The 59144-nt window shown below is 46.5% G+C and overlaps 1 protein-coding gene across 4 annotated transcripts; it reads right to left on the bottom strand.

Annotated features, from left to right (window-relative positions):
- Window positions 1–13995: 13995 nt before the first annotated feature.
- Window positions 13996–40608, bottom strand: ELL2 (elongation factor for RNA polymerase II 2). Of its 4 annotated transcripts, none has more exons than XM_063320837.1 (10): window positions 40470–40608; window positions 34403–34524; window positions 30735–30898; window positions 27782–28041; window positions 24982–25106; window positions 24755–24842; window positions 22422–22992; window positions 20434–20503; window positions 18504–18675; window positions 13996–17323 (listed from the first exon to the last, which is right to left on the bottom strand). In XM_063320837.1, the coding sequence occupies exons 1-10, from the start codon at window positions 40557–40559 to the stop codon at window positions 17177–17179; spliced, it is 1809 nt and encodes a 602-aa protein (XP_063176907.1). In that variant the 5' UTR covers window positions 40560–40608; the 3' UTR covers window positions 13996–17176. The 4 variants fall into 4 exon arrangements, with proteins under 4 accessions (XP_063176907.1, XP_063176908.1, XP_063176909.1 ...); XM_063320838.1 differs by having other exon boundaries at window positions 22428–22992; XM_063320839.1 differs by lacking the exon at window positions 18504–18675.
- Window positions 40609–59144: the final 18536 nt, after the last annotated feature.

The raw sequence follows: 59144 nt of genomic DNA, 5'->3' as shown, positions 1-59144 counted from the left end.
GCGACGCCGAGGCTCTTCGTGGGGATCGCGCTCCGCTTTCGGGTGCGACAGCCCTGCGGAGGCACAGGGTGTCCTCAGAGGCTATTTTTAAATGATAAAACATCATCAACAGGGAAGAAGATGACATGCTGTGTCTGCTAGAGAGAGATGATGTTCACACTGAGCATTTCTTTCAGCTTTTTTCTTTTAGTATTACAGAGATTTTTTTTCTATTATTATAGAGATTTTACTGTCACAGAGAAAACTACTTACTTCTAAGTATTTTTGAATGAAAGGTAAAGTTGTGCCTTACCAGGGTGACAAGCATTTTGTACATACAGAAATAAGCAGCAGTTCAGATTGCGCTGTTGCTTAGAGGCTGGAACTGCTGTCGAGAGAGATGCTGTGTCACGATAAGCGCCTTTAACGTGGAGGTAATTAGGGGTTACGATCAGTGGCCGTGTCTACCTTTCACTTTTAGCTGGAATCAGCAGGAAAAAATCTGTTTGGCATAGCGTGTGGTGAAGGTTGGCGGGGTTTAATCACATCCCCATTTGCTCCCTTACCATGACAGGTCTCCACGAGCTGTCACGATAGAGGAGACCCTCTACAGAGGAGATCGGCCTCGCCTCAGCTTTGTTTTAACAGCAGATGTTTGTGTGAATAGTCACTGAGCTCTGGGGGTCAAACTTAATCTGCAGTTATCCCAGAACAGGGTGCCCGCCGTCGCCAGAGAAGCCGTACGCCGTGACCCAGCGGTTGATCACCGAGGGGTTTCCCGGCCTCCCCACGCGTCTCTCTCCCACGGTGTTTCCCGGTGGGCAGGTGCCTCGGGGCCAGGCACCGCTGCCAATTGCCGCAGCCTTCTGTTGGCATTTTCCTCCCCGCTTCCCACTGGGATTCCGCAAACGTGAAGAAGCGGAGCGGCCGTGCAAGAAGGGGTAAAACAGCTTCAACCGTTTCAGATTTCCTTTTGTCCCAGGAAGCCAGGCTACTGCTCCTGCCGGAGCGGGGATGCAGATATCCCGCTGGCATCCCTGCTTCTCCCAGTCCTCTGTGATTCCACATCCCGCTGCCTTGGCGTCCTCCCCCCGTGGCAGGAGCCCGGGGGGGGCCAGTGGCATCACGGCGTCGCTGCCCGAATCCCTCGGTGCTGGCACATCCCGGCAAGCGTCGGTGCCTGGAGCAGTGACTCCGTAGGCGACAGCTCCCTCTGAGTCAGTCCCCAGACGATGGTTTCCTTCTGGTCCATTAGGAAGATGCAGGCAGGGCTCAGAGATGCTGCTGTGCTCCGTGTCAGAGGTAAAAGCAGTAAATTCCAGTCTTGGTTCATTTCTCATTTTCAGAACAAAGTTTTGCCTAACGTTGCCATCGAAATTCTGCAGGAATCTTTGAAGTTACTTTTCCTACAACTTATACACCCAATAAAAATCTGTTTTCTTCTGGACACGGGAGATTGGGGTTGAGGTGTGAGGCAGGCAGACGCTACATATTCTGTAAAGGTAAACTTACATTGGAGTGAAGACCGAACTGCAGCATTAATTTAAGGTACGGAATACCAGGCAGCTGAGAAAGAAGAACCTCTGAAGTTCTGCCCTTGCGCCACACAAGGCTGTGGCTGTTGAGGTTTGTACCCTGGATGCCGAGAGAGGCGATGTGCTCTTTATCAAAGTTTGCTTCCTATTTCAAACCAAACCATGATGCTGAGAGGCAAAAAATTGTCATTTTTAATGGCGCCATAGTCCCGCGAGGCTCATTTTTTATAAAGAAACAAGACAAATCTCTTGCCCCAGAGAGTTTACAGCGCACTTGGGCCATTTGATGTCTTTTTTCAAGCAAACCGTAGGTGTACAGGGAGCCCAAAAGAAGGGTGAAGGTGGTTGTGAGACTCCCATTATCACCGCATCGTTAGGGCCGAAGCATCCCCTCGAGGCCAGCAGGTGATGCTGCAGCAGCCCGGGGTGCTGGTGTCACCCACGGCAGAGATGTCTGATGGATCCGTGCGTAAACAGGAAGGGTTTTTCTGGTCAGAAGAACCAAGTGCAATTAGTAAATTGGGTGATTCAGCTTTTGCGCTGTGTCCGTGGCGGGGCTGCACCGCGCCGTGAAGCGCCGTAGGTCACGGCGCAGCTGAGGCAGGGCAAGGCGTGCAAATATTTGTCAGCGTGACTTTTATATCTAGGAACTGTTGACAAGGGTAACCCCTTTTTAATAATCACAGGAAAGCACCCTTACCGAATGGCCCGGGAATGGTCCCTTTCCTGTCCCCTCCTCCCTGGCCACCCCCACATGGTGGATCGATCTCCTTCCACTTTGTGCACCACGGTTTGTGTCTCATCTGTGTTGGTTTTTTTTTTCCCCAAGATTTTCTAAGACCCAAGATTTGCGTGGAAGAAAGATGCGCTCGCTGTTGCTGAGGAGGCAGCAATTTAATTCCCTGTACACCCTCTTGCCCTGCCGTGCCCAGCACTTACGTACGGCGGGACCGCCAACGTAAAGTGCTTTTATGCAGCCCTTGGGATGGATGTCAGTGGGCAGCCGGAGGCCTGTGTGTTACGGGTGTGAGCAGCCATCCAGGTTGGAAATGTGAGCACAGAGCATTTGGGAAGACACGGCGAGATGCAGCTCAACCTCTACTCAACAAACCATGCCGTCCTTCTCCGAGAGAGCCTGAGCTATTCTGTTTTTATATCATGCCTTTTTGAAAAGCTCTGGCAGTCCTTTCTTGCAAGCACTGGGTCACTGACCCGAAACATCGTCGGTCTTGAAAGAAACTTTTTACGAGGAAGGCGCTAGGCAGCTTTTACATGAAATTTGATATGCGGCTGCTGTGGATCCAACACCCAGTTTTGAACTGGAGACATTTTACCCGAGACACTGTGAAAAAGGCAAACCCAGCCTCATCAAATAGCTGTAGACTTGCCTCTCTGCCCAAAGCAATCAAGGTCAGTGCAAATTGCCTACACCCTCAGGAGGACCAGAGCCTTGTCCCGAACAAAGGGCCAGGCTGCCGAGCACCACTGCCAGCACACGTACGTGCCATCGCCATGGCAGATGCGGTGGCAGCAATGGTGAGGGCATGGACTCAGATATCCAGTGTGGTGAGCTGCATTTTAAGGTTTGAAAAATGGCAAATTTTGCGTTGCAGATGTTTTCACACACCTGGGTGCTCTGGGGATCCGGTGGAGATCGAAGCTGGCTCTGTAACCCTCCTGGCTCAGCCGCAGCCAGAACCTCCTGCAAGGTCTTTCCACAAGGCTGATCTTGCCAGGAGATCATTGGGTAGGAACAGGCTGAACTTTGGGATACCTGGGGAAAATAGAACCTAATTCCTGATGAAGAACAACGATAAATACAGTTAGGGCTGTCTGCCACCCTACCCTGGAAAAACACGCCAGCCTGTGCATGGCTGCCCTGACAAACACACACAGGGGCTGGATTCCAGCAGGGAGTCCTTGGCAGTGCGGGTCAGGAAGGCAAGCCACACTGGGGGCACTCATGGGAGCGGGGAGATTACTGCTGCGCATCTTTCTGGAACTCTTCTTGTGACTCTCTTAATTTCATTGCCCTTATTCCCTTTTTCCTCTGGTTATTTTTGCCTCTTGCTATGCGCCTCTCAAAGGGCTCCATCCAGCAAAGAGAGGAGTTGGATGTCCAGTTGAATTGTCCGTGGTCTACAATGACCCAGGGGGGTTGTGATACAGGGGAGGCGGGATGCTAGAACTGGCACGAGCCCCTTGGTAGAGATTGTCTCCTCTGCACCTTTCTGCATGCTGCACATGGGTGCCTGGATGACCACTGATGAGCCACCAAAAGTACCTCCTCATAACTCCTTTAAAATTGCTATTATTTATCTTCCACAGCTGAGGCAAGAGGGGAGGGAAGGAAAAGTGTTATTAGCCATTTCTGACATACCAGGTAATCTGAGTTGAAAGAAGTCGGGTTTGTGGGTTCTAGAGTTAATGACATCTGACCTCCTACTGCCTTGTCTCTTGTGGCTGGTTATCATCGGAGCATCTAAGGAGGATGAAAGCTCCAATTAAAATTTTTCCTGTGGCTAAAGGAAATTATATGGGTTTTTGCCTTCCAGCTTTTCCCTCTGAAACGTAGTGGGGCATGAGTGCGTCCTGCTGAATTCAGTGCAGGATGACAGCAGCTCTGTGAATGTCCCTGGTGGTCTGTAGGAAGAAAAGAATTTCTGAAACACTCACCTTCAGTGGGGAGGGTGTCCCCGTATAATCAATGGCTCTTGTAGAGCAGCTTGGAAACAGGGGAATAAAAGAGATCTGGAGGAGGCATCATGCACAAAGGTGCTTAGAGGGTCTGTGGATTATGGCCCCTTCTCCCCCGCCTCAAAAAAGGTTGCTAAAATATGTTGAAATTTTAAGAAAATAAAGGCATTAAAAACACTCAACTGCTTCAGAAGGCACGGTCACGGTGCGGGAGCAGCTCTGTGGGAGGGGAGGCGGCAGGTGGGGGTTCATGGAGGTGGACGTCAATTCGTATGAAAGAGGTGCCCGTTGGGTACGGGTGGAGCGGAGCCAGCTGGAGTCCTTCCAGGCTGCAGGGTGGCCTTCGGGAAGGGGTTTTGCTGCATGTCAGCTCGGACGTCGCCCCTCAGGGGAAAATCTGCCAGGGAGAGGTGAGACTATTACCCTGCTTCCAGCAGCTCCCATGGTGCTCAGTGTTTGCTTTGCACCAGTTGACCTCCAGGGTGGTCAATATTTACCTATCAAAACTTCCACTTTCTGTCATTTCAGAGCAATCCCTTCCTTCCCTTGGTTACATGCTCACAAGATCCCTGCTCTAATATGGCTAAAACTTAATTGTTAACTCTTTGCTCTTAGCACCACGGTGGGGATTGACTGAGTTGATGAAGAAGTCCTGCAAGAAAAAACTCTGAAAGACACGGAGACATTCTTTTTAGGAAGCAAACCCACCTCCTTTTTGCTGCTGTGCTAATGGAGGGAAAAAAAACCCCAGATTTTGCATAATTAGTTGGGGCTAATAAATAGGGGGGGAATAATAGGGAATAATAAATAGGAGGGGAAATGAATTTAAATAAAATCACTTGCCTCTGACTCTTACCACCACACACTATGCTGTTTGCTTTCCATGGGATATACGCACTTGTGACTCTTGCAGTTCACACTTATTCATGAGATTATGTCTCACAGCAGTGCCCCAGATAACACTCATAGGGAATCACAGCGACGGTCACTAACGGAAATGGTGCGAACACAACCCGAGTCCTTCCCTGAACTGCCAAGCACATGATGGGGGACAGAAACAACGTGGGGCTGCATTTGCTTAGAACAACAACCTCAGGGTGTTGAGATGAGATGTTGAACAGCATCATCAAGAGAGATGCTGGGTGTCAGGTGCAACCTAAAGGCCCCCTGGGAGTATAATAATAATAATAATCATCATCATCATCATCATAGACTGTGTTGCGTTGGAAGGGCCCTCTAAAGGTCATCCAGTCCAACCCCCCTGCAGTCATCAGGGACACCTTCAACTAGATCAGGTTGCTCAGAGCCCCATCAAGCCGGGCCTTGAACGTCTCCAGGGATGGGGCCTCCACCACCTCTCCGGGCAACCTGGGCCAGTGTCTCACCACCCTCAGTGTAAACAACTTCTTCCTAATGTCTGATCTAACCCTGCCCTGCTCAAGTTTAAACCATTGCCCCTCGTCCTATGGCTACATGCCCTTGCCAACAGCCCCTTCCCGGCTTTCCTGTAGACCCCCTTCAGGGACTGGAAGGCCACTAGAAGGTCTCCCCGGAGCCGTCTCTTCTCCCGGCTGAACAACCTGGAGAAATTATTATTATTATTATAATAGAAAACCCAAAGAAACCCTCTGTAGCCTAAAAGCACACAGATCAGCATCTGGAGGAGAGGACCAACCACCACAGTGCAAAGTCACCAGTTTTTATCCTGTATTTGCAGCAGACCCAAGCGGCGTCAGCTCTCAGCATCCTCCATGACAGTCCCCGTGTGATGACAGGCTTTTTGCTTTTATTGGCTAATTCAGTTAACATGCATTTTTATGTCAAGACATCGTTGTTCTGGCTATACCTTAATTTTAACCATCCATGTTTCGACGGGGGAAAGAGCCATGAGGAGTTTCGGAGCTGCGATCGAAAAGGGCTGGCAGTTTCAGTCTGCTTCTCCTTCCCGAGGGCTTTATCTCAGAATGCCACAATAGCAGGAACACTCAGGAATGGAGGTACATTGTCTTGTCGAGTCAAAGAAAACACACTGCGTAAGAACATGCACTTCATCTTCAGCGTAGCTTTCACCTTAAGCTCTTAGCTAATTCTCTTAATTAGCGTGCTCACAAAGAGACCCATGAGCAGGCACAGTTCTAGCTGGCTGCGGCAGAGGACAACCTGCACAAGCCCTCTTTGACCATATAACACTTTGGTATTGGTTGTGGGAATCACTGTCCTCCTATTCTAACATTTCTCTGAGCAACGCCTGGAACAAAACACTTGCAAAAGGCAAGGAGACGGTGTTTCTTTTTTTTTTCTTTTTTAATATTGCTAGCATAATTTGTTGATTTGCAGTGGGAGTCGGATGGAAGGAAAAAGAGGGACACACACCCCTAACCAGCAAAAAAAACCCCAAACCAAAAATGCTTACCTAAAGTATGCTTTTGGTGACAGGTTGCTGATGTAAGAAGGGCTTGCGCAGCACCAGGAGGACAGAAGTGCGGTGCAGATTCTGTTATTCACAGGAAAAGTTGGTGATTTAAAATGTGAACCGATACAGCGAGCAGTGAGTGAAAACGCCTTTTTATGAAGAGTGATTTGCAGAAACTTGAAGATAAAATGCCATATTTCTGGAAGGCACGTCTGATATCCCGCTCGTAGGTAACTAGCGCATTATGCATCTTTGCGGATAATCGCTCTGAAGCGTCTGCTTATGCAAGATGCTGACTGATGGCCTTTGAAGATAGACACCTCCCGTTCAGTCACCCGTCTGCTTCCCCGCAGTGCTTACCAGTACAGCTCCTACTGCTTCAGAGAGATGAAAGATGAAGAGATGTCTGTTCTCCACGCCTGTTCGGCCTCTGGCCCCTTCACCGAGATCTGCGGCGTGACAAGCTTGGCTGAGGCAGCGCTGGGTCCCCCTGGGCCACCTCCCTCCCTTCTGCCACCCCGGCTGCCTGACACGCGGCTGGCTGCTCCACTTTGCCTTTGCCTGAGTATTTTCCACCCTTGTGCCCTGTAACAATCAGTGTGTTGGATGCCCTGAGCACAATTTACAAGAAAGGGAGGATGTGACAGTCTCGTCCTCCTTCTCCTCTGGGGCAGGTTTTTCGGGAGACGAGAAGACAGACAGAGCCCAAGAGAGCGTGGTCAGTGGCATCCCACAACCACCTTCTCAGTGGTCCAGGCCCAAGTGTCTCTGTGCTCTCTTCTACTCGTGATGATTTTGGATGAAGCCATGGTCTGTCCTGTGTGCGCCGTCCTGGTGCAATGACTTAGGGATGCTTCTGAAATACTTTGTGGAGTGTTGCCTCACCCAAGGACCTCAGCGCTTTGGAGGTCAGCTGCTACAATTTTCTGGTTCTCTATCAACTGCTGATGTGTTTCACTTATTTTTATACCATGAAGATTCCCACAGTCCTCAGCTCTGGTCTCTGGCATGGATGCTGAATGTCCCATTGGGTGACTTGTGGCTGCATGAGACTTGGTCTCATCCTTCCATTTTTGCAGACTTTGAAGAATTTTGTAACTCCAACAGGAGGGCGGCTATGGCCACAGCCAAGTTACTGGCATGAGCAGATGAACAGGTCATGTAAACGAGAGCACGTGCCTGCAATAACCTGCTCCTTAGCTGGATGCGGCGGGATGGCATTCGTAAGGGTGAAACATGAGCCACAGGCCACTCCGGCCGTACCGTGATGCTGATCTGGGATGCAAAACTTCTGAGTTGGGAAACACTTCCAGATGCCCTTGTGGTCCCTTGCTGCCAGATAGCTAGGAAGGAAGACGCTTTCACAGGGGAAGCAGACAGCAAGCCTGGTCTGAACTGCAACCATTGTTCCCACACATCACACCATTGTTTTTGTTGTCAGTGGGATGAAAGGCACTAGAAAGGACAACTTCGTGTGCATTGCTCCACAACTGTGTGCATTGTCTGCATTTGCTCCTTATAGCACTGCAAGACATCCCAGGGGCCACCTTCTTTTTACTTCTCTTGAAGCACTTGTGTTGTCATTTCTCTCCTGATCTGCAAAATCCTCACTGGTTTCCAGTTCCCTGTTCTGCCCTTCTCCTCCTGTGCTGGTTCTCCTAACAAACACTCCTGGGGGTGGAGGAGCTTTGTGAACATCAGCCTCTCGGCATTTTTCATCATCTGTTCACCTTTTTCAGCAGTTTTGGAAGCAAGACACAATTCAGCCAAGGATATAAGACTGTTTTTTCTTGTCTTCGCGGCCACTACTGTAAATCTGTGACAACGTGCTTGTCTTCTTCCCAGAAGTTTGTATGGTGAAATGTTAACCATGTTGTGACAAAAATGCGCAACTGCAAGCAATTTACTGTGGGAAGGGCTGGCTGGCTGGTTAGAAATCACACAGCAGAATGGCATTAAGTTTGCTGCAGATCACAGTGGTAACAGCTGGCATCTTGTTTCTGGGGTTGTGACATGATATTCTGGGCATGGTTTGTGCCCATTTCACAGCAGTGGTAGCAGGGGAAGCTCTGTCAAGTGGAGAGCAAGTAACACAGTAGTTGCTGTCCTTAGCAGTCCCATCCAGGAGAAAACCACAATTCCTCTTTTAGAAAATTCTGCAGAAAGCGTTGTCAGCATGAAGGCAGATGTATCGGCCAGTCCTGGTCTGCCCCAGAAGCCTCAGATTGCAAGAGAGAGAAGACAAACCCCTAAGGCAGCGACGCTTCACCCAAGTGCAGTGGGTTGTTTGGAGTGGAAGACTGAGTTCTGGTCAAAGCTTTATTTTTACAAGCTTGTAGGGAATAAGTCACCAATGATGCCGAAAAGGCAGAGGTTCTCAGCACTTTCTTCACCTCTGTCTTTGCCAGCACTGTTGGGCCCCAGGTCTTGGGCACAACAATCCGGGTTGGTGCAAACACAGACCCACCACCAGTGGAGGGTCGATATGTGAACTATTACAGAAGCTTGACCCCTACAGATCGATGGTCCCTCACATTATTCACTCAAGGACATTCAGAGAGCTGGCTGACGTCATTGCAAGGCTGCTCTCCATAATCTTTGAGTAGTTGTGGAGATCAGGGGACATCCCAGAAGACTGGAAGAAGGTTAATGTCACCCCTATCTACAAGATGGGCTTAAAGGATGATCCAGGAAATTATCTGCCCACCAGTCTTACTTCAGTCCCAGGGACTGAATTCTCCTGGGTGCTATCACAAGTCAAATGAAGCACGTGATTTGGAAGCCAGCATGGATTTACCAAGTGCAAATCATGCTTGACAAACCTAATCACCTCCAATGACAAAGTAACCTGCCCAGTTGATGTGGGGTGAGCGGTGGACATTGTCTACCTGGATTTCTCCAAGGCTATCAACATGGCTCCCCACAGCCTCCTCCTAGACATCCTGGTGCATTATGGTCCAGACAAGGGTCTGTGCAGTGGGGAGGAATTGTCTGACCGCCCACACCCTGGGGGTGGTGGTCAATAGCTCCTTCTCAACCTGGTGACCTACCTGGCACAAGTGGGGTCCCCCAGGGATCGATACTGGGCCCAACGCTGTTTAATGTCTTCCTTAAGTGGTCGGGGTGATGGGGTCAAGTGAATCCTGATGAAATTTGCTGATGACACCAAACTGAGTGGGGAAGTGGACACTCGGGAAAGCAGAGCCACCCTGCAGGGATGCCTGGAAAGGCTGGAACAGGGGGCTAACAAGAACTGTATGAAGTTCAACAAGGACAAGTGTAAGGTCTTGCACCTGGGAAAACATAATCCTGGAGCACAGCACTGGCTGGGATCTGCCTAGCTGGGGAGCAGCTCTGTGGGAAGGGACCTGTGGGTCCTGGTGGACAACAAACTCAATGTGAGTGAGCAGTGGGCTGCTGCGGCAAAGAAAGCCCACAGGGTGCTGGGCTGAATCACCAAGAGCATCACCAGCAGAGAGAAAGAACTCATTATCCCACTCCAGCGCTGGTCAGGCCACACCTGGAACACCGTGCTCAGTTTTGGTGCCCTCTATGCAAAAAAGCTGTGGACGGACTGGAGAGGGTCCAGAGAAGGGCCACCAAGATTATCCAAGGACTGGGGAGACTGCCTTATGAGGAAAGGGTTTGCTTAGCCTTGAGAAAAGAAAGCTCAGGGGAGAGACCTTATCACCACGTTCCAATATTTAAAGGGTGGTTGCAAAGAAGATGGAGACTCCCTTTTTACAAGGAGTCACATGGAAAAGATGCCAGGTGATGGGTACAAGTTACTACTGGGGAGATTCTGATGGGACACAAGAGGAAAACTGTTCACACTGATAACAATCAGCCATTGGAATAATCTCCCCAGGGAAGTGGTGGATTTCCCATCATTGGACACTTCTAAGGTTCAGATGGACAGGGCGCTGGCCTTCTTGCCTAGAGTGTGTCTTTGCCAACATAGGTTGGACCAGATGATCCTTCAGGTCCCTTCCAACCTGGTGTTCTACGATTCTGTGAATATTTTTCCTCTCCAGGTCAGTATTTTTGGCTTTCCAGTGAAGAGATGTGCTCATGGAGTTTTTTTACTTGCATGCATTTAGTGTTCAACTTTACTACTAGTAAACCAGCAATTTTAGAAGCATGTATTTCATTAAGTCTTGAAGATATTCTTAGCCTGTGCACATAGCTGTCATTTAAGAAGAAGGAGGAGGTTCAGGCAGAGGGACAGAGCCTTCAGCAGGGAGGGGAGCAGCAGGCCTGTGGTCTGTGGGACACGACTGCTGAGCCCAACAAGGACATTGCTGCATCCATCTCTATCTTGTGCCCGCTGCTGGCAGAGCCCTTTGTGGTCAGGCCAGGCCTGATTTTGACATTTGTGGCTGGGGGCGGGGAGAAGTCTGGGTGTTTCTTAACCTTGACAGATTTTCCATGACATCTGGAAAGTCACCTGGGAGATTCAAGGTGAAGACGAGCACACGAAGTTCTCACTAGCCTTTGCTCAGGATGAAGGCGCGGGGGCTGCCTTCACTGCAGTCCAGAACCAGTCACGACATTGCTTCTTTTAAACGCCCAGACAGGTGCTGTTAACATGAAAATATAGCTGGAGGAGCCTGGACCATGACAGCCTATCCCCTGTGAAGGACAGAGAGGCTCCAGTTCACACATGAGAAATTTCTAGAGACCAGGGTATCCTTTTATTTGTGTACATGCTGCTATTTGCTTTTTCCTACACCGAAAATCCTATCAGTGCCTTACCATCTAATTGTTTTTGGAGCAGCGGGCTGAGGCAGTCAGAGCAGAACCGGAGCTGGCAGAGGCTGAGTTCATCAACCTGCCAGGAAATCCCCGGTTTTGCTGTGAGCCCTGTGTGCAACGCAGGCGACTGACAGCTCTCCCAGGGGAAACCCAGGCGGGCCCCGCAACCCGCTGGGGGCTCCAAAACCGGCTCGGAACAAGTGTGTTATTTGAGGAAGAAACTCCAGAGCGCTTCTCCTTGTTGGCCATTTTCAACCGCCACAGTCCATCCCAGCTCTCTGGCTAGAATCGGACAGGGGGGTGCTGCCAACCCCTGTCACCTCCTTCCCCAGGGACGCTGCCCCAGCCCCACGGGTCTGTAGAAATGCTCCTCCTTTGTTCCCCAGATACTACCACGCATCAGCAGAGTTTGAGTTTGAAAACTCTGATCATTAAAAAAACCCCACTACGGTCTTGATCACAGTTGTATCTTGTAGCATGATGCTCAACTGTAACTTACTAGATTGGTAACTTTTTAGGGTTTTAAAAAGAGTCATGGGTTGTTTTTTTCTGTTTGGGGAGGTGTTTTAGTTTGGTTTTTAGGGATCTGGATCGAAATGACAGCCAGAAATGCACGGGCCTGTTAAGTATGTGAAAACCACGCATCCTGAAACATAGACTCATAGAATCATTTAGGTTGGAAAAGACCCTTGGGATCATCGAGTCCAACCATCAACTCCGCTCTACAAAGTTCTCCCTTACACCATATCCCTTAACACCACATCTAAACGACTCTTAAACACATCCAGGGATGGAGACTCCACCACCTCCCTGGGCAGCCTATTCCAGTGTCTGACCACTCTTTCTGGGAAGAATTTTTTCCTAATGTCCAGCCTAAACCTCCCCTGCTGCAGCTCGAACCCATTCCCTCTTGTTCTATCAGTAATGACCTGTGAGAAGAGACCAGCACCAACCTCTCTACAATGGCCTTTCAAGTAGTTGTAGAGAGCGATGAGGTCTCCCCTCAGCCTCCTCTTCCTCAAACTAAACAGTCCCAGCTCCTTCAGTCGCTCCTCATCAGATTTATTCTCCAGGCCCTTCACCAGCTTCGTTGCCCTCCTCTGCGCTCGCTCCAGCACCTCGAGATCTCTCTCGTATTGAGATGCCCAGAACTGGACACAATACTCCAGGTGTGGCCTCACCAGTGCTGAGTACAGGAGGACAATCACCTCCCTCCTTCTGCTGGTCACACTATTTCTAATACAAGCCAGGAGGCCATTGGCCCTCTTGGCCACCTGGGCACACTGCTGGCTCATGCTCAGCCGCTTGTCAATTAGAACCCCCAGGTCCTTTTCTGCCAGGCAGCTCTCCAGCCACACTGCCCCAAGCCTGTAGCGATGCGTGGGGTTGTTGTGGCCCAAGTGCAGGACCCGGCACTTGGCCTTGTTGAAGCTCATACCGTTAGCGTTGGCCCATCGGTCCAATCTATCCAAGTCTCTCTGTCGAGCCTCCCTATCCTCATGCAGATCAACACTCCCGCTTAGCTTCGTGTCATCTGCAAACTTGCTGATGATACACTCTATGTCCTTATCAAGGTCATCAATAAAGACGTTAAACAGAAATGGTCCCAACACCGAGCCCTGAGGGACACCACTTGTGACCACCCACCAGCTGGATTTAACTCCATTGACCAGCACTCTTTGGGACCGCCCATCCAGCCAGTGCTTGATCCAGCAGATCATACGCTCATCCAGCATACGAGCATATACAAGCATATGTCCCTACAGACAGAGTGAAATGTGAACAAGAATAAGGATATCGAACTCGTAAAACCTTTATCCATCCATCAGTTTGATATTTATAACCAACAATTAAGTGTTGAGAGTGATGCAACCACCTTGTACCAACAGTTAGTGAGGACAGACAGACACGCAATTTCTGTTGAAAATTAAGCCCTGGTGATGCCGCTAATGCCCAGACCCGAGACAGTGCTGCTGCCACCTTCCCCGCCTGCTGCGCGTGTACCGTCTGGGAAAAACCCTGTGACCTCTGACAGTTCCCCAGGGACCCTTCAATTTGCTGGATATCGAAGTGTTTTGCCAGGACTATGCCCTGTGCTTTGCAATGAAGGAGCACAGACAGGAGTCCAAGACTTAGAAGAGCGTGAAAAACAAGAAATGCCATTTTGCATGTGAACATTTTGCTCTTTTCGGTTAGAAATCATCCCCAGCACCAGAAGCCAAGGATCACGGCTCATCTGCCAGTGTAGGAAAGGGAAGTGAAAGAGGCAGGATATTAAACTTGAGGCCAAAAGAGGGAGAGCAGTCAGAAACAGAAGACAACCTGCAGGGAAAATACCTGCATAGGTTTGCTTTCAGCGCACGCTCAGCCAAACAGGCTGGAACAAATCACGCCCCGCCCACCAGCGATCGTTTAACACGCATCTTTCTTGTTTCTCCGTCTTCCCTGACAGCAGCACTCCCGCACGCTCCGCAAAGCAGCGGAGGACGGTAGGGTGAGGCCACGTCCCACCGGTGTGCCCCTTCCACGGTAACGCAGCACTCTGCCCACCGCAGAGATGGAGGAGGAACCCCCTACCCCCAGACAAGGAAAAACCGAAGTCTCTGGATTGGAAAGTTAACATTTTATTGAACTTAAATTGATGCAGACCTGAGGGGCAACAATGGCTCAAGTGGTGGTTAACAAAACGCCCCAGGATGCTCCACATACGGAGTCTTCACACAGTTTGTGTAGAAACAGTTGAAAGAGTAGTAAAACACTCTCACAGTCAGAAAGGGGGATTCACAGCCCTGTTTTAAGCCTTCACGTTCACAAATATTGTCGTCCCTTAATCAATTTCATACCCTTCCCCAAATTGCTGGACACATCTCTCCCCCATCAGGTACAGAAACAAATGACAGTAAATACATGAAAAGAACCATACTTCAAAGTAGCCACAGGTCTTTGCAGAAAACAACATTCACATATCGAGAAAGACTCGTTATAACATTACCATTTTAAAAAGGCTAACAAATAAAAGAGTTACAATACCAACAGCTTAACCCCACTTCTGTTTAAAACCTGTTGAAGTACCTTGCTTCCAAGACTTGTCTACATGTTCTACAAAACACTTCCAAAAGATTTGAGTACTACTTTTTTTTTTATTATTACTTTTGATAACGGACAAGGTGACCTGAAGAATTAACAGCAGACAAGTCAGCTGCTTCAAGAGACAGTTTAGAGTATATCCACAGTTTAAAAGAAGAAAAATAGTAAAAATTTACTTTAGGCAGTTTTTCTCCCTCAAATCCCGGAAAAACTGGAAACCAATCCTTCTAACCTACGCTTTTTTCAGCCAACTGGAAAGGGCTATTGCCTCCCTTTTGAGCACGTGTTTTTTTTTTTTTTTTATAAACTGTAGTGAGATTCAGAGTTTCCGCGAAGGAGACTTGTACAGTTGCCCCTTCTCTACATCAATCATTTGCTCTGGATCTCTACTAGTGTAACCCCAGCCAAAGCGCTGTCACGTGCAACATTTTTTTTTTTTTTTTTTTCCACTGAGCAGGCTGGCCAGTTTTACAGGAAAGGCAATAAAACCCAAAAAACCAAAACAGTCAGAGGCCTCACTTCAATGGGCTCTCAGCATTTGCTGAACAGGAATATCAGCCCCAGAGAAACAAGTAGGTTTACAGCAGTATTTTGCAATACGCAGGCTGTGGGGTGTACCTGCCGGGCTTCAGAAACGCTCAATGCAAATAGACAAAACCTTCAATTAAGGCCTTTACAGCAGCTCGTCAGGGCTGACAACGACACGCGGTGCTGCACCTCCGAAGAAGCACGAAGAAGCACTAAGCTCCAGCTGCAACACGCACGCAGCCTGTAAACCGGAGGACACCTGCGAATACAGGACAATGGCCAAGGGCGGGGGGGGATCAATTAATTGCACCAGGTCTCCGTTACAGTGATAGCACTACAATCGCAACAGTGCCCCACAACAGCAGTTAAATCCAGGCACACAGACTAGATAAACTGCTGAAATGGGTCCCAACATCAGGAAATTCACATAATCTTAGCGTGAAAAGCCTCTTTGCTTCTATGTTCACAGCTAACCTAACCACTTTGTTCCAGCGGCACCAGAACTACAGGGAATTCCACAGCCCTGGCATTTCTACCCAGGCATTGATACACCTGCATGCTCAGGACTGAATTGTGTCGCTAAAACCCAGAGGAATGCAGCTCTTTACAGGAAGCAAGGACTCTCCATTTCACCATTTGAAATGTGAAGCTGAAAACCACTGTTTTCAAGGGACCCAAAGTCAACTTGGTCTCAAGTCATTAACAGAAATATCGCTGTCATGCAGCTGAAAGGGATGCACCTTGCTTGCTGTTTCATCTCCATGTACGTAACGGCTTTGAATCCTTCAGTTTAAGGCAAAAATTCAATTGCTAGAATTTACCTGAATGCATGTTTTCTGGCAATCCAGCTTTTTCTGGTTTATAGTGATACACAATATTTTTTTTTTTTCTGATGCTGGAGATAAAGTCTATTAGCAATGCTAGCAAAATTTTGGCAAAAATTCCCAAATCAGGTTTGCAAACATAATGCTTCCCTTTTCAATTGGCAACGTTTTGAAAAGACAAACACAGGAAGACAGACAAAGATTTTGCTCACTTTTGATCAAATAACCTGTGTTTTCACATGATAAAGCAATGGTTTACATCAAAATAAAACAAAAGAAATGCATGAAATGAAAGTTTGTGCTGTTTGATGATCACGGTATTTCATAGTCAAATACATCTGTTCTTTGTTATATTCCTGGCACGCAGGACAAAAATCTTTAAATATGTATTTCATGTAGGTGATAGCTTCTTCGCATATCTCTCTTCAAAAAATACTTTATAGCAGTATATAAGCATGTTTGTTTTTATAATCTTGCCCCAAAACTATATATCTGTTTCGTTTTTGTAAAGTATCAATTTCCCCAATATTATTAAAGCTGACAAACAATTGAAATGGAAATGCTCTCATCTTCCACAATAGAAGTAGCAATTGTTATAGGAAAAACCTACAGCAACACTTGTCAGTTGTTGTAACCTGAGCATTCGGTCTACTGAGAGCAGCAGCTTTTTTTTCATTATTTTTTCCCCATCACGAATGTTCACATCCACACATTCCCACACACACACACGGTACAAGCGCACACTCCCAGACACTGGTAGGCCACGTCGTGCTTCCCACTGCTTCAGCGAAGCGGGAAGCAGTGCAGTTAATAATTTAACCACACTGAATATACACAAGCAAACACCTTAAGGCAACCACTGCAATGGGAGGTTTAAGTTGCAGGGGTGAGTTTCTGTTGTAACAAAACGGGCTGTATACAGCACATACACTTGCCTCTCTAACCCTCCAAAACAATGTGATGTTTTTTTTCTTAAGTTTTGTGCAAATTTCTAAACCTTCTACCATTGAAGGCAAAGAGTTTGCATCAACAAGAAAAGTCAGAAAACAGACTTACGTTTATCCAAAAGCATTTCGATTTGCTACAATATTGTCTTAAAATATGCACAACTTCACAGTAGAGGTACCGGGTCCCCAGCATCTACTGATAAAATTATTTCAATGGACAAACATAAGTCCTGAAGAAAAGAAGGGACCAGAAGAAGCAGCTTCAAATATGCATATAAGAAACATCAACAGTAACAGAAGTAGTTAACTTAGGTTTGATAATACTGAATCTTCTGTAATGCAAAAGTTTGATTCTGTTTTTTACAATCACAGAGTAACCAATTTTTAAATTCTAAATAAATAAGCTTCAGTTCATTCATGTGTCATGGTCGAAGCAGAAGACTGGTGACCTGCGTTTGCTCGCTGTCGGTCAAATTCCCCAATTAATCTCTTAATATGAGCGAGCTTGTTGTGAAGATACTCGCATCTCTTCTTCTCTCTATAGTAGTCTGCGTTTGGCTGTAAAGACAAGATAGAAAGAAAATTAGGGCACGAAAACATTTCTGCAGAGTTTAGTATTTCATGTTCTTTGCTTAAAAATAGCCCTGAGCCAGTCTCAGTGATTACTACCTCCCACAAATCTGGTGTTACATATACCTCTTTCAACTTTTTATATTTTTCTACTAATTCTTTATGAATGACCTACAAGAAAAAAATACATGAAGTCAATATGAAGAACATTTCACTACTACCAGAAAATGCAAATTTATGTAAAACACTAAAAATAAACTCAGTTTTACTCATGACATTTTCTTATCCATGAGCCACCACTCTCCTGCGTTGCATAAATAACCCCCAAGCCCCCCTATCACCCAAGATCTGCAATTAAACCTGTAAATAGGCAGCAAAAGGAGCACGTGTTTGAAGACGCCCTTTGAGAAGTTGCTCACACTGCTGTGCATTCACAGACAGCTCAAACAAGTGGAGTTTGAGGGCTGAACAACTTTTTGCAGGGTTTTGTCAGGCTTCAAAAATCAGAGCTAGCCCAGGCAGGCTCTGAGCACGTAGGTAAATTCTGCAAGTTTCCCTTTGCCTGATTGACCAGTAACAGGGATTTTAAGATACTCCTTCTCCTCACAGATACATCTGCAATCTGGCCAAAAACTAAATAAAAGCCAACCAAAAATGCTCAGCATGTGCACAGAATTAAAGAATTCTGATATTGAACGTGTGGAATTTCTATGTCCAAATCACAGAATTCCAGGCTGTAAAGTCAGAATATCAGTTTTTTAACACCCTTCTCTGTTAAAATCGTAGGTAGGATCAGCCACCTGGAAGATAAATTGTGGATGTAGGTTTAGTTAAACGGATAAAATCATGGGAAACAGAGGGTGACGAAGGCTTTGGGATTATGCCTGCTGGTTTCCAGACGCTCCCCATCTTCTCCCCCACTGGTGTGGCAGCACACCCTCACCCCGCAGGACGCTGAGGCGGTCAGCAAAACCTGAGCCAGTCCGGTAATCCCAGCTATGCCACCGGTTACTCCATCTCAGACACTGAGCCTGGCAAGTCTTTTAAAACCACATCAACATAATTTAATACATAAATATGCTGAGGAGTCTGCCTGTGCTGAAAATGCGGACTTTTGGAAGGGATAAGAGAGAGATGAAACAGTCTTCACAGTTTTGTACTTCTTTACCTGACACTCTTTGGACCCTGGACAAAAAAGCTTCAGTTTTGTACCAAGCTCTGTGAATCTCCTGGTGATGCTGTGTAAGTGAGCGCGCAGCTTCCTGTATTTGTCATACTCTGCATTGAAGTCATTGTGGTAACTCTGGCGTTGCTCGTACGAGACTACAGTTACGTATTCTCTAATGGAAAAATAAGCACACATGCAATTTCACACCAAGGTCAATATTCACACAGTGAATATTGAGCATAGACACCCAAGCTTTAAGTCGGTTAGCTACGCGACGCGTAAGCACACATGCTCCAAGAATCACGGAATCTTCAGAGTTGGACGGGACCTCTAGAGATCATCTAGTCCCACTCCCCTGCCAAAGCAGGGTTGCCTAAAGCACATCCCTCAGGGCTGCAGCCAGGCGGGTCTTGAAAATCTCCAGAGAAGGGGACTCCGCACCCTCCCTGGGCAGCCTGTTCCAGTGCTCTGTCACCCTCACCGTAAAGAAGTTTTTCCCTGTATTTGAACGGAACTTCCTATGTTCCAGCTTGTGCCCATTGCCCCTTGTCCTGTCACTGGGAACCATTGAAAAGAGCCTGGCTCCGTCCTCCTTAAACCCACCCTTTAGGTACTTGTAAACATTAATCAGGTCCCCCCTCAACCTTCTCTTCTCCAGGCTAAAGAGTCCCAGCTCTTTCAGCCTTTCCTCATAAGGGAGGTGCTCCAGTCCCATAATCATCTTGGTTGCCCTACGCTGGACTCGCTCCAGTAGTTCCCTGTCCCTCTTGAACTGGGGAGCCCAAAACTGGACACAGTACTCCAGTTGTGGCCTCACCAGTGCAGAGTAGAGGGGGAGAATGACCTCCTTCGACCCGCTGGCCACACTCTTCCCTATGCAGCCCAGGATGCCATTGGCCTTCTTGGCGACAAGGGCACACTGCTGGCTCATGGATAATTTGCTGTCTACCAGGACCCCCAGGACCTTCTCCTCAGAGCTGCTTCCCAGCATGTCCGCCCCTAACATATACTGGTGTTTGGCATTCTTCCTTCCCAGGTGCAGGACCCTACACTTGCTTTTGTTGAACCTCATTTGGTTCTTCTCTGCCCAGCTCTCCAGTCTGTCCAGGTCTCTCTGTATGGCAGCACGGCCCCCCGGAGTGTCAGCCACCCCTCCCAGTTTGGTATCATCAGCAAACTTGCTGAGGATACACTCTGTCCCCTCATCCAGGTCATTAATGAATATACTGAACAAAATTGGTCCAAGTATTGACCCCTGAGGGACACCACTCGTTACAGGCCTCCAACTGGACTCTGTGCCGCTGATCACAACCCTCTGAGCTCTGTCGCACAGCCAGCTCTCGATCCACCTCACTGTCACCTCATCTAGCCCATACTTCCTCAGCTTCCTAATGAGGATGTTGTGGGAGACAGTGTCAAAAGCCTTGCTAAGGTCAAGGTAGATGACATCTACGGCTCTCCCCTCATCCAGCCAACCCGTTATAACATCATGGAAAGCTATCAGATTGTTCAGGCATGATTTGCCCTTGGTAAATCCATGCTGACCACTTCCAATGACTTCCTGTTCCTCTATGTGTTTGGAGACGACATCCAGAAAGAAAGTGTATTTAGGTAGTTATAGAATGTTCGTATTCCTTTTTTTATAGTTTTCTTGAAGAAGAATGAAATTAAGTGTTTTAAGTCTGCTTCTAAAGTATATTAAAAATTCTTTTTAACACTTCCTTTCCCCCCCCACAATAATTAAGGGACAATCTCAGAGTTTAAAACTTGCAGGTACTCAAGTACAGCAGCTGGCTGACTTAAAGGAACTTGTCATCATTCTAAAGTTACATTTTGGTAATTTCAATTTTGTAGCTAAGTGAGAGTTTTTATAGGTAATTTTTCAACTGCTTCAATGAGTGGCAAGAGACTTAATCGTTATTTTACTCACTTGAAGTAGTCCGGTTCTTCACTTTTTAATGAAAGAGGATCTCTGCAGGCAGCGCAAGCTCCACTAACTCCTACAGAAAAGCACAATTTTGACACTTGCAATTAAAAGATTTTTAATATAGCCAAACAATACCAACCTGATGGTCTTGAAAAAAAAAAATCCTTTAGAGTTTTATTCTCACAGTAAATTACTTGGAATAAACTGTGTAAGTTTGTAATAGGGCTCACATGACCTTCTCCACAGTAGGCAGCACCAGGGTTTAAAAAGAGGGCACGGCTACTTTATTCTACAGGTCCTGCACTACCGCAGCATTAACCCCGAGGTCAGCTTTGTCTTATTTGCAGACATGATGTGGCACCTGCACAGCAATTCAAGTTATGCAGCTGCACAATGAAGATAGCTTGATATATATATATACACACACACAACAATATCCCAGCTCCAGTGACGAATAGACTAGAAAGCTGAAGTTCTTTTCATGCCATGTTTTTATCCCTCCTTCCCTGCCAATTACGGATATCCAAAGTTAGATTTAATTTCAGCACTCTTTAAGCAGGAAAGTCAGCAGCATTGTATATGGGTTGCTGGCATTCAGGCGTCAATAACCTGCAACAAAGACTTGCTCCTCATTAACGTGGCAATACTGGGTTTGAAAGTTATTTGCACTTGTAAATTGCTCTTTTGCTCTTTTAAATGGCATTATGAAAGCACAGTACACTTAAGCCCTAATCCCTCTTTTTAAAGGAGTACTTCAGGAGCACCCTATCTTTTTGATAAATGAGAAAAATAGCTGCCGTAAGGAAAAGCTAGCTCAAACAAGAAGGAACGCTCAGTATCTTGGTAATCTCTCTCTGCTTTTCATTTGGGGTTTTGTGGCAAGCTTAAAAACCACACAATCCTTTATATTCATCATTATCTTACACTGCCACTGTTTAAACACAGTGTTTCTGCTAAATCTCAATCATTCTTGCCAACTGGTAAGCTATGTGACCTTCAAATCATGAGGAGAGGAAAGAGCTATCATGAGATGTTCTACTGGATTATTTTGCTTTTAATATTAAAATTATTACACGGTATAGCAGCAGTATGAAAAGAAGTGTAAAAGTGGGAACGAAATTTGAGAAAAAGGCAAACAGCAAATATTAATAATCACCGTATGTACAATACAACTTATGTGAACAGTTTCCCTGCGAGCATTTAATTTCCAAAAATTCAAGCCTGTGGGTGTTCTTTGTGCTTTTCAATGCTATTTTAAATGCGTACCATCAAAACTCTATAAAACCTACATAATTTGGTATGTCGTTTCTGACTTTCCACAAAAAGGCAGGTTTGATGAATCTTCTGATACACCATGAAATACGTTTATGTCTGATCTACGCATTTCAGTAAACTAGTATTTCAGTAAACTAGTATGCAATAAGTACATGTGACAGGTTTGTATTTTCAGCGTGCAGACTTTAAAACTTGCTGCTGGAACAAGTGAAGTTAAGTTTCAGTAAACTGTCAGTTTACTGGAAAGGAAGCAAAAAAAAAAAAAAATCCATTCTTTGTGTTTTTCTAGTACCTAGCTCTTCCCTGTAACCAGTTTCTGCCCAACAGCAATCCATTTAAGATTTCTTTGTTCTAATGATTTTTGTACTACAGAGTGAGAATTCTTAAAAATTAACCTAATTTTAGCTAAGGTTGCAGCAGAGCAAGTCCAGCTTCCGTTTTTTGGGTTTTTTCGTTGTTTTTTTTTGTTGTTTTTGGGGTTTTTTGTGGGTTTTTTTTGTTGCGTTTTTTTTTTTTTTTTTTTTTTTAAACTAACAGTTATGAAGTAATGCAATAGCAGAAAAAAAATATGACTCTTCGTCACCATAAAGCAGGGATAATGGCAAGGCAATTAGTACACAGCAAGTGAAAAAACCAGACCATTTGAGTTCCTGGTTTAACTGGTCCCTTTTCACCAGTTACCCACATTGTAGTGAGGAAAAGCAGCATATTAATACCTTCACCTGAATCAGAACAGGAGGGTTCTTCCAGCTGGGCAGTTTCTTCCTTCCTAAGGCGTTTCCCCGCTTTGCTCGCATTCGTTGTGTCCTGCGTTGTGCTCGCATCCTTCTTCTCATGCTGTTTTACCTTCTCGGGCTTTTGGTGCAACATGGCGTCCTTCTTGCGTGTGGTCTTGGGAGGCTCCCCCTGCACCGCGCCAGGCACTGGGATTCCCAAAGTAGTCTCAAAGGTACATTTTTGTCGCTGGTCCTTGTAAATGCTACTGCCACTTTGACTGCAGCTGTCCGCTGGCAGGTCTTGTGTCCCCCGTCCCTTGGAGGTGCTGGCGGAGCTGGAGGTGGCAGTTTGAGGAGGGTTGGAAGTGGGAAGGAGTGTGCGAGGCAGCGGCTGAGGAGCGGAAGTAGCAACGGCAGGGGCGAGGCGGGGAGGCGGAGGGGCTGCGGCAGCTTTCTCCCTGGTGGCTGGCACCCGGCCACTGACCGACGGCTGGGCTCGACTGGTCAGGTGAGATACCCCCTGCTTTTTGCTCACCAGAGGATACATAAAAGTGGGATTCAAAGGCTGTTTCTGTAATAATAATAATAAAAAAAATAAATTTGAAAGTCAGCAGAATTAAGTTTTGCTCCCATTCTGAAAAAGGAACATTTCCAAACAGGCAATTGTTCAAAACACATCTTTCTTATCTAAAAATAGCTGCCAAACAAGGAAGTACTGCAGCTGAGTACATGGTTTATTTCATTCTTAGTTTCTAATCTTATGACTTAGCAAGTTTGTTCTTCAAATCTACAGCTTTGGGAGCAGCAGCTTTATCAAAGGCTTCACCAAAATGAGGATGTCAGGTTGGTATTGTTTAGGTACTGATTTCAGTTCAGACATACCAAACTGGTTAAGAGTCAGCTTTTGCTGTCACACAGCCATGCAATTTACTAACGCAGCACCGAGAAGCCTGCAGCAGCGTGCTTATCAGCGTGTGAGAAGTGCAAAGCTGATAAGTAAAACCCCCAGTTTTGCCACAGTTTTCGTTCCAGCTGAAATGCTGGTTCACATCCCCTGCTCTAGCAAACGTACGCTGCTCGTGTTGATGTACAAGCAGCAGCTTGGATCAGCAGAGCCAGGCACAGCTCCGTGTCACCCTGCTGAAATAAACCCATATTCTGTCTGCACAGAGGCAGGTCCCTGGGATCTGCACCATTTCACCCTTCGGACTGGCAGAAAGTCAGGGAGAAACAGATGTGTGACCTCCCTCCCCTATTTAAATGTAAACGTCTCAGCAGTGAACGACTTTCCGTAGTTCCCAGCTTATGGCTGCACATGCACAAGCGCTCGTGTTCTTCAGATTTAAATGGCATTTATTGAAAAGCAGTTTTAGTCACAGAAAGCATCAAACTTTTCCTTATAGTAATGCCTTTTGTGCAGAGTTTTCCGAGCTGCTTCTAAAAGGGTTTGCATGGCCCTCTTGTATTGACACAAACACAGGACATACGCATTTGAAGTCTGCACAGGATGGGGAAGGCAGACATACTACCTGCTGACTCGGATCCGCCTTTTCACACCTGGGCTACCCTGAATCAAAATGGGTGCTTAAATGATGCCTACGGGGGGGGGAATGTATTCCTCCAAGTGGATCACCACTGCAATTTGTCCTTATTCTAGACTTTCCTAAGCTTTATACTTAAACAGTAGCACAAGGATGTTTGTGCATGTTTTATGCATTGCAACTACAGTATCACAAAGAACACACGCAAACCTGTAACAGAAATACACACATGTCTTTAGAAGACCTTCCTACACACCAAGATAAACAAGTTACATGGCAATACAAAACAGTTTTAATTATTTAACCAGAAAGTACAGGGTTGTGTAACAGTAATGGGTAACCAAGGAGTTCAGCAGGCAAGTTTGAACTCTGCAGGCGAGTCTAGGCTCTGCAAGGTCAGTGTGCTGTGGATGGACACCTACCACTAAGGCCACCACGTTGGCTGTAGAAACACAACAAGGGTGGTCTCTGTCAGAGATCGAGGCGTATTTACAAAACACTGAGTAGGTAAGAATTGTTTATTTTTCTGAATATTTTAATGAACATTCTGAAATACAGAACACTAAATATAGCAGCCCTTAAGCTACATGATGGTAAGTTTTTTGCACTCTTGGAAGTGCAACCATCTTTAAAAAAAAAATATAACCACCCGAATATAAATAAATGCTTCAGTTTCTCATGTGTTAAAGAAACTGTCAGTGCTTCACATCACAGTTTTTACACCAATATAAGATGCGGTAAATCTTAATACACTGTAAATAGCACTAAAAAAAAAAAATATATACAACATACCCGAGAATCTGATGAAGAACCTTTATTAGAAGTTTCAGGAGCTTGCACGTGGCTTCTGCTGGTGGCATTCTGAGATGTCCTAAATTTTCTGTAAGAATGACCCAACATTCCAGGTTACAAGGCAAAAATGTCTATGTAGTTCTTTCATTTATAGCGAAGACAGACATTAACTTCTCAGAAAGAGTTTTTTAAATGGCTATTTTCCTTCCCCTAGAGACTGAACTTACCCAGAAAGTATTAGCTCCAATGACTGTCTTTCTGTTTCATCGTATCCAGGCCAGTCTTTCTGAATTTCTTTAAATATATAACTCTTCAGAGTGTAAGAATTATCCTCTGGATTCAGTCTGGCTACCTACAGGCAGACAGTTAAGAAAACAGATGTTCATTATACCTAAATGCAAACTACAGAAATAAGATTGGTACTGCAAAGCTAAATCAAAGCTGCAAACAGAATCACACACCAATTTTCCAGGATTTTTAGATGTGAAGATGGAAGCAGCTCTCATGTAACAAGCACCAATTTTAAAAAATGTGGTCAATCTGGGATGTAGAAATTGGCATAAGACAATCCCAAACTGCTGCAAGCAAGTATGAAACGTACTCTGTGGAAACCTCTCTCTACACCATGTATCTGGTTTCTCGCCTTTAACACAGCATTGGGAATCAAGGCAAATTATGCCAAAAGTTTAAATCTTCAATGCATACGATACATTGAGAGGCCTTGTTTTTTTGGGTTTTAAAATTATTTTTCTTTTTTAAGAACTGAAGAACACCACCCCCACACACAAACTCAGATTTGTTCAACTTCAGGAGGACACTTGCTGTTCTTTTGCTTTAGACTGCTATACTGTGATGGCAAAGCACAGACAAATGCATGTTTTTCCATCATCACATCAAGGACCGCGGTATATCGCCATTTGTCTTGACAAACAGAATTGCTATAGCTTTCTGTAGCTTTCCACTGAACAGTCATACGCGATAACCTTATGGGCACAAAACTCTTCTTTTAGTACAAAGACGAATTATTCATCTATCCCATTAGTTTTAAGCCATATCAAAGTTCCACCGATTGGGAAAATATTAACTGTACTCATATCTAGTAAGTTATATTTTGAAACCAAGACTTAGTGCTAAAATGGTTAAGGAGAGCTGCACAGGCCCAGATGCACTCTTCATTTTGCAGACAGAGGGTTCATTACAGCAAACCGTTGCCATGAGAAGGTCGGGTGTATGCCTTGCGGTATACCTTTGGAAGTAAAACGGGTTTATACCTTCTTTAAGAAAAACACAAAGTATATTCTAAAAGTTAAAATTAACTAGTATAAGCTTGAGACCATTGACAGATAAAGTGCTGGTTTAGACTTCATCACCCGACACCAGTTCATAGCTCCAGAGAAAACCTCAGTTTCCCTGACACAAAATGCCGAATAACTCATCAACAAGTCACCACCGCTTTTTGCAGTATTGCCTATTTTTTCCTCCAAAACATGATAGATAAATACTGCTAATTCGTCTCTGTGTGCATGTCTGTCTGTCCAAAGCTTGAAAAAAATTAAAAGTAACAAAGATAACCCAGAAACAGTAATTCACTTGTTAAAAACAGAATTAAAAGCTGTATTCCAAGAAAAGCAAATGTGTGCATATTAGACCTTAGCAAGTTCAGGCTGCTGATTTTAGATTTGTACAAAAAACCATCACTATGGAGCTAAGAAAAACGCAAGCAAGGCTTTTCAAGGTGTAGTGCTGCTAAAGTGACCATGTCTGAATGCAAACCAGTACCCTGAGGGAGTTCACACCACGTGCTGGAAACAGACTCCAAGAAAGTCTCCTTAAACGTTGATAATTGTAATGGGAGACAGGAGAAAAATTTTGCACCTTTTATCTGCTAGGCAGCTGAACTTTTGGAATTTTGTAATCAGCTTGAAGTATAAATAGACTACTTCAATTTGTATGTAAGAACATGGCTCTTGCTAAACTGTGTATGCCTTTGGGGTGAAAAAAACTACCAATGCACTGGGCAAACAAAGCAGCAACACTTAACATATTCAAGGAACGAGTTTTTAAAATTCGGTGTAGGATCAACAAAAGCTGTATAAATGTTGAATTTTACTCATTTTAATAGGTTCCAAAACACTCTTTTCGTAGATAAATAGGAAATACTCCTACTTTACATATTAATGCATGCATAATTCAGCCACAGTCTATGGGGTATGGGGAGTATGTAACACTGCATCTTATGCTACGTTAAGAAGCCTTTTTTGAACTGTTTTAATAGAAAATTAATGTGATGCTCTTGAACACACAGCTTAAAAGTTTCACCTAACATTATAGGCTTACCAACAATTTTGACGGATATGATTAGGAAATGTCATATCCATCATGGAACTTACTCAAACAAGCACTGGAAAAGGTACTGAAAAAAAAAAAGGTTTCAAGTAAGATACAGACACAATCCACGTGCCAGCAAGGAAACACTACACTCAAAATCGGACCATCACCTTTTTCATTTATGATTTGTCTGTAACACCCTTCCCTGGATCGCAATTCTAACCAATCCCAGGAGAAGCCAAGTACCATTTACAGGCCACCAACTATGTTCACATGAAATGCTAATCTATGCGATTACCAAGTTTCTCTCCTCATAAACTCCTCACAAGAAATATTAAGGATTATGACAAACGATTTCATGCAATCATTGAGAATGCATGGTTAGCCTCTCTCAATTAAGCAGTTAAGTCATCCAAGTAAAAGAGAGAGGATAAAGTAAGACATTAGGAGCAACAAAGCTAGAAATAGTTAATTATTGCCTGCCATTTTAGAAAAACAAAAACAGCCCCCCACAATCTTTTGTTTCCTTTCCTCCTATTGACTTGCAGTTTGGGGCATCTGTATAAAGTTGATTGAAAAACTTAAAGAAGGAGAATTACGTACATTTCTCACTTAAATACAGGAGTAACACACCTCAAAATCATGACTGAAAGATTAGCAGGAGGAAAAGAAATGTTGGCACAAACCCCATGATCTCACCTGCTGAAGGATAGGTCCAAGCGATTTCTTGTCCTTTTGATCGATACCATCTCTCTGCAAGCGAGCAAGTAACTCTAGTTTCTTGTAACTTCTCAGTGCCAGTAAGTGAATCACCCTATCCCTGTACGGTCGCAGAGAAACAGAATTTTGTGTGTGAGTCTCCTGTGTTACGTCTGCAGGGTTCATGGGTGTCGTTCTCTTCCTCTCAGGCACAGCATCTGGAATGCTTTGTGGTGCTCTTCTGACCGGTACTCTTTTACCTAAAGGAAGGGTTAAAAAACAAAAAAAACAAAATAAACCAAAAAAAAAAAAAAAAAAAAAGAGTGATATGGGCGCTTGGGAGAAGACAAGAAAGTTGATTTGAAAGAATTTACTAAGCCAAATAAACTCTAAAATCTGTATTTAATTAGCATTTCAAGATCTATAAGAATATACAAGATATATTGAGCAAAAAGAAATATTCAGTATTTCTAAAAGCTGGTAAATGAGTGATACCAGTAGGAAGACTTTACCAATTACTTATACAAATGGTGCTTTTATTATTTTTCCAGTGAATAAGCTCAGGCACTGAATACCCAAAATGAAGCATTTTTTTAGAAGAGTACTCTGAAGCGTGATGCAAAGGTCTTCCATATAGCTAAAAGACTCCCCATTAATGCCTAGGGATACCAAGTCTACACAACTGATTACATCACTGCTTAAAGAAACTACCAACCCTTGGTGTTAATCACTTTATAGAATGGTTTGAGTTGGAAGGGACCTTCAAGATCATCTCGTTCCGACCCCCTGCCCTGGGCAGGGAACACCTCCCCCTAGACCAGGTTGCTAACCTGAGTTACCATAATTTACACCACACTTTAAGCTGAAATGTTGCCCTCTTATGAAAAAAGCCCAGGTTTGTCAGAAATAATACACCAAAAATTTACAGTTCTTTGGACCAAGGCCAGAGAAGTTTTGAACCATGGCCTGCATAGCATTTTGGATCAAACTCTGCAAAAATAAGTGTTTCTAAACTGGAGGAACAATGCAAGTGTTTGCAAGCGATGCATCCAGAATTTAAAAATAACACCCCCCAACCTGAATCTCAGTTTTCCAGGAAAAGACCCAAACTTCTCTACTCTGTGTTTTGAGACAGCACTTGCTATCAGACAGAAAAAGAAGGATTTACCAGTATATTGCAGAAAATCATTGCAGTAAACATTGTTTGCAATCCAACAGAGGATGTGGCACAACCTGGCCATTTTTCTGAAACCAGCAACTCGTGTTTTGTGCATGAGGGAGACTTAATAAGAACTGGCGAGAAAATCTGGAGCTCGCTGTCTTGTATCAGACACACAGAGACTGGAAGAGCAAAAATTTGTTTCCATTTTGCAGTGGAGGCCAAACCTTTATAACCTTTCCACCCTGCGTGTTCTCTGGACTTTGCTCTTCTGGTTTTGAAGAACAAACCCAGTCGCACAAACACATGTGGTTACACTTTTGGAACAGTATGAACTTGCCAGTTGTTTACTGAATGCGTTACAAACGTTTTGACAAGCTAAATTCCATGCAGATACACAAACCCCTGACACAGTGGATAGTGTAAGCAGCAAATACCTCCTGAAGTCATGTCTCTGAATCACTTAACAAACAAACAAACAAACAAAAAAACCTGAAAAAATAAACAACCATTAACATGATTAACAAACCCACTTCCTAATTAGTGCTGCATGAAGCATGTCGCAAAGTCACTCCCGTGCCCTACCAGCAAGTAGACCTGCCCTACCTGAGCTTTGTCAATGCCAGTCTGAAAAACAAGAGTATCCCAACCACTGTAATTGTTCTTCAGACCTCATTTATTTAGTCTTAAATATTCACTTAAATTCTATTTAAACAACTAACAAGAATCACACAAATCATTCACGTGTAAAACAGAACTTCCCCAATGAGAAGTTCAGAAAGAGATGAAAGTGGCTCCTCCCACGCTGCCATTAAAGAGCAGTTTAGACAACTGGGGGAAGCAGTTACAACTCCATTAAGCCGTGCCCAGCTCCCCTAGTGTTAAGGACACACAGAGGTAGTTTTGTATCTCCAAAAAGCTGTGACAATGCTGCCTTAAAACACTCTGCAGTAAGTTGCGGCAGAGCAAGCGTTGCACCACCACTGTCAGGGATGTCCATGCTGGAGGAGGACTGCAGCCAAGCCACGGGAGAGCCCGTTTCACCTCGTGAAGATGGATGTACCTGGCCCAGCACAGGGCCTGTAAGGCAGATGCTCGCCTTGCCTCTATCTGCAGCTGGCACCGGGCTCCTTGGGCAAGCGGTACTCAGAACAGTTTAATAATGAATGACTCCACCTAAACGTTTTGTGTTTTGTGGAAAGTGATGAAATCCATGGGAAGATGCCAACATTACCTTACTTTAACTTTCTTCTAAAAAAACCCCAACAATCAAAAAATCAAAAACCATGGCCATGCAGTCACAGTTGCTTATTAATGACCAAGACATAAATAAAATTTAAGCAGCGTTAGCAAGTGTGAAAAACAAAGTTTCTCATATTAAGCTTATGACTTTGTATATGAGACTTCCTCACTGTTCAGTTTTTTAGATTACAGGCTAAGGTTAATGGCTTAGCACAGTATTTAGGTACTCAAAAGTGCTCCTACAAAACCAAAACATTACCTACCAAATCAGAGAATTTAAGTGCATGGGGTAGTAAAACCTCTCACCTCAATGGCCAAAATCTGAACCAGTCAAGCAATATGGGAACAAGGATGGACTGGCAGCCATTCTAGGGGAAAAAAAGGCTAAACACTGTATGCAGCAACATGAGACTGCAAATCTAGCGTGAGAGTAAACTACCTACCTACACCGGCATCTCTGAACACACCACCTTTCCCAAGAATATGCTAAAAGACCAATTACTGAGTTTGAAAATTTACAGACATCTAGCAGAAAATGAAATACAACCATACCTACAAATTGTCCACCAGGTTTAATAACATTTGCACTTTGATTGCGTGACTCCTCTTCTGCCTGGGTCACGCGCTGTCGGGTGGCCACACAGGAATGGCTTTTTGCACGTACTGTAATTTTACTCTGTAGAGATCCCGGGGAAGCCAGTTGCGAGGCTCCAAAACTATAAAAACATTGAAAAAAGGTTGAGCCCAAGCACTAGTTCAAGTTTAGAAGTATGGTTGTGTCAGGAACTCTACAACCTGTCTTAACAGGTGAAGAAAAATGTTTTCCAGTTCTGACAGCTGGCTACGGCATAAATATATTTCAAATTGTCTCTAAACATCCAAATTGTATCAGTTTTACCTGTCAGTGTAATTCCATTTCTTCACATAACTGTTGTTTGAGAGGCAGGCTCAGGGCAGTGTTGGTGGTTGTACTAATAACTGCTGTAATCATATAAAGGTTAGAGTTGAAAGGGCCCATAAAGGCCACCCAGTGGCACCCCCTGCCCTGGGCAGGGACACCTCCCACCAGCCCAGGTTGCCCCAAGCCCCGGCCAACCTGGCCTTGAACCCCTCCAGGGATGGGGCAGCCACAGCTTCTCCGGGCAACCTGGGCCAGGGGCTCACCACCCTCACAGCCAAGAACTTCTTCCTCAGATCTCACCTAAATCTCCCCTCTTCCAGTTTAAACCTGCTCCTTCTTGTCCCATGGCTCCCCTCCCTGCTCCAGAGTCCTTCCCCAGCTTTCCTGGAGCCCCTTTAGGGACTGGAAGGGGCTGGAAGGTCTCCCCGGAGCCTTCTCTTCTCCAGGCTGAACCCCCCCAGCTCTCTCAGCCTGTCCTCACAGCAGAGGGGCTCCTATGTGGTGCTTTTAAATGACAATTAGAGGGACAACTCGGGCAGTTACACTGGCACCCTAATGGCAGGCAGCTGCTGCCACAGAGGCTTTCCGCCGTCTGCCCAGCTCCGAGTTCAGCACAAGTCTCCTCTCCTCCACCCAGGTGGTGCATGGTGGCCCCAGGCCCTGCGAGGCTGAGGGAGGGAAACACCTCAAATACTGTGTCCGGTTTTGGGCCCCTCACCACAAAAAAAGACACTGAGGGGCTGGAGCGAGTCCAGAGAAGGGCAACAGAGCTGGTGAGGGGTCTGGAGCACAAGTCCTGTGAGGAGCGGCTGAGGGAGCTGGGGGTGTTCAGCCTGGAGAAGAGGAGGCTGAGGGGAGACCTTCTCGCTCTCTACAGCTCCCTGAAAGGAGGGGGTAGCCAGGGGGGGTCGGGCTCTTCTCCCAAGGAACAGGTGATGGGACAAGAGGAAACGGCCTCAAGTTGTGCCAGGGGAGGTTTAGATGGACATTAGGGAAAATGTCTTCACGGAAAGGGTTGTCAAGGATTGGAACAGGCTGCCCAGGGCAGTGGTGGAGTTGCCATCCCCAGAGGTATTTAAGAGAAGGGTATAGACATGGTGCTGAGGGACATGGCTTAGTGGTAACTTGGCAGTGCTGGGTTAATGGTTGGACTTTATGATCTTAAAGGTGTCTTCCAACCAAAACTATTCTATGATTCCACAGGGTAAGCCAGTGTCCCCTCATCTTGCTTTCAAAATGTCCACCCCTCTCCTTGCCCGCCGGCTTCTCTGAGGATTCACGTCCGAGCGGAGGCACTTTGAGCAATCCTGCACGAAGGGAAGGATGGATGGCGAGGTCTCCTCCACAGCATCAGGGCGGACACAGGGCTTCAGGAGGCGTTTCTGGAGGAGCCCGGCCTGCCATGGTCGGTCCAAAGCAGCTCCTGCAGCACACGGTGCCCAGACAGGAGAGCACCTCAGCTGACTAACACCGGCTTCGCTTAAACCGGCCTGACTATCACTGACCAGAGGAACGACACCACCTTTAGCCAACACGAAATACTTTAATCACCCTAAAACTCCCCATCAAGGCTCCAAGAAGTGTCAAGAATCTCGTGTCTTGATGTACCACGTTTCTGACAGTTGCAAAGCTGGACCAAGCCACTGGACAATACTTCAGATAATACTGCTACAATTTTCTCCATAGCCTAAAGCCACGTATTGATTCCTTGCTCCAAAATCAGCGCTTTTACAACAGGAAAAAAAGAGCCTTCACATCTAAAGCTCAGCTTTTACCTGTTGCCCATTTCCTTGCCTTTATGTGCTTTTCAGGCACAGAAGCAGCCGAGCACTGACTGAGACGCTGCGTAATACTCCTCCTCAGGCTGGGCATTTTCAAAATCTGAGCCAGTTTTGAAGCTAGACCTGCCCTGAGCACAAAATTGGACTAGATACCCTGCTGGGGTCCCTTCTGTGTTTTTTTTTTTTTTTTTTTTTTTTTTTTTTAAGCAACCCTGCATGTAACACTACACAGCTTTTTATTAACTTTGCAGGCGCTTTGCACAAACTGAGAGCTGGCTACGCAGGACCTCGCAAAAGCCAGTCTGAATTACAGTTTGAAGTAGATTAGTAAAACCACATCAAAACTACCTAGGCGTGCTAATCAGAATTATTCAGAGCTAGAGCAGCTTACACTTAATCTTACTTAAAAAAAATACAGTTTAATTGAACTGATGGTTCTCCTTCCCAAAGAAGGAGGTGCCCTCAGAGATGCTCGGGAGAGGCAAGCCAGGACCTCTCACCTTGCTTTGTGCCAGCCTCATCAGCTGTCCAACCCCTTTCAGACACAGTTTAATCCCAAAAAAAATGCAAAAAAAACACCACGCTGCCCCAGGCTCCCCCAGATCTGCCACTAAGCCATTTGGCTTTTCGCCAATCCCATAAGTTAAGTGAGTTCACTGAAAGGCTGTACTGTAGTAGAAGAGACCTAATACAAGGGGAGAGAGAGGAGGATGAGGATGCCGAGAGATCTCCTGTTAGGCAGACAGCTATTATATCACCTCATTTTCTGATTGCTCCCAAAACCTGCTATCTAGACAAATCTCTGTTTTGAAATTGAGGGCAGAAGCTCTCCAGTGACTCAGAACCTGAGCAGCGCCTTTTGGAGACGTCTCGGTGTCCCTGTTTGTTATAAGCTTCCCAGATCAATACACAAACTCTGCCTGCGATGTCCCAGTTAATCAAATGGGACAAACAGTTATTCAACACCACTGGAGTACATCAAAACTACGCTGAAAGTAACATTCTAGAAACTGAAGCAAACTTGATGTAAAAGCGTAGTATGTTTTTGCCTTTTCGGTAGACGTTAACACTGTTCACTTTGACTCAAAGGACCAGGACAGGGTGCTGCTGTATTACATTTGGGTTCTGAAACACCATGGTCATGCAATTATGGATAAGGTGACCATTTTATGTGGTTCTTAAAATAAGACAACTATCTGTCAGGGCCAGCATGCCGCCAGCCATAATCATATTTACATATGGTTATAGAATGGATCTGGTCTAGCTTGGACAATGCTGAACTCCAAATGCTTTTAAAAATAGTACTAAGAGGTGAGAAAGTACTCAAAAGGTTACTTTTTTAAGAGCAAAACCAAAAAAGAATTCTATGTAAATGCAAGTATTTATAGTTAGCAAGGAATCAGGCTATTGCTAGAAATTAATGTTCTACTGCAGCTCATCGCTAGGAGCACGCTTCTTTTAAAGGTTTTTGCTATATGTTCAAAGCCACAGAATCTACTTAAAATTTGCCATGAAAGAAAACGTTAAGTAAAACTTACCTTGAATTTGTTTGCTGGACACAGTCAAAGCTTCCCTGAGGATTATCTTTGCCAACATTTGACATGTGGAAGTCAAATTTACGCACTTCCTTTGGTAGATCAACTTTGGGAATTTCAATAAGCTAAAAGGAAAAAAAAAAAAAGTTTAAGTAAAAACTTCAATCTGCACTCCTTTGGTTGTGATTAACTAGGACCATAATTTTAAATGGGGAACTATACTGTGAAAGCTTTGATTTGACTTCAGTCACGTCACTAAAAAGGCTGCTTTGGCACAATTCTGCCCCTGAAAGCAGTGGTGGCTGCGCGTCTGCCACAGTGGTAACAGGCAGTGGTAACAGGCAGGTTTTGGCACAGGATACAGAAAACAGAAGTGGAACAATAGACCTGTAGAAATCATTAAGTCTGATAATTTTTGCGCTTTGGAAATTTGATACTTTAGGATAAAATGGTAACGTTTTCTTACTGCAGGGTGGTTGGAAACAAAAGGATGCAGAGATCACTTCTAAGTCTTCTCAAACTAAATTAAGCTTCTACTTTTAAGTGACACAAAAAAAAGAGTCAAGACTTAAAACAAACTCAGACAAACTCCAGCAAGCGCCGATCAAGCGGCTGTGTGACCTGGGGGAAGCCAGGCAGACGAGGGCACCAACAGAAGCGTGTTTTGTGGCCCACGGGGGCACCCTGTTCCTGCCTTTCACCCCTCTGCAGGGGGAGTTTTCCCGGCAGACCCCACAGCTGCAGACCCTTTCGCATGCACATGGAGCGCCACGCTGTGCCATGACCTGGCCCCAGTGTCACCACTAGCCAGGGCCGGAGCACTTCAGGACGAGTGTTGAGCGCTGTTGACCCTCTGCAGCCTACTCGTAATGTCATTTTAAATTCTACATCCTCAAACCGGCTTGCAATTTCTTGCCATCTAATGAATTTAGTAATAGAGAATATCCACTAGAACAACTCAGACCCTTGACTTTAATCCCTTCCTCTTGGTAATTGAAATCTGGATCTATCATTAGCCTCTCTTGCTCTGACATATCATCCTCGTTGGCTCTCTAACATAAGAGCAGACCCCAGCCAGGGCTTCCTCCGCTCGGCACCCAGAGCCCAGCAGCGGACGCGTTACCGTGCTCAGCAGGGACACCGGGGCACCACGGGGAGTACAAGAAAATGCTGAGGGTTGTACAAGGGTATTTGCTGCACGGAAAGGAGTGTCAACTCCTTCTCTGCCCCAAGCGCCACTGAAATGTGTGAATCCAAACCGTCAGGCTTTCCCCCTGCCAAGTCCTTGGCCTGCCGTCCCCATCACTTATGGGTTGGGATCGGCTTTGTTTCCAAAAAGGCTATTCAATGACGCTGTTGTTACACCTACTTGAGTTCCGTGTGTCAGCTGGAATTACGCAATTAACACAGGCAACCTGCCTACCCACTCAAAAGGTCTTGATAACGATGGCTTTGCTCGTTAGGACAATGCTTCCCACTGTCACAGATGACCTGCTCTTTGCCCAGAGCCCCACACACGCACCAGGAGCAGTTGCCTGGCTGCAAACCAAACCTCCCAGCACAGCAGCTCTCGTGCTGCTCCCAGCAGCGGGGACAGACGGCTGTCCTCACAGACGGCACCTCTCTTCTGCTCTTACACTCTTAACCCAAGCCAACTGCGTCAGTCAGCACCTGTCTCCAAGACGAAAAGAGATCCAGTACAATCAAACTACCTCCAAAAGAGCCTCTGAGCCCCCCTAAACAACCCTTGCTTCTTCAGCTCCCTATCTGCCAAGGGAAATATGCAATATGGCCAAAAATAACAAAAGCCACCTGCGCCTTGTCTCTATAATTTCGCAGCACCAAGCACAGCCCATTCCTGACCTACGAGGATGGAAGTGTCCTGCACTGCTTCTGTGCTGACACCGCAGCCCATGAGGCCTTGCAAGTGTTGGGGGGAGGGGGGAAAGAAGGAAAGAAAATCAAGGAGCTTGCTGGCTGGAAGTTACTTTTCTCTGTCATGAGCTGGCTTCTGGTCAGATATGCTCCTCGACACAGCCCAAACAGCAACACCACCAGCGCCAGCAGGAGCCCCCTGATAAGAATATCCTGTTTTAGCAGCAATGCTGACTTTGCTCAGCTTTACTGAATCCTGAAATTATGCCACTGGACACAAAACCACGGGGCAGCTATGCTGACGAGCTCACTTTGCTGGGCTTTGTGCACGGGGAGTTTGCCAACCCACTGCAAACACTTATGCTAAACAAGTTGCACCAAAAAATGAAATCCTAGTGAATACAGACTTTATTCCAGCAAAAGCAAGTATTTATGGACTTAAAATTTAGCTGCCGTTCAGGAACATTCAGGACTCGGTATCACTAGAAAGGTGAGTTAGATCCAATTCCTGTCCTCTTCTCCCTACATCTAGAGGTTCCTCCTCCACTTGCACTTGTCTTGCCCTTTCGCAATAAAATCCGCCTTGCTCATCCAGCAGAAGACTCTCCACACTGGGCTTGCTGATGAGCTGATCCTGCTTGTCCTGCGAGCGCTGGAGCAGGCAGAGGCCAGCAGCAGGAGCGTCCAGCTAAGCCCAGCCTCACCAGTGCTCAATGTCCCCAGTGAGCATCACCCGACACTGGGAAATCCCACAGCAGGGCTCAGGCAGAAATAATACCGCCGGAGAGCTGGAGTTCCCACACAGATTGATGGTGGGGTCTTTAAAAATGACTATGCTTGTTTTTCCATGATCAGAGGCTGATGCACTATCTCAAGTTATGCATCAGACAACAACATGTACCACCTTAAGCCCTGAAACCGTTTACTACAAATTTGCCTGCTCCACAAATCTTCCAACTTAAAGCCAGAAAGTTTTAGAACTGAGACAAGTTTGAGATTACTAATGTACCTATCTGCTTAATCTCTTTTTTGCAACTCTTTTTAAGAATGCAATGGGTTACATGTGCGAAGTCTGGTGTAGGGTTATAAATCCTAACCCTTGTCTGAGGTTTTCAAAAATGAAGTTTAACGCTCCACACAGAAATTAACATATGAAGGCAATTAAAAGCCAGACGGGAGATGCAATGATTGTGTAGGACCACGCAGCAGCCATCACCTTCTTGGAATGGCCCACAGAATTTGACACAAGCTGCTTTTGAGCTGAAGAAACCATGCTGGCATTAAGCAGCTACCCTCCTCTGCTTCAGTGTGAGGAAAGAGCATTACAAAAATCTGAACTTAGCAGAAAAGCAGAAAGGTCTCACCTGCCCGCTGGCTGGTGGAGGGGCAGGCTGCTGCAGCAGGGAGCGGGACAGGGGACCTTGGTCCTCCAGCCAAACCTTCTGCCACCCACCGCGCCCGAGGAGCCGACTGCTCTGCAGAGCCACCATGTGGACCTTGGGATGCAGCACAGATGCAGGAAGCACCTCTCCAACCCCCCCCTTCCCTCTGCTCCCCCAGGAAAACACAGTTTTCCTGCATTTCTTTTCTCACAGCAAAGAGCATATACTTTTGGAGAAGTGGCTCTCTGGGGGAGACCAGGAGACCCACCACTTTCCCATGCCCATTCTCCTTGAACTTCCCCACCACCCACCCTTATTAGGAGTATTAGAGGGTGTAACCCTCATTAGCCCTGTTGTGCATCCGTTTGCACACTTGCTGTCCAGGAATTAGTCTAGTCCCTGTCCAAAGCCCCCGATACTGCCTGCCCCTGGCCTCCTATGGCAGCAAAGTGCAGAAGTCCACCATCCAACAGCTGAACAGACACAATCTGCTGGTTCTACCAGCTGCCCCTCGCTCCAGTACTGCGAGACACAAGCAGAACCAGCTCCACCATCACATCACTTACAATTCCCCAACCCGTAGCCCCGATCCTTCACTCCCCAGTGGAGAGCCCCAGCCTCCATGGTCTCTCCTCGCAAGGCAGCTGCTACAGCTGGAGAGGACAGCTCTACTCCCTCGCACCCCTCACAAATCAGGACTGCACAGGGGACTTGAAATGCAGATGCCCAAGAGCTTTACACAGCACCCTTGCCACCAAGGAAAATCCCTAGCAGAGGTGACAAGAAGGAGCAAGTGCTTCATTCTTTATGCAGACTGCTTAAATTGGAACAGTAAGCAATTAAGCATACAGAGCCTGATTACATGCTACCTAGGTTCTACAGGTGATGGGATAAGTACGTCACCAGAGGGTTATCCTGATTTCTGAGCTCTACACCCTTTCTGAGATATTACTTGTGTTACACAGATAAGATCTCCAGCACAGAGCAGCAGCAGAGCTGTAGGTTACCTTCCTCGCATTACCTTTACCACCTTCCCCAGTTCTTGGCCACACTGATTTTGTGCTTTCATTGCAAATTTTTCAGTTGCATAGTCAGAACTGAAATGGGTCAGGAAAGTGGCTGAGCATTAAGAGAAAAGGAGAAGGTACCACCCTAGAGAAAAGGAAGGTACCACCAGCTACACACCATGAGTCCTGTCCTCCTGCAGCACTGACAGACGTGTGAGCCAGCAGGTCACAACCGGACCTATTTAAAGTAGAGAAAACAGAAAGGGACAGTTTCTTCTCACTCCCTCGTCCCTCCCCCTGATGCTGATGTTCTTGTCAAACATTAGTGAAACAAACCAAAAAGCATCTGCAATGAGATAAGTCTGAGGATCACTTCCTGAACAGTGCCACAGGAGGTTTTTCTGCCAGTGTGAAAGTTAGAAATGTGTGATTTGGTTGAATAGTTTAAAAGATGATCCTTTTTAAACCCAGAAATTCCAGAGGCTGGAACAACAGAGCCTGAAGTTTTTATGTTCCCTTATTCTTCCACTCGCCACTGCTCAAATGGCACATCCAAACTCCAGCAGGACCACATAATGGAAAGCAGACCTGCAGGAAGAGTTGGAGTCTCATTTACAGTTCGGGAGATGAAGAAACAGCAAAACAGGGAAAGAATTTCAATTGTTTTCTTGAACATGATGACCACAAATAGCTCTTCACTCAGTCTGCAATACCCTGATGATTAGGCATGCATTACTCATTTTTCATGCAAATTTACATTAACTTGGGAATTGATCCTAGTGTGGAAAAAACCACAGGTAAATAATTTACCCGAGTCGTTTCATAAATCAGAAATAATTAAACCTCTTCCAAGATGCATCTACCTGCAGTAAAGAAAGCATTTTTACTACAGTCAGCACAATTTCCAACTCGCCACATGCATGAACACGTAGAAGTGCCTGACTCCAAACCACAACATCACCTATCGCACCACCACCCCTTGGGGGTCTCCGCTCCCGAAGACAGCGCCGGATGCCCCAGACGAGGCGTGAGGGCTCCCGTCGCCAGGGATGCGCTCCCACCCGAGACGCGTGTCCCACCGGCATCTCACCAGTATCCCGCTGGCATCCCACCCCAGCATCCCGCCGGCATCCCACCCGCATCCTCCCTCGAGAGCACCTCCTTCGCCCCGAGCTAATGACTCTAATTAGCCGTAGGGATCCCGGCACCACGGAGCGGAGCTGTAACTGCAAACACCAAGCACCCGAGTCACTTCGGGACGCGCTGTCCGGCTCCTGCCGCCCGACCCGCTCCCCCCCACCACCCACCGCCGCCGCCGCCGCCGCCCGGGCTGTTCCCCCGCCGGGGCGGCACAGCCGGCGCTGGCCCTAACAACGCCTAATGACAAACTCATTAATTTCAGCCTAGGAGGAATGCCGATGAGCTGCTGGAAGTTTGCGAAGTGTCACGGCGCACGAAACGTGCGACAGCCGCCAACTCGCCACCGGCCGCTGCCCGCCCGCCCGCCCGTCCCCTCGCCGGCCGGGTGGACCGCGACTGGGGGAGCCCGGTCCTGCCCGGCGGGTTCCCGGGGGATGCCCGCCGCACCTGCACACCTCCACGGCGGGGGGGGACCCCATGGGAGACGGGGACGGTGAGCGGCGGGGGTGCCCGCACCGAAAACAAGGTGACAAGCTCCCCACACCGCCACCGCCCCGGTGCCCACCGCCCGCACCCCTCGCCCCTCACTTGACAGCGCTGGTAGCTCTCCAGCGCCCGCAGGGCGGTCTCGGACATCTTGACGCGCAACGCGGTGACCTGCCGCACCTCCTCGCAGCCGGACATGTCGGACATGTCGGACATGCCGCAGATGCCGCACCGCTTCCCGCACCGCTTCCTGCCCCGCAGCTCCGCCATCTCTCTCTGGCCACAGCACCGGCCGTCTGCCAGTACGACAGTCCCGCCGCCGCCCGTCTCGTGCAGCCGCGGCCTGCCCATTGGCCGGCGGGGCGGGGCCTGCGCCACGTCACGGCAGGGCGGGGCCGCGCCGCTCCTCAAGGGCGGCGCCGGCGGCGGGCACCTGTGAGGGTGTGTGAGGGGAAATTGGGGGCGATGAGGGTGCCGAGCCGGGGGTGGGGAATGACACGCCCCGCCGGCTGCACCCCCCCCCCCCCCCCCCCGCCGGCTGCACCCCCGCCGGCTCCCCCAGGCTCCCCCAGGCTCCCCCAGGCTCCCCCAGGCTCCCCCAGGCTCCCCCGCCCAGGCCCTAGACACGGACCCCCGTTCCCGGGGCCTGAGGTGGAGGACCGGCAACGGCGGCCCCGGGCCTGCACAAAATGATCAGGCGTTACGTGCATATACCGGGAAACGGGCTGCCCACCGCGGTCCGGACGCACCCGCCTTGTCACGGGGGGCTTTGGTACCTCACGTCGGCCGCCGGCTTCACCTCCTGCAGCGCTGTCGCTAATTGCTGCTTTTTATACAGAATTGTTGAAGCAGCTTTCTTGCGTGAATCAGGGATAATGGAGCGTTTCTGTGGGAAACTGCCCTGCTTTACCGTCTTGTAGGTGAGGGAGCAGCCTGGCACCACGAAGCCGAGCAGCAGGGTGGTCCTCGCCCGTGGGCGCGTGAGTCGGTCTGCAGGGATCAGCGCAGCTGCCCTGTCACGGCCGTTCAGATTTCATCCATCTGACAGAATTCCTCAGGGCCTTTTCTCACCCCACAGTTTCGTAAGAAGAGGTAAGCCGGCAGCATCCGAAGGCTCCCATACACTCCACAGGAGGACCTGACGTGACAGAGTGATCAGTTTGGCACCGACCAAAGTTATAGGCCGATCGTTCTGCTGACTGCAGGTTGCCATTTAAGTTACTTGCATCCATGGAAAATATCTCATAGGCAGCTTAAAACAGTCTTACTTTTCATTTTCCCCATGCCCAGTCTTACTCCTGCTGTACCATTCATCTCAGTCAGCTAGCACCAAAAAAAACTTGTCCAGTCTTTACAAGGTTAGGATTTAAAAGCATGCTATTTAAAATGTGTTGGCTGTTATCTTCCAAAGCATGTGTTTCATGTGGCAAATTAAAATCTTGTCTTTACCTTCAAGACCGTGTTCATATCTGCCCTGGTCTGGTCTCCTGGATGCCATGTTCAGATTATAATTTACTGGTTTTGCTTCCGTCTCCACCAGGTTTGTTCTTTTTCTCCACTGGTAGTTGCTCTTCTGTGCTGTCCTGGACCAAAATGCCTTTCTGATGTATACACACATACATGTGTGTATATATATACACCGTCATACATGCATACATATATATGTACTTGTATATATACCCCCTCATACAACCCTCTTTCTTCAGGTCATTTCTCAATATATACCTGTTTAGCTGTATTTTTTTTGTGATGTTTAATTGCTGTCCAAACTATCTGAATAAAATATATAATAAGAAGAAAGCTAATGGTAAAAACCTCTTGCCCATATAATGCATAATTCTATCCATACTGTGTCCTTTCTTATTTAAGGAGGACTTAAGTGAGTCCTATAAATGTTATACCTATAGGTGTGTCTGTGCAGTGCTGTGTCGCAGTCAAGGTTTCCTGTAGATGTTTCTTTGCAAGACTGGTCCTCTGGAATGTGAATCTTAAGGTGACTGCTTTATTATATGCATAATAACCGCTCAGGGGCCAATAGGGTATGGAGAGCAGAGGTCAGTGATTTGTTCAAAACACCTCGATCTGTAGGGTCTTGAAGTTTCCACCAGGTCATCATATATGCAGCAAGTAGCAATGCAGAGTCTGTACAAAAATAAAGACAAGAAAGTAGAAGGAAAAACGTTTGAACGTGTTGAAGAGAATTCATGCTTTTGGAAGGGCAGTGCATTCATCCTCCTCTGTTCCCTTAACACATTCTGCCATTGCTCAGCCCTTCAGGAGTAGCTTTTAGCTTTTCTTCCGGTTGTATTTTTGGGATGTGTGGCGCATATAATTTTCACTATGTTTTCAAATGTCAGGTGAACAAAAAACTGAGAATAGAGCAGTCTGCTTCAGGTCCCAACTTTGAGACTTTTCCATCCCATTCCCCTTCAGTAAGCTCCCAAGCACATCACCACAGGTAGAAGGCGGCGGATCCTCTCCCCCACCAACAGCCCCAGGAAAAGCAGAGAGAACCTCACCTGTGAGACACACAGCTAGGAGCTTTGTAAAACAAGCCAAAGGTTTATAGTAGAAAAATAAACATCTTCAGCAATTGCAAAGGAAGAGCCTAATTTATGCTTGTTTCTCCCGCTTGCAGTTTTTCTTTCTGCTGTTCGTTTTCCTATGTGAGAACATGCAGAGTGTAAATAATCTTTTGCCGGGAATGAAACATTTCTGGTCATTCAGTTAACTTGGGATCTGGTCCAGCTCCTGTTATTACCGGGATCAAACTGAAAAAATACAATACGAGACTCACAAAAAAGTAATGGACATCTTACCAGGTGGATGACGGCATTGCAGCTCACTCTTTGGTGTTACAAAGCGAGGTCGCAGGCCCTATTCCTGAAAACAGACCCCAAAAGAAAACCTTGCATGCCTCCTGCAGGAGTCAATGGCCTTGTGTTCTCCGTGCTGCAGATTTTTTGGATTTTTAGGGCTTGCCTATGTAGGGAAGAACCTGTGGTCTTGCCAATGTATGAAGTTGCACCTTTTTAATTAAACGTGTGATTGCATGCTGAGCTACTTAAACCAGTGCAGCTTTGTAAGTGGACACCTTTAGGCTAATGACAGAGGTTTCACAGTAAATTGTTTCAGCTTATCTTGCAAAAGTGAGTTAAGAAATGTTGACGCAAATTGCTTTAGTGGCAAATGATAAGTGAAATAAGTTCTTCCACTGGCACAGGTAGATATGGAAGAAGGCTTTTTTCTTTCCCTCACTCATTTAAAGTGCAAATTCCATGCTCAGATGAGCTTTAACATCTGTGCAGTTTCTAGATCTTCTGATAATTAGAGTTTTTCCAAACACCATTCTGCAAGTGTCAAGGTGAGAAATCTAATTTAATCTTAAAAAGCTTAAACTATTGTTTCTTTGTGATAGTTGCTTTCTATAAGCAGAGACTAGTATCAATATATAAGGTTTGGGAGGTTTTTTGTTGCTGTTTGAAGTGGAAAAGGAGAGCATATGACCGTACTGCTTGTTTTGTATACTGTTTCCTCTTCCATAGTCTGCTTTGCCCTAGAAGAGCTTCTTGGAGAAAGGAGCTGTAAAATAAGAAGCTTGGTAACTGGGCAACGGCGTCATTCATCCCTGGCCTATTGAGGTGTGACAGAGGAGCGTATGTGCCTAGAGGAGGTAGGGGGTGTGTATGGAAAAAAACAGTTGTATTCAGAGGTGCACAATTATGCTGGTAGAAACAACCAAAGGGACTTCGGTCTTCACTGGTAAAGCCGTCCCTCACACATCCCATACCCTGGAGGCAAGGGGGAAGGTCTGGAGAGAGGAAGATTTTCCCTTAGTTGAGGAGGACCGGGTCAGAGACCACTTGGCCAAGCTGGACATTCATAAATCCATGGGCCCTGATGGGATGCACCCGCGAGTGCTGAGAGAGCTGGCAGATGTTATTGCTAGACCACTCTCCATCATCTTTGAAAAGTCATGGGGAACAGGAGAGGTGCCTGAGGACTGGAGGAAGGCTGACATCGCTCCAATCTTCAAAAAAGGCAAGAAGGAGGACCCAGGGAACTACAGACCGGTTAGTCTCACCTCTGTCCCTGGGAAGGTAATGGAGCGACTCATTCTGGATGTCGTCTCCAAACACATAGAGGAACAGGAAGTTATTGGAAGTGGTCAGCATGGATTTACCAAGGGCAAATCATGCCTGACCAATCTGATAGCTTTCTGTGATGTTATAACGGGTTGGCTGGATGAGGGGAGAGCCGTAGATGTCATCTACCTTGACCTTAGCAAGGCTTTTGACACTGTCTCCCACAACATCCTCATTAGGAAGCTGAGGAAGTATGGGCTAGATGAGGTGACAGTGAGGTGGATCGAGAGCTGGCTGTGCGACAGAGCTCAGAGGGTTGTGATCAGCGGCACAGAGTCCAGTTGGAGGCCTGTAACGAGTGGTGTCCCTCAGGGGTCAATACTTGGACCAATTTTGTTCAGTATATTCATTAATGACCTGGATGAGGGGACAGAGTGTATCCTCAGCAAGTTTGCTGATGATACCAAGCTGGGAGGGGTGGCCGACACTCCAGAGGGCCGTGCTGCCATCCAGCGTGACCTGGACAGACTGGAGAGCTGGGCAGAGAAGAACCAAATGAGGTTCAACAAAAGCAAGTGTAGGGTCCTGCACCTGGGGAGGAAGAATGCCAAACACGAGTATATGTTAGGGGCGGACATGCTGGGAAGCAGGTCTGAGGAGAAGGACCTGGGGGTCCTGGTAGACAGCAAATTATCCATGAGCCAGCAGTGTGCCCTTGTCGCCAAGAAGGCCAATGGCGTCCTGGGCTGCATAGGGAAGACTGTGGCCAGTAGGTCGAGGGAGGTCATTCTCCCCCTCTACTCTGCACTGGTGAGGCCACAGCTGGAATACTGTGTCCAGTTTTGGGCTCCCCAGTTCAAGAGGGACAGGGAACTACTGGAGCGAGTCCAGCGTAGGGCACCTAAGATGACTGAGGGACTGGAGCACCTCCCTTATGAGGAAAGGCTGAAAGAGCTGGGACTCTTTAGCCTGGAGAAGAGAAGGTTGAGGGGGGACCTGATTAATGTTTACAAGTACCTAAAGGGTGGGTTTAAGGAGGACGGAGCCAGGCTCTTTTCAGTGGTTCCCAGTGACAGGACAAGGGGCAATGGGCACAAGCTGGAACATAGGAAGTTCCGTTCAAATACACGGAAAAACTTCTTTACGGTGAGGGTGACAGAGCACTGGAACAGGCTGCCCAGGGAGGGTGCGGAGTCCCCTTCTCTGGAGATTTTCAAGACCCGCCTGGCTGCAGCCCTGAGGGATGTGCTTTAGGCAACCCTGCTTTGGCAGGGGAGTGGGACTAGATGATCTCTAGAGGTCCCGTCCAACTCTGAAGATTCCATGATTCCGTGAAACAACAGATAAAAGCAGAGTCTTTTCGTTCCTTCTACTGCTTTTCCTGTATTTCATTCCCTACAAAAAGGAGCAAAAGTACTTTGCAGGTTTTTAGCACTGTAGTGCATTTATATGCACAAACAAAATCGAAAAGCAAGCGTTAGCAATAATTTTAAAGCATATGGCATGTTAATTTGCACGCTACTGTGGTACGTGGTTTAGTTGACATATGGTACAAATCAGGCTATCGTTCCTGTGATGCCATTGCTGAAAATCAGCATTGCTTTGCTCTGTGCTCAGGAGGGGAGGAAGGAGATGGCTATGCTTTGGAAACGCTTTGTTTCTGGCAAGGTTCATCTGCAGCCCTGCGCTGGCGAGCAGAGGGCTCAGCACCCCTGAAGTGCCACTGCCCTGCCACTGCAAGAGAGCGGAGCACCAGGAAGACGGGGCGGGTTGGTAGTTGCCTGATGAAGGCGACTAATTGCAAAGGACTTTCACAGCTACAGGTTTCTGGCGTGATCTTCCTCTCACTAATGTCAACAGCAGGAGGTCCGTACGCTGCTGCTCAGTAGGATCAGATCTCACAGGTGGTTGCTGTGACCCAGCTTGTGGGGTTTGGGGTTTTTCTTTTTTTAAGCTTGGTAATTGATGGTACTAAGCCAAAGTTCATATGGCTTCAGTCCTGCACGCTCTTATTGTGATGAAAAGTCAAACCAAGTTCTTAGGGCTAGCTCTTCCTCTAATGAACACGCTTAAAAAAAAATAAAGTAGCCAGTGTTCAGGGAGAACATTTACTGCTACAAAACAGCCAATTGCATTATCTGTTCCTTTAATGCACTGTGAGCTCTTCGTGGGCTCTCAACGGAGGCTGCAGTGATAATTCATGCTGCTGGAGGGGTGGTGAATGATGTGGACGTATTTTGTGGTCTGCCAAGAAAAAAATCTCCTTTTCCTCATTATACAGGTTAAAAATACACATACACAGATAGTGGAAACAAAATGTTTAGATGTACCTAAGAAATGGCTGTGCTTAGTTTTTGGTAGTCTTCGCTAGTGAATTACTTATAAGAACGTCAAAACGTTGCTTTAAAATTCAGTGCAGTATTGACTTTTTAATCTACTTAACCACTTATGTGGTTCTTGCACTGCGTTCATAAAATGTCAGTGTAAGTTAGTGAAATACTGTCTATTATACAAGCTATGCCAAATTGCCTATTATACAGTCTCTGTTTTCATGGCTAACACTGTAATCGCTAATCCATGTTCTACATGGGATCGTTCACTGCTGCAACAAAGTGAAACCTTCCCATCCCTTCTCATGAACCCCATAACGTACAGGGATCATACAGGGTCCAGGCGCATAATTCCTTTGCAGTCCTAGTCCTTTGTACAGCTGCCATCTACATCTGCATAGTGCCAAGGTTGAGCTTGCATAATTTCTGGTTTGTAGGTTATTTTTACTACTACTTACTGGCTGTGTGAGACTGAGAGGCGTATCATTCTCAAATCGCCCGAACAGATTATGTAGGTATTTTATTGGTCTGTACAAGGCACGGGGAAGATCAAGAAGCATTTAGAAAGTAGAATTATTTTACTTAACCTCTATGCAGTTTTAAACTAATGGCTGTTTACCATCAGTCCTGAAGCTGCACTTGTGCCTGCATGTGTTTGTGTGTGTATATATATATATATATACACACACAGATATATATATGGTATTTAATTCTGTGGCATATATATCAAAGCATAGGCAAGATTTCTGTTTTCAAAAGGCTGCTGAAAAATTTACAAGAACAGAAAAATGTTTTGTCTTGACCTAAATCTACTAGACATCACTGTTACTTTTTCCCCTGAAATTCAGCAGAAATCGTGAAACAGAAATATATCTGCACAATGTATGCTGCAGTTGTTCTTGACTCCTGCGATCTTTCCTGCCATGAAATACAATCCTTTCTTTATCCTGCTTAACTTAAAAAATAAAATCATAATGTAGGCAAAGAATTAGTTGGATATATGCTGCCTGCATACCGGCAACGTGCCATGCAGGCGTGGTAACTGCTGGGAAGCATCCGGCATGGCATGCTGCCTTTGTTTTGGCCGAAGTTGCATGGCTGTGATGCGTTTTAAATTCCTCTGGATAATGTGAAGTTGCTAAGGTAACTGAGATTTGAATGAAGAAGTAGGAGAACCAAACAGTAATTCATTTGGCTGAAGGACATTATCCACTTCTCTAATCAGGTATACACAAACGTAGTCATGTCATGACAATCTGACATTTCTGAAGCAAATGCTGTAGTTTTATTAATGAGTGGCTTCAGATGCAAAAGGATGAATGCGTGTGCTTCTCTGAAATTGTCTAGCGATTTTTAACCAAATTATTGCTTATTATAAGATAGCAAGGGTAACAGTGACATAATTTATTCTGAATACAGCTGAGACAGAATGAAACTGTGGTTTGGGTTTATGTTAAGAGGTGAATAAAATGACAGGGTTGTTCGTAGAAAGAGATGTAGGATTTTTTGTTGGTGGTGGTGCTCTGTTTTAGATAAGTTTTAGGCCATGGTCCCAAAAGAGCATTCCTGCTGATCGTTCAGTACGCATGTAAGAGTTTGCAGGATGAAAGGTAAACTAAAATCATGTATGTCTAAAGCAGAAGCGTTACCAAGTACTTTCTCTCTGATGTGAGAATTTAGGAGTCTAAGTAAAGTGGTGTTCTTAATGTTAACACGCTGTTTCTCCCCAAGTCTTGTTCATTTTCTTGGTCAGTCACGAAGGCATGGAATTTGTGCCCCTGTCTGAAGTACACAGAGGGTGAAGGTGTTCTTAGTCGGTAAAATAGCCATGTTTTTTGCTTCATGGTCAAAGAAATGGTCCAAGGCCACAGGGGATGCTTTGGACACCGTCACAGGAGCTGGTTGCTCTTCACGCTATCGTCATTGTGTCTCATCCCACGTGCATCCCCCTGCTTCAGCTCCTGGTCCTGAATTGAGCAGGTGTTGCGGAGGGACCTGCCCATGGCACGAGGGGCTCTGTGCTGCCGGAATGCCATCATCAGCGGGTCGGTACCTGAGAACAAAGCTGTTGTCAGGCGGGTTTCCCATGCCTGAAGTCCGCCTGGCTCATTAACCGCAGGTTGCAAAGCGCCCTCTTTTGTCCCTCTGTTCCTCCCTGGAAAGCGTGAGTTTTGCCCAGAATTCGATTTTTAAAGCAGTCCTGCCTGGGCTGGGGTCATTTTCCCCTGTTTCTCAAAGAGAAGGAGGTCAGTCCTCTGTGTCCCTCCCTGCTTTCTGGGCACGGTGCTGCTTCAGGAGGACTGGAGCATCGCTTCAGAGCAGGCAGACATATAGGAGAGGGTTCTCGCTCTGTGCAGCTGCAATGGGAAGAAGAGTTTATATACCACACTCTGTGGTTTAGAAACCTTGCGCATTTCTAATGAAAATTCGTCTCATTTAGTACATTAATTGCTGTCAAAATAAGTATAATTTAAACTGGCGTATGCCAGTCCTAGAGGTTTGCACCAGTTCATCCAAATTCATCCGTAGCCCGTGGCTCTCTGTAATACTACATCGGATCCTAGGAAGCCTCGCGCTGAACCAAAACTGCTTTGTCTCCCTGGTGAAATGCACTAAAACTAAACGTAAAATCACTGTGACGATCTGTGAGAAATCAAATCTGGAAGCTGTGTAGGAAAATGTTGTTTTCTTTCTGTAGGGTAGCAGGCTCGGGTGTCCAGCAGCCAGTGTCGAGCCAGTGCCAGCCTGGTGCGGTGTCTGCTGGCCCTATGTCGTGGTTTTGGACAAATTGGCCATTGGCCGGCGACAAATGCACCCCCCCAACGTCTCGCGTATGGAGAGGAAGAGGAGAGATAAAGAGATTTACGAGTTTAGAAGAAAGTAAACCACTTTAATGTGATATTAATAATAAAATAAAAAGGAAATAATGAAATAGATACAGCAGATACAAAGCCGTACCAGGCTCCCAGGATGCCGTCACCGGCAGGCACTGGGGAAGTCCCAGACTGGACTCGGCGACGGGTGGGAGCTGGATTCCAGAGCCGGAGCCGGGAGCACGCGGGTGGGGATCCCAGGCCGACGAACAGACAGGGCCCTGCTGGGACGCTGCCCATTGAAGAGAGCGAGCTGACCCTTTGATCCCTCAGCTTTCACACTGAGCATGGGACAGGTGGGCTGGAATACCCTGTTGGCCGGTTTGGGGTCCCCTGTCCCGTCCGCTCCTCCCCTCCCCGCAGGTGGGACCCCTCTGCGCTTTTCCGCTTCCCACCCTCCAACGGGGCAAATAACGAAATGAGCTGAGCTTGGGTGTTACGGCAGTAAGTATAAGCAAGAGCCTCCCTGCGTGCCGCTCCTCGGCACAAGCTGCAAACGTTGGTCTTATCGCGCCGAGAACGAACCGTTTTCGGCACAACGTGCTGTTAATTTCAGAGTGAGAAGAGGCCTAGCTCAGAAGTAAAATGACTGAACGCACAGTTGGTTTGGTTTTACCTCAAACCAGGACACCCCGTGTCCGTACGGTGGTGCCAGCACTTGCACAGGGAGGAAAAGTGAACAATACAAATTGCTGAGTACAAACTGGCCCGTGCTCTGAAATTATCTAGTGATTTTTAACTAAATTGTTGCTTAATATTAGATGGAAGGGAAAGCACGGGGATAGCACTGCTCCAGGCTGAGCGGTGAGAATGCTGCGAATACTGGGTTTGTGTTTTCTTGATTGTATTTCTGCTTAGCCCAGACTGAGTTTATCGGGTCGGCTTGTGCACGAACACAGCGGCGTGGCTACGAGGGAGTGCAGAGCCGTGGGCCACCCTACCTGCTAGGGATGGGCCCACCTTACAACCGCCTCACGTCCTCTGTCTTGCAAACAGCTCTGATCATCTTCCCGATGTCTCTGGCTCCAGACTGAAAAAATAGGCATAAAACTAAATCAGCAGCTGACTTGTTATTTCATGAAAAGTGGTAGGGAGGACAGACCTAAATTTTCAGTTCCATTCACTTTAAAAATATGAGTAATAATCTGTAATACTCTTGGTTTCTCTCATGAATGAACTTTTTGTGGTTATGCTTTCTGTAAATAGCCAAGTGCAAGGCACATGTTATTAGAAGAAAATAAACATGGCTCTTGCTTTCTCTTCTTGCTCTTGGCTTTAGAGGTGAAAAGAGAGTATAATAGTGTAATTTTCCCAAAATGGGGAAAATAGGAGTGTGATAGTGAACTGTAAGAAGTAAAACTTTTTTCCTTGTGAGAATGACACCAGATTTATAAATTTTTCTCTGTATTTGGAGCTTACAGACCAGTAAAAGCTTCCAGATTTCTTGAACGGTCTTTTTATATCACTGTTTATCACACTTCACGTCGAGTATCTTTTGTTTCATTGCTTGAATACAACGTGGAAAATTATGAAGGATGTTTTGTTCTGCACTACTTTTGCGTGGTCTGAAACACACCAGCCTTGATGTGCTTTCTTACGGAGGAGTTCAGCTGCTAAACTTGCTCCTTGTTAAAATACACGGTTGAGTACTTGTAGTTTTAGTCCTTATTGTAATTTTATTCTATAAATAGAAGTACAGCCTCTTTGCAATATAATACATGTCTTGTATGCCTCTGTTATGCTGGAGAATCATTAAACCAATTAGAGACATGTTTTTCCTGACTATAATTTCTTTAAGACTTGCAACCTGTAATTTATATGTAACTTAGTATGTAGGAAGACATTTGGGTTTTTGCTTTTCTTTCCCTGCACCATGCTTAAAATTGTCCCAGACGTTTAGATACAGCTCTTGAAATAGGGATGTGCAGCGCTGGGTTTCTTCACAAAATAGCACTGTTAACTGCTGTAGTAATAAGATTTGTTTACCATATTTGCTAGAAATAGTCACCGTCACCATTCAGATGCCTTCAGCTCTGTCAAAATACCACAGTTACTGTAATTTTGACAATTAGAATTGTGCGTCCCACTTTGCTATTGTTTATACTATCAGGTAATCAGTAGCTCGTCACCCTTTCCTATTTCACATTGCGCTGTTTAAAATGTTTCTTTTTTTTTCTTTCTTGTATTTTAAACTAGCTTTTCTTTTTCCTTTTTTTTTTTAATCTTCTTTTAATTGTAAGCTTGGAGTTTTTTCTACTTTGTTGAAGGGAAGTTTAAATTTTGATATAGGCTGGAACTGCTGAAACCAGCTTATTTATGTTCAGTGGGTTTGGGTTTACATTTGCTCTGTAAAGCTTTTTCATTCATCGAGAAAGTTAAGTACGACTTGGAATGTTCGCCTCCCGCATTACTTTCCAGTCCTTAAATTTCTGTCATGCATTTGAAATGAAGACATGGGTTTTGGTGGAAAAATCAGGTGTTTCACTTGATTACAGTGCACTGTATAAATAATAAAGAAATAAATACATAAATGACTGCACTCAAGAAAGGAAGGGAAAAGGTGCCATGTACCAATACCATTGTCATTTGCTGTTGGACTGAAATTCTGATTCCACTTAAACTGTCGGAAAAGCTGCCGTTGACTGCAGAGGAACCATGGCAAAAGGAAAATAAAACCAGCTCTCTTCACTCTGATCCTTTCTCCTCACACCCCAGACCCACTGGAAGAATGCTTTCTGGCTCAGACTGAAGCAGAAGCAAAGGCCATTTAGTTTCATGACAAAAGCGAACAAAATGAAAACACCAAATTGGGGAGTAGGGTTTCAGTGATGCTTAATGTGAAGAAAAACTGGCTTTTGACTAGGAGCTGGTAGATGCCACAATTGTACAAGTATGTCATGGCAAAAAGAGCGGGGCTTTGTTCCTCTCCTGGCAGTGACTTGCAAGGAACATAATTGCTTGGCACCTAATACTGATGTACCTACCTTTGCGGTGTCTTGAATTACTCTAATGGAAGATACTCTGTAAATGCAAAAATACAATTACTATAACATGTCTGCCTTACTATGAAGCTAAACGGGAGAACAAGAGGTTGGGATTAACTGTATTGTTGTGCTTTACAGTAATTAATTTATCCTTAATCCTGAAAAGCCTTTCACATACAATTTGTCATTTCTGGGAGCAGTTTCGTTGCTGGAAAGCTGTTGAACGTGAGGTCTGGATTGTGACTAATTAGTAATTAGTTCTCCAGATAATGTGAGGTGATCACAAAGAATTGGCCCGCATTCAGAAAGGGACTTTTCTGGCAATAGTATTACTCCTGAGTGCCGTGTGTTGCCCAGGTGCTGTGTGTGCTGGAGCAGGGGGGCTGTTCCAGAGGGGAGGACCATGGAATGGCCTGAGGTTTTATTTTGCAAATAATTCCAAGAAATTCCAATTCCAAGAAAGCGCATGAACCCTTTTCCATTAAGGTATAAGCTGTGCCTTTGAGACCACTCTGCAGCTTGCGCTGCTGGACGTCATTGCTGCAGTGCTGTGGGAACTGAAAAGCAGCTTCTTGGGGAATTGCCAAAATGAGCAGAGTAGGGAAATTAATAAGCGTCTGCCACTGGGTCGCCCTGTCTGCTGGCCCTTCTTTCGTATCCTCAGGCAAACTCCATCGCACTGACATCGTCCCCACAACTACACTGGGCCACTGCCTTAGAAGGGCCTTGTCAGAAAAGTCAAGCTTGCAGGCTCCCACTTAAGAGTCACCATATATATAAACATATATGTGTGTGTGTGTGTGTGTGTGTGTGTGTATGTATATATGCCTTCTATTTCCAGGACACCCGTGGAATAAATCTTGCAGCTTTGGTTGCCTAGTAGGTCCCTGTGGCATCTCATTAGCATCTTTCTAAGTCACTTATTGTCATCAAAACCCTTAATGACTTTGCTCAGGATTTCATTAAGTTAGAGGCAAATCTAATTAGCGGCTTGGTGTTAGCCAGAAGGGCTCTGTAGGGCTTTCTCTGGACCGAAGACTTTAGTGACGAGACGAAATTGGTGTCCCCACCTTTCAAGGACACGTGGCACACCGGGGGCAGAAGCCCTCCCGCGCTGTCCAGAGGGACCCTGGCAGCAGCCCCGGTTCCCAGAAGTTCCTCCGGCTGCTCCCGGTGCCTCCTGCAGGCACCGACAGCCCCATTTCTCCATTTGAAGCTTTTCAGTGTGGGACAGAGACTCTCCAGCCCACTCATGGGAGCAGATGTGCAACTGATCTCCTTCTAGCTCATTCTTCGGAGAAGGCAGGGCTTCAAATGCCAGGAACTGCTCTTTTTTTTAAAATTTGAGTGGTTTTTTGTGCAAGTATTTTTTTGTCTCTGTGTAGCATTATCTTGCTCCTACCACCATATAATCTCCCTATAATAAATTTTCCTTTCTGGATACCTTTCAGCTGCTCCTAGAACAGCTGAACTCCTTTGTCCTGGCCCGGACTGCTCTGAAACGGTTTGGTGATGTCCACATTGCTGGAGAAAAGTCACCTTTTGCTGGCTAAATGCGAACTGAAGTGTGTGAAGCTGCAAAGTACAACCCCATGTTATTAATTACAAGAGCAGATATATACATATACAGACACCTAATGAAGTTTTACCTGAAAAACATGGTGGAAACATGAATTATCAGTCACCTCCCTTGGCCAGCACGTTGCTTGTGCCTCTGGATGGTGTGACTGCGTGGTCATCCAAGTCAGCTCACCAACCCTGTCGACAACTTACCTTTCCAAAAAGTGCTTGTTTTCACTTGGGCCAGGAAGCTGAGTTGGGTGACCGTGTGGGTAGATGGTTGGTAATGCAGTCACGGGCAGAAAGGGTGGAATTCACAGCTGGAGTCTGAACAGAAAAACACCTCCAGCCCTTTTGCTAAAAGCCCTTGTTTGGGTTGGTTGAGGTACGGGACAAATCTCACTCACAGAAAGAAGCAGGTGAGAACAATAGTTACAATGCTCGATGTGAAAGCAGCACGGGATAAATGAGATTGAGCATTTGTCCTTTCTCCCGTGGTGTCACTTCACTTTCTCTTCCTTGCGTTGTTGCTCTGTATTGCAGCCGATGAGCTTCCAGGCTTAATGCACTTGCGATCCAGCGTTAGAGCTTTTGCAGAGCCCTCTAGATCTTTGTACGCGAAAGGACTAACCTGAGTGTCTGTGGGAGCATAAGAAGACTAAAACTACAGGTTGGTGTGAGCAGACACACAGGCTTTGGACGAGTACACTTGCTTCAGGGAGCTACGCTTGCATGAGAGAGTCATGGCAAGAGATGGGGTAGAGACAACAACGTGTAAGTCCCACGTTGCTGAGTCTGGGTGCAATACAGTCGCTGAACCAGAGAGGCTTATGAGCCAAAGCCTTTTCTGATGCTCTAGCGAGCTTGCATCTAGCTAATCACTGACAATTGCACCAATAGGGACTAGGTTAACAGGAGAGAACACCCCAAAATTTGGTATTGCTCCCCAGAAGTATGCATTTGACGCACAGCTGGTGTGCACTGGTTATCTGTTCCACTGACCACTTCTGCAAGATCCCCTGGAAAACATCTGGTGCAAACAGTTTCAGAGGGTGTTTGAGATATTCTGACAGATGGCTGGCTGTAGCCAAAGTGCGACCGTTGCTTTGGAATGCCATCCTTAAGGTTTCCCTAGGGCCTTGCATAGGGTTGAGACCACCAGGCACATAGGAGACGCTGTGGGAGCTGCTCACAAGGAGACAAAGGTGGTTCCTACTCTGTGCTGGGTTGGGACTGCGCTGGCTGTGCGCCTGGGTCTCCTGGGTGAGCCGTCGAGGTTGAAAGGAGCTCGTTCCCACAGTGGGGGTGAGCTTTGCCCAACAGTCCCCACTGATCTCATGGCACGACCCCGTCCAAACTACTCATGGGCTCCACAAAGCTCAGGAGCCTGCCAACCCACCAAACTGTAGCAGGCTCTAGGTAGACATCTAGGTTTCTAGGCAAACCTCTGCACCTCTTCCAGGGAATACCAACCTCGATGCAGTTACGGTGACAACAGTCAGTGGCTTGCAAGCCCACCACCGTTTGATTGCTTGCAGTAGTTTCAGACAGTTTCTATTGACAAGGCATGGCCTTCACAGCTGTAGGAAATGTCTTTCTTTTGGCTCAGGCTTTGTAAGATTAATTGCAGTGAAATTCTTTCAAGGAGAGGGCTGAAGTGTGAGACTGATTCAGCAAAACATGGCAATGTTTTTAATAACGGCAGTGGTTTTTCTCTAGAAAATTCAGTCATCTGGATGCTCAGACTCTCAAAACTGCCAGCTATTTATTAGTATTTTTAACAGCTAAGTCCTTTTTGGAGTTATGAAGTCTTCCATTAACGGTAGAGAGTGTTTAGCACATTGTGATCTCATGATGATGATAAATACAAATATAGGTTTAATTAAAAAAGATGGCCATCATTTGCGAATACGGGAAATAATATGATTATGAACCTTCAAACTGTAAAGTCCTGGTTTTGGGACCTGGTGCACAGCCACAGCTGAGTGGAGTCAAAATAGCTGTTCCTTGGAGATCTGCAACAGCTTCCGCACCCCTTTGTGGATGCTCCTCGGTGGAGCTTGCAGCGGTGGTGTTACAAGGAAGGTCCTGCCTGGCTATTTCTAGGCTGAGCCTTAGTTTGAGTGTGAAAACATCCGAGTGTTAGACCAAGTCTTTCTTCTAGTTTTGGCCGCTAGATTACAGGGTGCTTTGGTAGCAAATTATAAACCAGTTATTAATGATGTTCCGGTTAGCAGGTCGAAGGTTAAAGTATTCATTCCTTGATGTTTTAAATAAATTCAAATAACACATCAGGTAACAGAGGTGGAACTGAACATTGCAACGAGCTGGCAAATGAGACACCTCTGAATATCCACAGCCTTAGGGAATGTCATCTCTCCTTGTACAAGTGAGAGCTTGGCCCCTCTGCCCCTTCACTCTGAGCCAGGGAGGAGGAACCTCCTCTGCCCCACCAACCCACGCGTGCACAAACCTACCATGTCCCGTGGTGCCCACACATCTTGGGTCATGAATTCTCTGGTCTCTGTGCAGGGATGAGTAGCAAATACCCCAATTTCCAGCCTTTTGTCTTTGTTTCCTCTATAACCTATACTAAAATCCATGGACACATATTTGTACCTTTTCAAATGAAAGACCATCACGATTTACTCAGGTGTGTCCAGCCCCAACAAACGGATGCTGGTTCTGGAACAAAGTCCAGCTGTGAAACAGTTAACATTACTGCCAATTAAGCGGTCGTGATTAGGCTTGAGAGCTTAGATCCCACGTATGGGAGAAATCCACACAATTTGCCGCTGTTGTTTCAATCCGTTGGGTTGCCAGATGAAAAGACAACAGTCCTTTAGACTGCATTGCCCTCAGGGACGGACTCGGGTGCTGGAGGCGAAGGGCTTCCAGAGGAAAGTTGCCCAAATATCCACGGCAGGGCTGGCAGACAAAGGCCGTTTTCCCAGCGGCCGGTCCAGTAATGTCACATTATTACGGCTTGGTTTGAGGTATTGGAGAATTTTTATGGCTCACCACTGGGGATGGCTGAGGGCTATTGTATTTGCAGCTCTGGGCTGAGGGATTATTGAACTAACACTGTCCCAGCAGGTCATGGACCGTAGCCCACAGTTTTTGCACCCAAAAGACAAGAAAAATAAATTATTTTTTTTATTATATTTTTTTTTGATTGGAAGGATGGTAGATTATTTTGCAGATGTGCTGCTACCTCTCCCATGAAGTAAGATAGACTTAGAAAATAAATCAGTTCTTTACCTCTTTAGCCAGCCATGGGCTGATGCCCAGGCAGCACCCCCCAGCTCAGACCCACGTTCTCATGGAGGATGGCGTTGTGGGAGCCGGTCCAGGGGCGTGAGTTCACTCCGTACGCGCATCTCTCTCTTTCTGTGATAGGTGACAGAGATCAGTGTGGCTGAGGGTTGCTTTGGTTCAGTGTAAAGGTGAGGCCTCGTCATCTAACTGGCAGTTCAAAACTTACAAATTAGAAGTAAGCAAATGTGCTGAATATACTAGAAAAAAATCAGATTATCCAGCAGCATAAGCATACAGGAATGAATTCCCAAACACCCTGTCTCCCAGAGGATAATATTATACCGTTATTATGTTATTTCTTGTTATTAAATCTGGAAACCCAGATCTACAGCTGCAGATCTGCCACGGTGTCTGTCCCTTCTGCTGGGATACTCGCAGCTCTGTAGTTAAAGTTGTCCGTATGGCTAAAACTCTCCCGTCCAAGAGCGAAGGACTTTTTCCATCCGTGAGGATGCCACTGGCTGGGCCGTCTCCTCCCCAGCCCCCGTGCGGAGTCTGCGGGGCGCTGGGAGGCACTGGAGGGCTGTGGGGGGAAGGGTGCAGGGTCATGGTGCAGGGAGACCCCTTGGTCTCAGCGAGGATGGGTGGTGGGAGAGCAGCTGGGTGGGTGCCTGGCAGCCCGGGCTGGTGGCCGTGAGCGGGGACAGCCCTGGCACAGGGACCACTGCTCTTGGCTGGTGGGTGGGATGCAGGTGCAGCATCCCTGACTCCTGGCCGCTCCCCTGCCCTCCGCCTCCTCCTGCTCCTGCTGTGCCTCCTGGCGTGCTCGTAAGTCCGGTAACAATCTCTGCATTTCTCCCCCGCCATTCCCTCCCATCCCCTTGAAGTGCCAAGGCAAATGGCTGCATGTGCCGTCTGTGTGTACCTGTTACGGTTTGAGAGACCCACAACAATTTATTGTTGTTTAGACAATTATCTCTCACCTGATGACCCCTGCCCACCTGGGAAGGGGAATCAGAGAAAAAAAGGAAACCTGAGGGTTGAAATATAAATAGATTGAATAGGATAAAACTAAATAATTAACATTAATAACACTAAAGAACCAGTACTGATCCCGACACCAATGTAAAACACCCCAGAACTATACGCGGCCCACTCTGCCATCGGGAGCCGTGTGCTCCCCGCAGGGACAGCCAGTGTGGGACCCTGCCAGCGCTGCAGCTGCGGGAGGAAGGGAAGGGCTCAGGGCTCCGGCACTGGGGCGAGGAGTGCGCAGGACGGCAGCCAGCACGGGAGAGAGGGAGGGAGAGGGGGTCCTCAGCAAACTTTCTAATTTCTGTTGGATGTGCCGTTCATGGTAGGAAATAACCCTGTTGGCAGCCTGGATCGAGTGCCCGGGTCTCGCTCCTCCTCATCCCCGCACCTGGGGAGCTTGAAAACACGGAGACCTTGAATCCCACATAGCCTCGCTGGCTGTAAAGTAAATATTTTCCCAAATTCTGATACTACGGTCTTCTAAAATTGCAGTTTTCCCAAGCATTAGTCCTGTGTTGCTCAAACCTGGACAGTACCTTGTGTTCCTGCGTGCATATGTCATGTACCATAACCCGTAACGTGCTCCACTGACTTACAAATGGGTTCCTAAGGGGTGCACTGCAGCCGTGTCTCCTGTGCACATCGCTGGTGGTGTGAGTGCGGGATGTGTGAGTAATGGCTGGGAGGAGAGGGGTCTGCATTAGCACACACAGAACAAATGAGCAAATTG

The sequence above is a fragment of the Chroicocephalus ridibundus genome, chromosome Z (genome assembly GCF_963924245.1).
Source record: "Chroicocephalus ridibundus chromosome Z, bChrRid1.1, whole genome shotgun sequence".
NCBI classification, from domain to species: Eukaryota; Metazoa; Chordata; class Aves; order Charadriiformes; family Laridae; genus Chroicocephalus; species Chroicocephalus ridibundus.
Note: the sequence above shows the minus strand (reverse complement) of the source record. Positions and strands in the feature narration are given on the sequence as shown.

What these genes read in the sequence shown, in the direction of transcription:
- ELL2 (XM_063320837.1), bottom strand. Translation starts at nt 40,559, where the DNA reads ATGGCGGAGCTGCGGGGCAGGAAGCGGTGCGGGAAGCGGTGCGGCATC. An exon ending in GTTCTTCATCAGATTCTCGG is followed by an intron (nt 22,993 to 24,754) that starts GTATGTTGTATA and finishes TTATTATTACAG; the next exon opens with AAACAGCCTTTGAATCCCAC. An exon ending in CAGGGTCCAAAGAGTGTCAG is followed by an intron (nt 17,324 to 18,503) that starts GTAAAGAAGTAC and finishes TTGTCTTTACAG; the next exon opens with CCAAACGCAGACTACTATAG.